General features: G+C 40.8%; 1 protein-coding gene and 1 non-coding gene across 3 annotated transcripts; both read left to right on the top strand.

Moving 5' to 3' along the window:
• Nucleotides 1–19,181: 19,181 nt before the first annotated feature.
• On the top strand, nucleotides 19,182–71,808 carry Slf2 (SMC5-SMC6 complex localization factor 2). Of its 2 annotated transcripts, none has more exons than XM_051199977.1 (20): nucleotides 19,182–19,487; nucleotides 22,297–22,340; nucleotides 22,885–23,621; nucleotides 25,056–25,110; nucleotides 29,340–30,307; nucleotides 31,292–31,362; nucleotides 36,217–36,339; nucleotides 37,120–37,287; nucleotides 38,698–38,800; nucleotides 43,705–43,780; nucleotides 45,009–45,150; nucleotides 56,541–56,643; nucleotides 57,069–57,245; nucleotides 57,759–57,856; nucleotides 58,891–58,978; nucleotides 60,739–60,870; nucleotides 61,211–61,288; nucleotides 64,520–64,606; nucleotides 69,495–69,563; nucleotides 70,920–71,808. In XM_051199977.1, exons 1-20 carry the CDS (start codon nucleotides 19,348–19,350, stop codon nucleotides 70,953–70,955), a joined length of 3,495 nt encoding a protein of 1,164 aa, XP_051055934.1. In that variant the 5' UTR covers nucleotides 19,182–19,347; the 3' UTR covers nucleotides 70,956–71,808. The 2 variants fall into 2 exon arrangements, with proteins under 2 accessions (XP_051055934.1, XP_051055933.1); XM_051199976.1 differs by having other exon boundaries at nucleotides 45,006–45,150.
• Nucleotides 32,942–33,044, top strand: LOC127233585 (U6 spliceosomal RNA). The gene has a single exon (XR_007835485.1). It is a non-coding gene; the product is annotated as a U6 spliceosomal RNA (small nuclear RNA).
• Nucleotides 71,809–72,089: the final 281 nt, after the last annotated feature.

Genomic DNA, 72,089 nt, shown 5'->3' with positions numbered 1-72,089 from the left:
ACAATAGGCATGTGGGCTGAAGGAGCTTAGCAGTTAAGAGCACTGGCTGCTCTTCTGGAGGACCAGTGTTTGACTTTCAGCATCCACATGATGGCTCACAAAGCATCCGTAATGCTACTTCCAGAGGATCTGATACCTTCTTCTGGCTTCTGTGAGCACTGCATCTACGTGGTAGACAGACAAACATAGAGGCAAAAGACCCATGCACATAAAGTACATTTGGAAGCAATAGCAAACAGGAAGGGTTTCTAAGTAGACAAAAGGCAAATAAACAACCCAGCAGGAAAATGAGCAACTGGCAGCAGCAAACACTTAACTTAAGGAGAACACTTAACTGATCAGCAAACACAGAGGGAGGAGCTCACAACTTTTTTTTTGTAATGTTTTAGACCACTATTTTATGTGTATGGGTGTTTTGTCTACATGTATGTCTGGGCACCACATGAATGCCTGGTGCCTTTGGAGGCCAGAAGAAGGGGTTTGATCCCCTGAAACTAGAGCTACAGGGGGTTACAAACCACCATGTGGGTGCTGGGAATTGAACCTGGGTCTTCTGGAAAAGCAGCCAGTTAACCACTGAGCCATCTCTCTAGCCCCACTCACAACTATGGAAATACAAATCAAAATGAGATATCACTTCATCCGATGGTGAGAACTAAACTGAGGGTGATTTCCATTGCCAAAATGAAGGACAAACAGATGTCACATTGTACATTTCTATAACCCTTTGTAATCTAACAACAGCTTCAGACACCAAAGATATGTATTCTTTTGATCCATCAATCCCACTCTTAGGTACTCTAGAAATGAAAACAGTAGTAAATATATGTACATGTATATATACTTTTTTGTGTGTTGCATGCATATGTGCACATGCTTGTATACTGCACATGCATGCATACCCACAATCAATCCTAATTGTGCTAGTCATTTTCTCACTGCCTTGGGCAGAGAGAATAGAAACAAACTAATAGGGACTATATGATCTTCTAATTAAAATTAAAAGTCATTCCCTTAAAGACTTATATTTTTTTTGTGTGTATGGGTGTTTTGCCCACATATTTGTATTTGTGCATACAATACCTGCAGAGGCCAGAAGTGGATGTCAGATCCCCTGGACCTGGAGTTAGAGACGGTTGTGAGCTGCCATGTGGATACTTGGCTTAACTTGAGTCCTTTGGAAAAGAAATATGAGGTTTTAACTGCTGAGCCATCTCTCCAGCCCCCAAAGCTGGGGTGGGTTCGAAACAGGGTTTCTCTGTGTAGCCCTGGCTGTCCTGGAACTCACTCTGTAGTCCAGGCTGCCTCCAACACATAGGGATCCGCCTACCAGTGCTAGGATTAGAGGTGTGTGCCACCACTGCCCAGTCCAAATCACCATTTTTAACTTCTGGAGATTTCTATGGTGTAAATCCTCCCTCCCATCATGCCCAATTTCAAGTCTGCAGTTGATGTCTTGGGGAGAAGAATAGACGTGGACAATCTGCTGTGGAGTACTGGGACTCCATGATACCCAGCCTCAGATGACTTATATCCCAGGGGCATATCTATTGCTCAGGCATGGAGAAGAATGGGATCGGTAGTCTTTCAGAAGTCCCTGATAAAGTTCCAAAGGGTGCTGTTGAGTGAAAGGAAAGAAACATAGAATCTCATTTTTGTAAGACATTTATTGATAAGACTTGTATTTGTATGTGCATCCTATTTGCATCATAATTTATGAATTTGAGGACGAGCTAAGAGAAAAATTAAACTAGAAGGGCACAGTGATGTATTACACATGTTTTTAGACGAGGTCTCACTATACAGCCCTCTATGGCCTGGAACTGGCTTTATAGACCAGTAACTCACTGAGATCTACTTGCCTCTGCTTCTTGAGTGCTTGGATTAAAGGTGTGCACTACCATATCTGTCTTATATAGAAATATTTTATTTACGACTAAAAAAAGACTAAACTATATTGAGCCTCTGACATCTGTCCAGTTCCTTACCAGGCTGTGTACAGCAGGCATTCTGGAATACAGGATCATCTAAGTCATGGTTCCATTTTTTGGTTCAGCTAGAAATATAAAAACAAAGAGAGGGAAAATTATTACCTGTAATTTGGTATGAATTAAATACAATACAGGGACAAATAAAATAATAGTAGCCATTTTACAAAAACTAAGCTCTCCACTCCCCCCTAGCCTTCTCTGCTCCAAGGTTGATGCCAGGACAGATAACTCCATTTCCAGAAGACAGCTCTGGGGCCAGCCTACTTTCTTCTGATGGAGTGACTCTGCAAGACTCTTTAGTTCCCTGTACCCTGCCTGACCCTAAAGATACATTTTATTTTTCAGCTTTTACTGTAGCTGATTTACTGCTAATCTCCATGGAAACAGGTAGAAAATGTGAAGAACACAACCCAGGAAGCCACACAGAGTAAAGAATTTTCCAGGTGATAAAAGGTTTGGTTCTGGGGCCTGGCTCTTGCTCCTTTCCAACATGACTCCTGGAAGGGCTCTGTGGGTACTACCCCTTTCTTGTCTTCCAGAGCCCCAGGTTGCTCCCCACTTTTCTCTGCTTGGGTGGCCTCGGGGTTTCACTTCTTCTAGGCCTCTCATTTACTGGGGTTTTTATCTTGGTATAGCACATGGGAAAAAAAAAAAAAATAGGCAGACAGCAATCTCTGCCTCCAGACCAAGGATTATTAGCTAAGCCCCGGTAAATCCCAGTTGGCCCCAAAGCCTTTCTCCAGGAAGTTCCAGCCCCTGAAGAATGTTCCACCCAGAGAAGTCTCTCAGCTGGTTAAAGTCCTTCCTGCCACTGGGTAGTCCCATCACTCAAATGTAGTCTTCTCATTTCGTTCAGGGACCCCTCCCACTCCAGGCGCTGTTTTCCGTGGTAAAACTGGCAATCATCCTTGGCCATAGAAAGGCTGGCTTGCCTCCAAGGTTTTGTTTATTTATTATTGTTTATTGTTTCCATTTTGCCTACTTTCTTTTTTTGAGACAGGGTCTCATTATACAGCTCTAGCTGGCCTGGAACTTGCTATGTAGACCAGAATGGCCTCAAACTCAGAGATCCACCTGCCTCTGCCCTTGAGTGATGGGATTAAAGGTGTGCGCCACCATGCTGCGCTGTCTAGTCTTACGGCCTTTCCTGTTACATACATGGGTGTTTTGCCTGCCTGTATGTCTGTACACTGCATGCGTGCAGTGCCCATGGAGGCAAAAAGAGGGTTTTGGACCACCGGAAACTGGAGTTGCAGATGGCTGTGAACTGCTATGTGAGTGCTGGGAACTGAATTAGGGTCCCCTGTAAGAGCGGCCAGTGCTGATCCCTCTCTCTAGTCCCTGTTTTGTTAGATAGCTCAGGCTATCCTTACACTTGAGATGTAGTCAAGGCTGACCTTGAACTCCTTAACCTCCACTTGAACAATGCTGGGATTGTAAGTAAGTACTACAATGCCCAGCTAGCTGTTGTTTCAGATTCAATCATGACTGTGTTTGGGGTTGGAGCATACATATTCCACAGAGTGTTTGTAGAGGTCAGAGGACAGCTTTCCTGGGTGTTCCTCCTTGTTGACGAAGGGTCTTGCATTTCTACTGCTGCATAGCATATTCTAAGCTACCTTGCCCATGAACTTGCAGCTAGTTTTCCTATCTCTAGGGCTTTTAGTATTACAGAGGCTTACCACGACTCAGCATTTTACTTGGTTTGTAGGGACTGGACTAGAGTCACAGGTTTTGGAGGCAAACCCTTTTACCTGCTGAGCAATCTCTCTGGCTCCTAGACACAGCCTTTTCAAAACTCTCTGTGTTAAATATTTCATTGATTACATCCAAATTTTACACTCATAGCTTTTTTTTTTTTTTCCTGAGGCAGGGTTTCTCTGTATTGCTTTGGAGTCCATCCTGGAACTAGCTCTGTAGACCAGGCTGGCCTTAAATTCACAGAGATCTGCCTGCCTCTGCCTGGGACTAAAGGTGTGCACCACCACAGCCCTGCCTTGCCTAGCTTCTTAAGGTACTGAAATGCATAAGAAAACATTCAGGAGGAAAGAACATGGTTTCATTAGAAGGTCCAAAGGAGATGCCAATTCTATGGGATCAGTGAGCTGAAAAAGAAAAATGGAGAATGTACTCTTCCTTTTCATTTTCCTTTCTCTTCTGAGATGCCTCAACTCCCTTAGTATCTGGGATTATGAACAAAATTTCCAAACTCAAAGCTTGGAATCTTAAGAATCAGAATGTCAGCTGGGCCCAGGCAGATTCAGGGGTGGGGGTGGGGGTGGGGGTGGGGGTGGGGTAGGGTGGGGGTGGGGTGTGAGGCTGGAAGTCAGAGGCAGCAAAGGGAGAGGTGGAGGAAACTGAACAATGTTGTGAGTCAGTGGTGTCAGTGGTGAGAGCTGGGAGAGGACTTGAGGGAAAGATTTCAGGGAAGCCTGAAAAACTGAAGCAGATATTCCTGGACAAGTCCTAACTGCCCATTGTCAGCAGTTTGTTTGGGTTTTAATCTTCGGTCTTCCTGGCTACATATACTCACCGTAAACATACCAAATGTAAGAGAAATAGGCAAAGTGAAAGTGGAACTCCTAGCCCTCAGAGACATAATCACAATGACATTTGAGTGCATGTACTTAGATAGCTTTCTCTATAGAAATGGATACATTGCATATGCACACATTGGTAAATTGCTACAAAATTCCTATCATAGAACCCTGACCATTTAGAGCTTAAGCAGTCTTAAGCCTGCAGTTAACCATGCTCCCTCATTTCATCTATGTATACATTAAAAAACACTAAACAGGCTGGAGAGATGGCTCTGAGGTTAAGAGGTTAAGGACCTGGTTTAATTCCCAGGACTCACATGGCCTTTTAGAAACATCTGAAGCTCCAGTTCAATAGAATGTGACACCTTCTTCTGTCCTCTACTGGCCCTGCACATATATGGTACACAGACATACATGCAGACAAAGCACCCATACACATAAAATAGAATCACTCTTTTAAAAACTGCTAAACAAGCCGGAGGTGGTGGTGCATGCCTTAATCTCAGCACTCAAGCACTTGGGAGGCAGAGACAGTCGGATCTCTGTGAGCTCGAGGCCAGCCTGCTCTACAGAGCTAGTTCCAGGATAGGCCAAAGCTATACAGAGAAACCCTGTCTTGAAGAAAAAAAAAAAAAAAAAAAAAGCTAAACAATAAACAAGCAAAACACCCAAGTTTTTACTTTTCCTCTAGTCATGATCTCAGTGCTCTTTAGAAAATGTATTCTCTCTCAAAAAGATTGCTATTCTTCAAGGTCAGCCTAGTCTACAGAGTAAGTTCCAGGACAACCAAGGCATCACAGAGAAAAAAAAAAAAAAAAAAAAAAAAGAGAGAGAGAGAGAGAGAGAGAGAGAGAATGGTTGTTCTCCCTCCAAATGTAGGTACTTGCCTGACTAGTGCAAGGCCTGGGTTATCTCCAGCATCACAAAGAACATCAAAAGTTGTGGCCCCTCCTTCCTTTCTTGATGTTTAAACTATATGCATAGTAGATAATCTACAGATGCATTCAAGATATAGCACCCTGGAGCTGGCTGGCTGTGGTTTGTGGGTTTTGGGTTGCTTTTTGCTTTTGGGTGTTTTCCCCCCACATAAGATATCTTGGACATCTGTCCCTGTCAATATCTAAGCATTATTGTGACTGGCAGGTGTGGGCTCCTCTCCAGAGAGAACAGGGTTCTTCAGATGTTGGCGCTTATAGCCATGCATTAGGCTCCCAGGGGAATTTTCATGCTGTAGTGAGTGAGCATTATAACCGCGCAGAGTAGTTTCTTCAGATTCTGAATTGCACTGGTGAGCAACGGACCTGCCTTCAGTCCTTCAAGGAAAGAGGTGAGATACAAATTAACTTGATCATCTATTCAGAGGTATTTCCACACAGGAGAATTGAGTTCTACCATCATAATTGGAAGTGAAGGTTGAAAAAACAAGACCAGAGAAAATTCACCAGCACAAGCTTTTCCTTTGTTACCTCTGTTAAAAAGGTATTTATGCACTCTTATTTAACTATTACTTAATATATGATACTTTTGCTTATTGCTAAGTCTATTACACTAGAGAATAGACAGATCATTCTTTGCGTGTTAATCATCCTATTGGGATCTCACTGAATCTTGCTATGTTTTTTTTTTCCCCGCAAATATTCTGCAGAGAGAGGGGGAAGATAGAACAGGGAGGGAGGGAAAGGGAGAGGGAGAAGGAGGAAGAAGAGGAGGAAGAAAAGAAGGAAATCTTTCAAGTTGAGAGTGGTTTCTCAGGATCCGCTCAGAAACCCAAATCCAAAGTTGTTCAAGTCTCTTGTATTATTTGCACATAACACTTTAGGTTACTTACAGATTATTATAATACTTAATACAATGTATATGCCATATAATTGTTGTAATATAGTTTAGAAGATGACAGAGTCTGTATACATTCAGAACAAAGGTTTCTTTTTCCTCAAATATTTTCAATCTTCATATAAAACTTTTAAACTTCTTATCTCTCTCTGATGTGTATTAGAGTTTTGCCTTCATGTAAGCATGTGCATGCCTGATGCTCAAAGAGGCAAGCAGAGGGTTCAGTGACCCCTGGAACTGGAGTTACAGCCAATTATGAGCCACCATGTGGGGGGCAGGAACAGCAGCCTTAAACCCCTTAATCCCGAACCTCTCTCCAGTCCCAACTTCACATAATTGAATCCACTAATACAGAGGGCCTGTTGCTAGGTTGGAACTCCTGAAATTCACCTTGTCAAAAATCATTAAAGCCTTTTTCAAACAGAATTTTTTATAAAGTAAAAACGTTGTTTAAAGTTGTCAATCCAAGGGGCTAGAGTGATGGCTCAGTGGTGGAGAGTGATTTGCTGCCTTCTAGTCAACCCAGGTTTGATTCTCTGCACTCATGCTTGGCTTGCAGCCAGTTCCAGAGGCTCTGACATCTTCATCTGGTCTCCTTGGGTACTAGACACCCGCATGGTACATAGACACACATGCAGGCATAGTGCCCTTGTGCTTAAAATGTTGGCAAGCCATATAAAGGACCACACAGTTGAAAGTAACAATTCCCTGATTCCTCCTTTATAATCTAATCCTGGAGGGCGGGATGGAGGAATTGCCAACTGTGTTGTGTGCAAACAGACCTGACTTACCGTGGTTCCATTTAACGACTTTAGACTTTATCACAGTGTCAAGGCAGCACACATTTAGTGTGCTTTGGGGCTGTGATCTTTCCCTGGCCTGGCCATATGCTCTCTGGTGGGTTCTTTCTGGGCAGGGGCTGTGAGCTGCAGCTCATGGGAGACACAAGCCAGCACTCTACAGAGAATGGTGCGGCTAGACGGAGATGTATGAAACGCATTTTCCACTCTCAGGGTTTTCAATTTGCCATGAGTTTAGCAGGCTGTAACACCAGTGTCAGTCAAAGAGTGGCTGTACTTCCTTGTAGACATGTCTACGCAATACAAGAATATGTTAGTAAACACTACATGCCTGACCTTAAGAGCACGCACATCACAGAAGGGATTTCGTTATTTGCATACTTTGGTACACTGTGCTTTTTCTCCGTTTAGCTTAGGCTGCCTTTCTCACATCACACACGTCTTCTCCAGTGTTTTTAATGGTTGTGTAGTATTCCAGGGTAAAGCTGTTCTGTGGGGTACTTAGTTGTCCTTTGATGGATCACTTCCACTCTGGTGGTTATGAATATTGCCAGGTGGCTTTCCTTTGGGCATGGCCTTTCCCCTACTCTTTCCAGCTGTTCCCTACAGTGACCCTCATCCAAACTTTCTTTTTCCCTCAGTGCCAGACCCAGGTACTCTTCATGCTCCCTTCCCTTCGGTGGCTGCTGTTTGTCCTTTGAGTTTGTCTACCTCTAAGCCTTGCTAAAGAGCAGCCTTCTGTCCCTAAGCTCTCCTGTCTGATGATCAACATCGGGACATTTCAGTGTTAAGTGGGTTTTGCCATCACTCCACAGTGTAAGAGGGGGCAGCAAAAACTCATCAAATGTGATTTAGGCCCTGGCTCTGGCTCCTGTCCACCTGAGGCAAGAGTAAAGGAAATGCCTATTTTACAGAGTTCTCCAACCCAATTTCTAACCCCAGTATTGGGGAGGTCAGATTAATTCTTCCTCCCATAATATGCCTGCTTGCCAAGCCTGCGAGTGCCGTATTTTCAGAGAAATCTTATCGACTCAGTACCCTAGATTTGGGATCCTCATTCAGTGGGCCAATGTCCTGTCAGTTCTGTTGGTCCTAATCATGTGCTCAAACCAATAAGTCCCTCTTAATTACTGTTCACGTTGACCACTGCAGTGTTCTGTGACCAACCAACAGCCTAAAAAATGCCAGACTCTCCAGTCCCAATGGCAGCTAATCCTGAGTGAGTCATACTTAACCTAACTAAGACTGGTAGGAGTCCTCAGGATGCAGAATTTCTGAGCTCCATGGAGAATCAGTGTGTATGTGTTGGGAGGGGGTGGGGGAGTTTGTTACAAAGGGATGGATTTCATGAGAATTCAGTCTCAAAGTGAGCTGTGGGTACAGTGTCTCATGGGTTACTGCATCTGCAAACACCTGTTGTTTCCACATTTGCTCTGCTGAACCAGAGCCCACTCCGAATCCCCAGGCTGATCCCTTGACTTTCACACCTATCCACATCTAAGTGCTTCCTTGTGATGGAAGCCAGCAGTCGGGGCCTCTAGAAAATCAGGCGTAGCACTTCTTGGCTCTGCTCTACCACACAAACATCAAGCTAAGTTTTCTGCTCCTGGATGTTCAGAAGGGCTGCTTTCTGCCCAGGTCATAAGAAGAACACAAAGTAAAAATGTTGTGCTTGGAAGAGTTCAGAAAGAGAACATTATAGTGAGGGACATGTGAGCCCCCGACATGAGAAACTGGATTCTGGAAGAATTCTGGCCCAGAGGCTTGGAGTTTGCCACCTATTCAGAGTTCAGACTTGAAGCCTGCTTCAAGAGTGAAGGCAGACTTGGTGAGTGGGATGGAGAAGACTGGAGCGTTGGCAGCCCAGGGTGGCTGACCAGGGTTTTACAGATGCCAAGAATGTTCCCAGGCACCGTTGATACAGTGTGTTTTCCTGTACTTCTGTTTCTGACCGGAACTGAGTGACTGGGGTGGAGGGTCAAGGTGTAAAGGCAAGGAATAAAAACACTCTGTCAGGGACCCCAGTCAGGAGTGACTCCTGCGTGACCCCCTGAGCCTTCTGCGGACGCCCAGGGGTTACCTGGGCAGGCACTGCTTCTGTCTTGGATACATCTTCCTGCCAAGTGTCATCCATAATGATATAAATAAATGATAGCGATTAGTAACTAGTTAGTAAGAGTGGTCATCAGAATGAAGATTCATGGAGCACTTACTAGATGCTGCTAGACACTATTGCAAGCTCTTTATATGTATTAACTCAATTAACACAAACCAATGAGACCAGCACTACTGGTATGCCCATTTTCCGATGGCATGGAGGGGTTAAGTAACTTCCCTAAGAGTAAAACAGGCAATTCAAACTATGGTAGGCTGGCTCCAGAGTGTGCACTCCTAGACACCCCACTGTTCTGCCTCTTGAGACAAGCAGTCAGAGCCCTGTCCACCCTAAGCTTTTAATCTAGAGAAAAGATACACACACAGTAAGTTATTTCAGTGTAAGGTCACATAGCAAGCTTGTGAGGAATATCAGGGAAATGCTCACAAGATGCACCACAAATGGCTTGTACAAAAGCCCAGAAGCGGGAGTAACGCTGATGACATGCTCAAAGATGTCCAACGGCCGTTCCTGTGACTGGCTCAGCCTAGGGAGCACCAGGAAGGATGATGCTCTACACAGAAGACAGCAGGGGATCAGAGATGTCACAATCTGGCATGGCAAATCTTAAAAGTTGGCGGAAGGGTAGGGGATGGTCATGTCTTATATGATATGTCACTTAGTTTTCTTTTATGTGATGAATTTAGGAATAGCATGGTCAGAGATAACGGCTTATTCCCGATAGTGGAGGCTTCAATGTGGAAAGTAGATTAAAGCAAAGCAAATTGGAAGACAAGGAGGCCATCGTGGAAGCTGTTAGAAGAAACTCTGAGGACCGCTGACCTGTCAGGGTGCAGCTGAGAAACAGAAAGGGGTTTTGAGTATTCAAAATATGGAGTCTTCTAGCCAGGCAGTAGTAGCATAAGCCTTTAATCCCAAGAACTTGGAAGGCAAATAACAAGGCTAAAACATAGAAATGTGCAATTAACAAAAGATATTCAAGTTATCCCTTAAATATATAAATAGATATTAAATCAAATAATGTTAATGCAAAATAAAACAATGAAATATTGGAGGCCACACTAGGAAAAGTGATGCTCTATACGTTGATGGGGGAAGTATATTAATTCAGCCATTTATGGAAAACGATTTGGAAGTATACAGTAAACTTGATAATGCAACTACCCCACATCCCAGTAATTTCCCTACAGATTATACAACCCATGTGTCTCTTGCATACAGACACAAAGACAAGCGGGCAGAGATGTCCATGGCAGCATGGTTTGTCATGGGCAAATAAGAATACAGACTATTAACACATGAAATATACATGTGCATATTTTAAAGATATACAGAAAGTAATCCTACACATTCTTGTTGACTAAATATGCATGAGAGCCTTTCAGTTGACATCAAAACCATGATAACTGGAAAGAGAATTAAAACTAGATAAAAGATTAACAGTTGTGGATGCAACATGTGCTTATGTTATTCTTTGTATGTATCTATATATTTCACATTTGCAAAAAACAAGAGGGGTTTACAAAGGAACTTAAGGTGCAAGATCAGTAAGATCTGCTGACTGCTAACACACGAAGGTGAGCAAGGAAGGCGAGGCTGTCAGTGCATGTTAACCACAACATATCCTGCATATATAACACCCTGCCTGGTAGCGCACTGTGTGTTTCTATCATCATTTGTTTAACTAGTCAGTTCTCTTTCAATGTTTTGCTACTGACAATATGGCAAGAAATGCCTTCACACATGAACCCTTATGAATGTCCACATCTATCTGTAAGGACATGTACATTTTGTAGTTTTGATAGCTATTGATCATTGGTCCTTGTAGATGACCATAGGTATTGGGACATGTGGTACTTTCTTTAAATAAGAACTCTTAGAGAATGAGGACGGAGTCAGTTGGTAGAGTGCTTGCTTAGCACATCAGGTACCTAAGATTTGATCCTTAGCACAAAAATGGTGTGGAGATTCACGCTCATAACCATGGCACTCCATAACTGGAGGCGCAATCCAAAGTTCAAGGTCACCTTTTGCTGTAACCCATCTCTGTGGGGCTTCTGTCAGATCCAGCTGACTTGCGTGGTTCATACCTGAGAGGGGGAGTATGGATTGAGAAACGGCAAAGACGATAAGAAAAAGACAGACACAGAATAGAGTCCAGAGGGCGATCCAGTGGATACCGGATGCCCCAGCTTTATTCTTCAACACTCTTAAACACACCAACCAAAGGGGGAACATGGCAAAGATTTCTTTATTAAGACACAAGGAAGAAACAGACCTTCCTTAATTCTCCAAACACTGGTAACCACACCCTAAACTACATCTCTCGTTATCTGGCCTTGAGGGTTAAGAGTAACCACACCTCAGAGCAAGACTGTTACACACACTTCAGACCAAGATCAAACATACTACAGTAGCCACGCCTTAGACTTTTAGGTCTTATACCTTTAACCTTGGAAAAAAAGGATAGTTTTGACTCTCTGACCTTAAACCAAGATGAAGTAAAGCCATTTTTATGGGTCCCTACAACCTTTGGCTATATTGATGTTTTTTTTCGAGATAGGGTTTTTCTGTGTAATTTTGGAGCCTGTCCTGGAACTCTAGACCAGGCTGGCCTCAAACTCACAGAGCTCCACCTGCCTCTGCCTCCTGAGTGCTGGAATTAAAGGTGTGTGCCATCACAGCCTGACCAAACCTTGTCTTAAAGAAAAATTATTCAGTGTCTTGCCTACTCTCTGGAGCATTCCTCTAGGCACCGAAGGGCTCATTACTACTTCTCTTGGCTCCAAGAGACATTTGTTTGGACTGGGCTAGACGTGGGGATTAGGGTAGGGGGTGAACATGATCTCACAGCACTGTAGAAATAAACAAGTGTTAGGGTGTATGTGAAACTGCCTGCTTTGACAGCAGGCCTGTCAGAGCTCACTCACAGTCCCCCAGGGTTTGGTGCTGAGGAGAGACAACAGACCCACATTCCCATGTGGGAATTATGGTCTAGAGAAACTGCCCTCAGGCAGTCAGGAATGTGCCCTCCAACACTCCCAGTCCCACCCCCTTCCACACTGAGGCAGAGTACCAGGTACCATTTATCATCATGCTGATATGGACACTGGACAAGGACACTTTCCTAATTTGTAGGAATGTGGTGATTAAATGGGTCAGAATCCAGAAACTCCTCAGAACAGGGTCTGATCCACAACATGGCCAATGAGTGCTTGTTGTGGACATCACTACTATTAAGATATATTCTGTGACTCCATGTCTCTGTAAGTGGGAAGAAAATGGACCTGACTTTATTTATTTATTTATTTATTTATTTATTTATTTATTTATTTATTGAGACACGGTTTCGCTGTTTAACTCTGGCTGTCCTAGAACTCCCTATGTAGACCAGGCTGGCCTTGATCTCATAAAGCACCACCTGCCCTTGACTCTTGGGTGCTGAGGTTGAAGGCAGCTTCCTGGTGACTGATATTTCTTCACTACCTACCTAGTCCCTGTAGAGTTAAGTGTGACAGCCTTAATTGTGCTACTCAAAACAAAGCAAAATTTAGAAGTTTGTGTAGAATCCCTTGAATTTTACATATTGTTCCAGGTCTTTAAAAAATTATTTGGGGCTTGATATTGAAATACAGACCTATAATCCTAACTCTTTGTGTTCATGAATTTGAGGCCAGTCTGGTCTACATAGATACATTCCAGGTTAGCCAGGCTACATAAGCAAGACAGTGTTTCACCAAATCTCGACAACAGAATAAAGGGCATGCCTTCCCAGGAGGCCACCCTATGACAGGCTCAGGCTCGGCCTTATAGTGTTTTTGAAGTTTAAAGCTTGAAGATAAAGGAACTTGTTAAAGAAAGACTAGGGGTGTAACTCAGTGGTAGCATGAGTGTGTGTGTGTGTGTGTGTGTGTGTGTGTGTGTGTGTGTGTGCATGTGCACGTGCATATGTCCCTGTGTTTGATCCCTAGCACCAAAAAGAATCATAAGATGCATCATGTTTGAGGCTGGATAGTTCAATGGTTAAAAGCACTGACTGTTCTTCCAAAAAACCTGTGCTCAGATGTTAGCACCCACACTGTGGCTCACAACTCTTTGTAATTCCAATTGCATGGGATCCAGTGCCCTTGTCTAGCCCCTGCATGCTTATAGTATAGACATATATATATAGGCAAAATACCTGTACACAAAATAAAAATGAATAATTCTAAACATACACATCACAGTCAGTACATTGAATTTTGGTAAGAGCATTGCAAAGGTCTGACAAAGGCTCTCTACAGCTCCAGGAAATTCAAGTTCTCCATGAAGGGGATATAAGGTCTCTTTTTGTCATTATCCCTTCTCATCCATATCCTTCTTGCAGTCACAGGTTACTGAAGAGAAAGGATGCAGCAGACTCCTCTCTATCTAGAAGCTGTTACAGTACAAGAAGGAAAAGATACACTAATAGAATAGTAGTGTTTCCTATTACACTCAGTGAAATATACAGGAGTTTCTCCCTGTCAGCAAGTTAGCATTCAGGCCCTCAGGAAAGACAATCTGTAATGGGAATCAGCTCTGAGCTCATATACCATGTGCACTGCACCAGCATTCTCTACTCCCCCATCCTGGGGCAGTCGTTATTGTTTTAGTGTATCTGTGACTCATTACTCAGTTTCAAAACCTTCTAATGGCTTACTAAGCATGTGTGAGAAATGTCTGGCTGTGGGCTGGAGTCTCTAAAACCAGTAATTCCCAAAACTTTTCTCATATTTTCAGATAGACAAGTCTACTACCACTGTAGAAACTTGGACCTCATTCTCCTCCTCCTTCCTATATGTGTACACACCAACACAGGTATTTGTCACACAGGAAAAAAGCCTGTGGAAGAACAGGTGTGTTTGGGTGTGTGCGTGTGTGTACTATGTGCTATTTATGTCACCTGTTTGTCAGAACAGCTGTGATGGCACACACTTATAATCCCTGTCCTTAAGAGGTAGAGGTGGGAGGATTGTGAGTTCAAGGCCAGCTTGAGGTATACGGTGAGGCTCTGTCTCAAAACAGCAAGGATCAGGGATGTAGCTAGTTGGCAGAACACTTGCCTGGCATGGATTTGATCCCCAGCAAAGATGACAAAAGATGAAGTAACTAAGCAATAGGATAGGCAGTTGTTAGATACAAAAATCACAAATATATTTCTAGTGTGTGTAGGGGAAACTGTCTTGAAACATTCCCATGGGGAAATAACATGAAGTAGGCATCCTTAGCTGTGGTTTTTGCAGTTTTACTATTTACTCTTAGGACATTTGGATTGTGTGACAGTATATTAAATTCGGCACCTTGCAGGAGGTTCCTGAAGCTAAATTCCTGCTTTTCCTGGCCCTGTTTTGCTCAACCCTGTTAAGTTCAACATCTGTTTGCAAAGGTGGTGTGTGTGTGTGTGTGTGTGTGTGTGTGTGTGTGTGTGTGTGTGTGTGTGTGTGTGTGTGTGTGTGTGTCTTGAGCCATAGTGAACCCACCTTCCCTTCTTGAGATCTGTCTTTCTCTGTCAGGCTTTCAAGTTAATTGTTTCCTTGTTTCCTGTTTCTCTGAGTCTGTTCCTTATCCCACCTCTCAGACCACCCTCCACACACTCCTACCCCCACCCTCTCCCCAGCACATGGGTCTTTGTCTCTTGGCCTGCCCTAGGGCACCCTCTGAGAGCCTTGAAGTTAATTTCCAAGTAGAGCAATCTCAACACAAAACCATGCCATTCTTGTAAAGCCAGAAGTTGCATTCCATGTTTCCAGCTTTTTATCGAGTCTTTGTTATCCACTGATAAATCTCTTTAGTCTCTTAATCCCTGAGTGCTGAGGTTCTTTAGCAAGTCTTTGTGATTGCTTGGGATCCTGGTATCCCTTAGATAGTCACTCCTCCCAGGACTCCTACCCAGAGCTCCTTTCCTAGAGAACTTGTTCCATTGTTCACATAAAAGTTTTCCCTGGCTACCTACCTCTCCCATCCCTTCTGTATCAGAGCTTGCTGACTTACTGAGTTGTAGCTCACAAATACTTTATTTACAGAAGCCACTGGGTGGGCAGGGATAGTGACACAGCTTAGTGGTTCAGAGCACTGGCTACTCTTTCAGAGGACACAGAGTTCAATTCCCAGCACCCACATGGCTGTTCACAATGGTCTGTAACTCGTTCCAGGGTTATTCAATGCTGCCTTCCTGCGTCTGTGAGCAGCAGGCATGCACGTGGTGCACAGACATACATGTAGACAGAATACACACACACACACACACACACACACACACACAAATAATTTAGCCGTTAATCCCAGCACTCAGGAGGAAGAGGCACATGAATATGTGAGTCCAAGGTCAGCCTGGTCTACAGATCAAGTTTGAGGACAGCTGAGGGTACACAGAGAAACTATGGCTCAAAACACCAAATAAATAATAAAATTTAAAAAGCTACTCCAGGTCCTGGCCTTTGCTTCCTTATCCTGGTGCTCAGAAATCTTACCAAACTAGCCATTTACAGTTCAGCCTTCCTTTCTCCAAATTCTTTTCTTTTTCCTTTTTTAAAAATTTAAATTAGAAACAAGTTGTTTTTTTTTTTTTTTAAACATGTTTCCTCTCCTCCCCTCCTCTCTGTCCCCCCACCCCCTCCAACCCTCTATTCCATGCCTTTTCTGCTTCCCAGGGAGGGTGAGGCTTTCTATGGGGGATCTTCAAAGTCTGTCATATCATTTAGAGCAGGGCCTAGGCCCTCCTCCATGTGTTTAAGCTGAGAGAGTATCCCTCAATGTGGAATGGGCTCCCAAAGTCCATTTGTACACTAGGGATAAATACTAATTCACTACCAGAGGCCCCAGATTGCTCAGGCCTCCTTACTGAGACCCACATTCAGGGGTCTGGGTTGGTCCTATGCTGGTGGTCATGAGCTCCCCAAAAGATTTTATTTATTTATTTATTTATTTATTATGTACAGTGTCCTACCTGTATAGGTACCTTTATGCCAAAAGAGGGCACCAGATCTCACCATAGATGGTTGTGAGCCATCATGTGGTTGCTGGGAATTGAACTCAGGACCCTTGGAAGAGCAGCCAGTGCTCTTAACCTCTGAGCCATTTCTCCAGCCCCAAATTCTTTTTTCAATAGCAGCTGGAGAGCTGTGTTAGCTCTCACAGAGTCTTGCTGACACTGTTCATCACCATATCCCACACACACACCTCAGTTTTTCTCTCCTGTCTTGTCACCCTGTGAGAACACACACGAGAGCTCTTTTGACAGCGTTTACAGTTTACAGTTTCCTGACCATCTATTTTTAGTCACTAAAATGTAAAAAAGGAAAAAGACTGAGAGAGCTCTCAGCAAACTGGGAATAGCCTAGTAGCAGAGTGCTTGCCTCATGTACATGAGACCTTGAATTCCACCCTCAGCGAGGCAGGGGAAGCTCTTAGGCTGTGCATAGTGTATTGTACACATTTAAAGTGGAAAATGAGGCTAAACACAAGACAGACGTCCAGTTCTCTTTGGAGGAAAGAGTCTCAGGCTCTAGACGTTTGTTAATAGGCTGAATGCATCTCACCTTGCAACCCAAATCTGTATCTTTTCCCTGTGCAGCTTAAGCAAAGAAAGGCCTTGATGTTTATTGAGGATTTAGGTAACTACTTCCCAGTTACTGAGAGATTTTTTTAAATTGTGCTTTCTTTAAGACTCCATCTCCATTTATTGATCAAGGGATTTCTTGCCTCACTTAACTTCATAATCTGCTGATCAGATTAAGAAAACGTGAAAACTATTGTGTGGCAGTATGAGTAGAGACTTTAAAGCGATACATTGGAGGCTGGCTGATTCAAATACTATAATCCAAGAAAATAGGCTAATTGATCATGCAGAATATGTCTTTATGTTTTATTCTTTTTATGGACTGAGCGTGCAATTAAACAAATCGCCTTAAAAGTTTTGTGGTTGTGCTGTCAGGGAAGAAAGGACTTTCCAGTGGAGACTTAGCCAACACAAAGTACTAAATCAAGGAAGGGATAGGAAATAATGTACATAAAAAGACATAAAAAAATATGTCATTAGTCAACATATTTTTGAGCACTTAATGTGCTCTTTTTTAATGTATGGAATAATACATATAAGCAGTACAGCAAATTCTCAGTCATAAGAAGCAGAAAAAGTGCCCCTGATTTAGGTATTTCTTTTCTTACACCTTCAGTACCTAGCATACAGTTGTGCATTCTGGGAAGACTTGTGTTTACTCTTTACCGCCTACCTCTTCCTTTGCCAGCTTATTGGTGGCTTTATTCTCATTAATTCTTCCTCTTGAGGGCTACCAGGGAAGAGAAAAGAGGTGAACTTCAGGTCAGTCTAGTGGCTCAGAAGCAGAAGCAATTCAATCTCAGTACAATAAATTTGGAAGCCCTGTTCAATTTTTTTTGTGTGTGTCATTTAGGAATTTGTTCTATCCAACTGAGAGAACATTCCCCTTAATTGAAGTCTAGACGTCTTTGAGATTGATATTTTGTTTATTAACAAGCATTATAATAGGATTTTTTTTCAGTCTCTGGAAGATTTTATTTAGCTCTTTTGGGACAGGATCTTACTATGCAGTTAAGGCTAGCCTCAATATCTATCTCTCTCTCTCTGTCTCTCCCCCCTCTCTCAGTTTGTCAAGACAGGGTTTCTTTGTGTAACACTGGTTGTCCTGGAACTCACTCTGTAGACCAAGCTGGCCTTGAACTCACAAAGACCCACCTACCTCTCCTCCCAAGTGCCAGCTATTTCTCTCTTAAAAAAAAAAAAAAAGTGTCTTTTACTACATTTATTTCATGTATATGTATGCTGACAAGTAACAGGATAACTTGCTGGATGGAATCTGTTTTCTCCTTCTGCCATGAGGTCCTGGGTCACGAAAGCAAGTTCCTTTATGCTTTTAACTATCACCATAGTCGTGGCCTCAATCTCTTGGCCCTTCTACTTCAGTCTCCCAAGTGCTAGGACTCAGGCCTTCCCTATAGCAACTGCCCTGTTACTGCAGGAGTCTATCTGAAGGATAAAAGATAGACTCTAAACCTATTTACACTGCTCTTTTTTATTGTTTAAAATTACCTAGAGAAGTGAGTAATATACCCATTCTATATACAGGGAAAGATAGGTTTTGAAATACTGTTTGACCAGTCTCTCAGTTTGTAAAGAAAACCCAGCCTAACAGCCTTCAAAGCAGAAACAGATGAAGACCGGTACGTCCGAAAATCTTCAAAAACGTCTATTTGCAAGAACTTCATGGGAAACCCATTACAAGAAAAACACTTTTACAGAATAAAAAATGTCTAATTCAATGATTAGGTGTCCTCCCTACCCTGCCCTTAGTGGGGTTAAAAATAAAGGGGGGGGGGAAACCATATTACTGTATACAAGATCCCTCACAGAACGGTCAAATCACAATAGACACAGCGGATTACTGAGGAAATGGTGACAGCATTATGCACTTTGGCCTAAGATGCTAAAGTGACTATGTAATATTAGCGCAGCTGTGCACTTGTGTAGCACAATCGTGACAACTGTTTGCCATCCTCACTGCAAACAGCTGCAGGCTCGGGTTTACTTCTGCAATCCTCACTCCTAGCCCTCGATCAGGCGGGTGTCGCCAGCTGTCGTATCACCGGCCACAGCCTCCGCTTTCCCACTCCCACGCACCCGCCAAGGCCGACGCGGCCCCGACGCAGAGGCGCGCGCCCCAGGCGCACGTGACGGGTCTGGGGAGGGCAGTTTTCATTCTCCCCTCCCCCTTCCAGAAAGCCCCGCCTCCTCCGAGCAGGCCGAGGCTTCCTATTGCATCACCACCAGAGTGACCCCCAGGTCAGCCAATAAAGACGCGGCACCTCAAGTAAGGCCCGCCCCCTGGCCGTCCTCAGGTTCCTTCCCGCTCACACCGGAGTCACTTCCGAAGAGAGAACCGCCATGAAGAGAGTAGGGGGTGCCGCCCACCTCTGCACCGACAGCCTCCCCGAGTCCCAGCAGCAAGACGGCAACCACGCACCCAGCTTCTCCAGCCACAGCTCATGCCGCCGTCGCCAGCGGCGCCGACATGACAAGGCGCTGCATGCCCGCTAGGCCAGGTTTCCCCTCATCCCCAGCCCCGGGGTCGTCGCCCCCGCGCTGCCATCTGAGACCCGGTAGTACCGCCCCTGCTGCAGCGGGAAAAAGAACAGAGATCCCTGGGGACAGGTACCGTGCAGGGGGCTTGAGACGGGGCCGGGTCGCGGGGGCACGGGTAGAAGGGAGGACTGCGGACCGCTGCTCTTCAGTTCCCGCCATCCTCAGCGAGCTCAGGCCTTGATATTCTGGGGCCTGCAGCCCTTGCCCCGCCTTCGCGCAGGGGCTTCTGGGAGTTGGAGTCTCCTTTTCTGTAGTTGGGGTGTTGCTTTTGGTCTAGTGACCACCAGCCTCGGGGGCTACGGAAAGCTCGCCTTAGGTAGAATGCTATTTTTATTCTTTTCGAGAGCTTGACCTGGTACCTCCCTACTCGATGTATCTGTTTAGACCGTTCTTATCATGGTGGTTTCTACACTGTGAGTGAAATTATGTAAGATGTGATAGAGAAAACCCACGAATTACTTTATAGTACAGTGTACATGATCATTCACACTAAAAACATTTTTGGAATGCGCCTGTTTTCTCATTGAGTAACTTTCTGCCTCTCTGAGAACCTTTGTTTTCCTTTTTCATTTTCATTTTTTTTTTCCCTTTTTTCGGTAAAGATTTTTCTGGGAGCTGTGTAATAATGGAGAGTTTCATCAAATGGCATCTTCTGACAATAAAACATGTTTAAATTATCTACGAACTTGGTACTGTCTTTTTTATTTTAATTTATAAAAGTAGTAACACGTTTTAAAGTAAATGTATGCTTTAATATTGTGACACAGACTCACAATCCTTTATCTTAATTCTGAAAGCCAGAAAGCTATGAAAAGCAAACGTTTTCATTAAGTTTTCTACCACAGCCTACTTGGGAGCCGAGCCAGGCTGGCCAGAGCTAATAATAAAAGGTTGTGGATGGTCTTTATTCTTCTGCGTGCTCATAAGCTTCGCTAGAGAAATAGTATGTTTGACTACAGGTTATAACACCAGACCCTACTGGGGACCATACATAATATATTCAAATTATTTCCTTCCCAAAAATACAATAAATCCAGAATTCTAACACATGTTTGGTGTCTGAACTTCAGATAAAGGTTTGTAAGGCTGTCATAATTTTTTTTTTTAACCAGTTATAGATAAGTCATGGACATTTCTGTGCATTTGAACTTAGGAAGCTATTCTTTTTACCTCTAGAAAGTTTCATTTATGGTTACATTATTTACCCAAAGTCCTTTTTCCCCCTCTTTCTGGTGTATTGAAGAGGAGTATTAGGGTTAATGCTTTAGGGGAGAGATATGTTGTTATATTTAGCAAAGAGGCATTAGTAAATCTTGATTTGAATTAGTTGTTTCTGGGTTCTTTTGCAGCTACCAACAATAGGGCATCATTTGTCTGCACTTTGCAGACTCTAGCATTTCTTTACTCAGTGGTGGAGTTAATTTACCTAATGTAATTTACTTTCTGTAAACAAAGGCCTATGTTCTATAACCTGTCACATTTCACTCAGCACTGTTTAGGTTCTAGCAACATACCTGTAGAGTCTAGATAAACTAGGGAAGATGTGACCAGTAAAATATAAGATAGAAAAGTAGATCAACCTTGGATTCGGATTGCTCAGGCTTTTCACTGAGTACTCTATCCTCATAGAAGAAGTGTTCAGACTCTGATAGCCTACCACTTACTGGCTTTCAGCAAAATAGATGTACTTCAGTAAATTATTTTATTTACTCAATGTTTTTTTACATATAACTTCTCCCCTTTCATAACTGACAACATGCATGAACAAATCAGAGTATAGGTTAGAGCACAGTAACCCATAAAAATTATTAAACCAATTTGGTTTTGGATTTTGTTTTGTTCTTTACTTGTTAACTTTCATATCTATTTTTCATTGTAAAAGGTTGTTTTTTGTTTGTTTGTTTTCTAATTTTACTTATGAGTGTTTTGGCTGCGTGTATATCTGTACCATGTGTGTGCCTGGTGCCTGAGGAGACCAGAAGAGGGCATCACATACCCTGGACATGGAGTTAGACATTTGTGAACAGCCAAATCCACTTCTCTGCAACAGCAGCAAGTGCTCTTATCACTGAGCCATTTCTTCAGCCCTCAAACTCTTTTTTTGTGTTTTTTGTTGTTTTTGGTGTGTATGAGTGTGAGGCGCCCCCTCCCCCCAACAAAGTCTCACTACTGGCCTAGATTTCACTACAGATTTGTCTCAGACTCACAGATACACTTGCCTCTGTCTCCTGGGTTCTGGAATTGAAGGTGTGTGCCACTGCTCCTGGCTAATCTTAAGGAATCTTAGATAACATTTGAAACACATGTTGTAGCTCCTAGTCTTTACTGTTTAGCATTTTATAAACCAAAAAGAGATTAGTGTAAGACTCATACATGCTCCTCTCTGCTTTTGTCTTGCGCATCCCTTTCAACTACCTCCCCAGATCAACTGGATTGTTCATTCTGCCCTCTGTTACTCTACTCCTGCTGCAAGTCTGTTAGAGCTTATGATCTCCACTACGTACCAGGTTTCTATTTGAATGGTATTTTTTGCCAATCACTGGAGGTTATAACAAATATAATCAGATGCTTCTTCCCAGGGTCTGCTACCCTAGCATGTAGGTGTGAGTATTTCCAGACTAAACAGGACTCATCAGTTCCCTAGATTCACACTTTCGTTTTGCCATTTTAGTACTATCTCATTTGTATTTATAGACTTAGAGAAAAATGGTTGTATTTTCAATTTTCTTGTAGCATAGCATAGTATGATTACCATTGTCAGAACTTGACTAGTTAATTCAGTTAGTAGAATCCAGCCTGTATTATATAAATTTAGCATTCATGACTGAATCTAAAATATTGAGGTTTTAATACTTATTAGTTGTGCTTTTATTTTCAGGAAACAATCAATCATAGATTTCTTCAAACCAGCTTCTAAACAAGGTATGCATATTGTTAATGTATTTTTGATGGGTTGTTTTAGAGGTGAAGAGGGTCTCCAGACTTTCATTGTACTGTTCAGAATTGAAAATTATACTTTTATAATGAAGATGTGATAAACATTAAGCCATCTGTTCTACATATTTAACATTTAAAATAGTCCAGTTTATAGTGTTGATATTTTATTCTTTTTTCCCAAGACAGGGTATCTCTGTGTAGCCCTGGCTGTTCTGGAACTCACTCTGTAGAATAGGCTGGCCTGAACTCAGGGATCTGCCTCCCAATGTTTATATTATCTTTATTCTCTAGTACATAACTCACAAATAGAGCCTTAGGGAGGTTAGATGATATAGCAGAAGGGCTTCATCAACATATACTTCATAAAAGGTAAACCTATTTAATTCCTCTCTCTTCCACAATGTACTTTATTACCCAAATAGCAATTGGCTGGAATTTTTTAGTAGCATCAATCCAGTTATGCATTGACAGTTAACTGAAACATTTTTAATAACACAACTTGTATGTGTTTTAATTGTGGCTGTTTTAGACAAACATATGTTGGATTCTCCACAAAAATCAAACATCAGATATGGAGGGAATGGAGGACCCATCAGTGGGACAGAACACTTTGAAAGGAAATTATCTTCACCAAAAAAACCCAAACCCAAACGAATGTCATCAGAGCAAAGTCCTATTTTAGAAGCTTTCATGAAAGGCGGGAAAGAGCACCACAAAGATCATGGTGTACATGAACCACGGCGGCCTTGTATGTCAGTCGGCTCCAAATATTTACTCCAAGGAACAGGTATCTATCCTCCTTCCTCTTACCGATTGCCCAAGGAGGTGAAGCCACGGAAGAAGAAACATAGGTCTCCAGAGAGAAGGAAGTCACTGTCCATTCATGAAAGTAACAGGGAGAAGAATGACAGAGATCGAGGCAAGACCAGTGAAGACTCCAGAAAGCAGGCCCCAGCAACAGAAGGTGACATCTTCAAGAACAGTTCCAGAAGTGTTAGTAGCAGAAGCAGCCTATCCCGGCACCACCCAGGAGAAAGCCCACTGGGAGCTAAGTTCCAGTTGTCATTAGCTTCTTACTGCCGAGAACGAGAGCAGAAGAAGTTGAGAAAGGAACAAATGGAACAGAGAATCAACTCGGAAAATTCTTTCTCAGAAACGAGCAATCTTTCCTTAAAATCCTCTAGTGTAGGGAAAAAATGTAAGCCAAGACATGAACACAGTAAACAGAATGATGCTGTACCTGGAAAGAGTAATCTTTCAAATCTGGTATGTACAATAATAAAAGTAGTTAAGTTTACCACCACTGTACCATGGTTAGCTCCTAAGTCTAAAGATACTTACTAATCTATAACATTTAAGGAAATGCAGATGCATAATTTGGACTGACACTGGTTTTATTATTATTATCAGTAAATTTCTTTCCCCTAATTTTTTCAGACCAGTAACAAAGATCTTTTCTAATGGAAAGTAAACATTCAGGCAAGTATAGTCATTTTTTAAAGTTAAGATTTCCAAAAGGAGGTGCTTAAGGAATGGCAAATGTAAAAGAACAGGAAACAATTTAGAGCAGTGCTTAAAATGTCCTCCGAGCAGTAGTAGAATTAGCAGCACTTGGGAATTTGTCAGAGACATGCAATCTCTGCCTAGTGAGAGACAGTGGAGTTGGAGCCCAGGAGTCTACAGATAACTGATGCACTGCAAAACTTCAAGAATCATTGTTCCAGATATATATCTTTGATTTATTTTATTTGAACCTGTATGTGGAGAAACCAGATCCCCTGGAGATAGAGTTACAGGTGGTTGTGAGCTGCCTGATGTGGGTGCTGAAAACTCAAGTTGCATAAGAGCACAACTTTTAACTGCTGAGCTATTTCTCCAGACCCATGTACAAATCTTAGACAATTATCTGATTTGATTAAGTATGGGTCTTGGAAACATAACTGATGACTTGGAAAACTGCCTGTATTTTTTAGTCCTATCATTTTTCTTTTGAGAATACAAACTCAAGATTAGCATCAAAGCTTACCCTCTTCCTTAGAAAGTTAAACTATGCTGTTGTACATAACCAAGTCCTGTCTCAAAAGCAAAAACAGTATAGAACTGGGAATGCAGCTGTGTGGCAGAGTGCTTACCCAGTATTTGAGAAGTCCTGGGTTGAGCCCCCAACACTGCCAAGAAGTGCGATGTTGATAAGCAACTATGAAACATTCAAATCAGTTAAACCAAAAACTGAATGTTCTAGGAGTGAATATGAAGAAGTCTTAGCATTGTGTATTATTAGAAGGTACTTGTAAATTTAGAGGCCTTTTTGCAATGAGATTATCCCTTTACTGCTAATGTTGTTAATGATCCATAGATGTAAATTTGGTTCATAGACTGTCTTCAACTATTGTTTTAACTTTTGCATTATTAATATAAATTACTGTTAGCTTGTGAAACAGACTTCATTTTTTTTGTTGTTGTTTTGTTTTGTTTTTGATGGTTTATGGTACAGATGGCTGTGTGTGCTTCCCTAGTGCTAGATATTGCATTCAGGCCTTGTGTTTCTAGACAAGCATTGTACCACTGCACCAGCCCATACCCTTCATTTTAAGATCTTTAAAGTTTGTTTTTTTTTAAGCTATCTCTGAATATAGGTGCTTGCTTTATTAGTCTAGAAATCTGTTCAAATGTAAATTCATGTTCTTTACTTCCTTATAGGAAAATGGACATCTCTCAAGAAAAAGATCATCTTCAGACTCCTGGGAACTTTCAGGTAGGTAGCATCAGACTTAAGCATACAGTTTCTAAGTAAGTTTGCATCTTCTTCATACCACTTTTTAAAATAAATTTATTTATATTCAGTTTCCGTCCTAGAATTAAATGTTTCATATAAAAAGTTTGATAAAATTACATTTCAAAAGAATAATATTCAGAGCTAGGTATGGTGGCACACAGGAGAGTCTAGAATTTGAAGTCAGCCTGAACTACGTTGAGTGAGACCTGACCTCAAAAAAAAAGTGCTTGAATTTATTCTTCATAATCTGTTGTCTTTATTTCTCTCTGCCTTCTTTAGAAGTTTCTAATAGTGTGTTTTAACAGTGTGTTCTATTGATATTGAGTGTTTCACTTCTGAATCCTTAGCTATACAAGAAACATAATTTTGATGTTAGATGTGATGGCACAGCACATACATGTAATTCTAGCACTCAGTAGACTGAAGGAAGAGGATTGCAAGTTTGGGGCTGGCTTGGGCTACAGTGGGTTGCTGTCCCAGAACAAATGAGCAGCAGCATATACTTTTAATCTTGGTGTACTGTTAACAATGCTTTGTATGAAGTTAAAACAAGATACTTGTTTATAATATTCCAAATGCAAAGATGCCTTTGTAATGTAACATCCCAAGGACATCTACATGATATTAGTATTTATTTTAATGTCTGTTCATTGAGAAGATACATCATAAATAGCTATTGTTAACTCAGAGACATGGTCTCTCTTTATAGCCTTGGCTGTCCTGGAACCCTGTATAGCTCAAGCTGGACTCAAACTCATAGAGATAGATGCTTCTGCCTCTCCAGTTCTGGAATTAAAGGCATGAGCTACCAGGACCACCTAACTGAGGAGTTAAAGTACCTTTTATTTTTGAATTTTTTCAAGACAGGGTTTCTCTGTGTAGCTTTGTAGACCAGGCTGGCCTTGAACACACAGAGATCCGCCTGCATCGGCCTCCCAAGTGCTAGGATTAAAGGCATGTGCCACCACCATCCAGCTTAAAGTATCTTTTCTTAACAGTAGAAAAATAGAACATTAAAATTTAAACACTGAAAATGAGCCTGATAAGAACCTGGTTTAGTGTTGTATAGTAGCCTGGGAAGTGTCATGCAAATGTTAAATCTCTTTTGCTTTCAGAAAGATCTGAAGCAACTTGAGATGACAACCATGTGTAAAAAGATTTAAAGTAGGGATCCAGAATTATAGTTGTAAAAAATTTAACATTGCAGAAACTTAATACTGAGAAATGAAAAGCCTAGATTTTTCTGCCATAACTTTAAACTTTGGAAAATGAACTGTACGAATTGTTCCTGCATTCAGGAAGATATATTCAGGAAACTCACTGTGTTCCTTGTGGCATTATATGTAATATTAAAAATGGAGCTGTACATGGTAGTTCATGCCTATAATCACAGCCCCTAGAAGGTAAGTGGTTTCAGAGGCCTGTCTCAGAAAACAAAAAGGTGTTAGAGAGATGCTCACTTGATGTTGCTTGTTGTGCAGAGCTCTAGTTTCTGTGTGTAACCTGACACATGGCAGGACTTACCTATAATCCCAGTGCTAGGAGGCAGGACAATCCCTGGAGCTTGCCTGACAGCTAGTTTTGCTGAATTGAGGAACTCCAGATCCAGTAAGAGACCCTGTCTCAAAAAAGAAAGTTAAGATTGATTGAGGATATCCAGTGTTGACCTCTGAGACCCTTCACACACTGGGGCATATACATACATACACACCTACATAAAGACTTGTGCATGTGTGGTTTGCATGTTCAAACATACACACAAAATACAAATGTTAAGTCTGATATTACACTCAAATGTGATAATGTAGAGATCTATACCTATATAAATTTATACTATTATTAGTTGCTACAAGTTTAAGAATCTTTTAAATATTGATAGAGACTTATGGATTTGGCCTTCCAAAGCCTTCTTTTGGCTTCATCTTAATTGGTCCTGGTACATTTGATAGTTTAATGACTAGTCTCCATAATTAATCAACATTAAATTTTTTTGACATTGTACAAGCTCAACTCATCTCTGACTTAAATACTTTATGTTAATAAATAATCAAAGTACTGTGAAACAAATATCCACCTTATAGACTAAGAAGTACTAAAAGAACTGAAAAATTTTCAGTTCCTCTACTTCCTAAAAGTTTAGAAAAGAGCACTTCGGGCTTGGGGAGGATGGCTCCCTGGGTGAAATGCTGCTATGCAAGCATGAAGACTTGAGTCTGGATCCCCAGCACCCATGTAAAAGCTGAGCTCAATGAGACATGCCTGTGATCCCATTGCCCAGGGAACAGAAAAAGATGTTCAGGAGCTCACTGGTCAGCCAGTCCAGCCAAAATGATGGTTCCCAGCTTCAGTGAAAGACTGCCTGCCTTAGAGACAAGGTGGACAGCAAAGACGCTGGGCATCAACCTCTGCTTCCACATGTGTACACACAAAAGTGTGGAGTCTACCTGAGGTACCAATTGACCTCAAATTCAAGATCTTTGTGCATCTGCTTCCAGAGTAGTATTCTCACAGGCATGGACCACTATGCCTAGCTGAAATAGTAACAACTCTTAGTAATTGACTTGTCCTAAAGTATTTTCATAAACAATTTTTGTTTGTTTCTAGGTACTTCTCACCAAATCAAGGCTTTGTCTTCTATCTATATATAAATGATTTGGCTTCCTAGTATAGTGGAGCAAACCCAGCTCTGTAGTTATTGTCTTTCTAATATGATACTTAACTACCTCAACCTTGTCTCTTAGTCATCTGATATCTCTTCCTACATTGTTTTTGTTGTTGGTTTTTGTTTTGTTTTTGTCTAGACAGGATTTTTTCTGTGTAGTTCTAGCTGTCCTGGAACTAGCTCTGTAGACCAGGCTTGCCTTGAACTCAGAAGAGATCTACGTGCCTCTGCCTCCTGAGTACTGAAATTGAAGGCATGCACCATCAACACTGGGCAAATATACAGTTATTAAAGTGTTTCTGGTTACAGCTCTTAATAAACACAGGCATCTGTAACAAAGTACTCAAGCTAGGGTAGCTTAAAACAACAAAAGTTATTACCTCATAGTTCTAAACAGCTGAGGTCTAAAGTCAGTGCATTGGTCAGGCCCTCCTGATTCCTCTAGGAGAAGATTGCTTTTTCACATCTTACAGCTTCTGGCGTTTGCTTGCAGTCTTCCCTTGACTTGTAACTGCATCAGTCAGTTAGTGGTATCTTGTAACTAGCATACCAGTCTTTGGCTCATTTTATAAGGCAGCGTGTCATTTACATTGACCTTGTTTTAATTCAGGTATGTCTGTGAAGATCCTGTTCCCAGTTAAGTTCTCATCCTGTAGTGCTGAAGGTCAGCAGTTGACCATATTTGGGAAGACACAGTTCAACCTGTGAGGGACATTTAAGAATTAGCAGTAGTCACTACATGGAACTACTTGGATGAGTTTATTTATTGGCTTAGTTTTTGTTTTGGTGTTTTCTTTTTTGAGACATGGTTGTCCAATTCTTCTACCCTCTTGTAGCCCAGACTGGGCCTGTAGTCATGATCCTCCTGCCTCAGATTCATTCATGTCTGCTGAGATTATAGGTATGCACCGCATTGCAGGGTAGAATTTATTTTTTGCCTTTTTTCTTTTTTGAGACAGAGCTCTCTGTGTAGTTTTAGTTGTCCTGGAACTCTGTGTAGACCAAGCTGGTTTTGAATTCCAAAGATCCTCTTGCCTTTGTCTCCCAAGTGCTGGGATTAAAGGCATGTACCACAACACCCAGTGAATTTATTTTTAAATAAGTTATTTATCTTCTTTTTAATCCTGTATCTGCTTATAATCTAAACCTCCCACACTTTTATATATAGAAGTATTTCATTTCTTTTATAACCAGGTGGTTTGGGGCCTGAAAAGAATATTCACTTTGAACAGAAGTACTCTAGAATCCCTTCATTACCTCCTGTGTACAAGGTCTTAAGTTTTAAGGAGTGATACCTTTGGTAAGATAGTAATCTGGTAGACTAGTGGTAAAAATGAGCATATGTTGTTAGCTCTAAATATCATGAATATCACTATCACTTCTCTTTTTTAAATATGTGTGTGTGTGCGTATTTGTATATATGTGTGTGTGTGTGTGTGTATGCATGTGCTAAACTTAGAATTTAAGCATTTCATCAGAGTGTTTTATGAATAAGCTTGAGACAGAACAGTTTACCTTTCACTGATATGACAAAAATTAATTTTAGGCTCTAAGCAGAACAAATTCTCCGACAAAAGAAAAAGGAACTCTGTGGACTCAGATCTGAAAAGCACAAAAGAATCTATCATACCAAAAGCAAAAGAGCCCTTCCTAGAGAAGCGTCCAGACACATCACATCAGAGAGAAAAGTTTATAAGACACATTGCACTGAAGACGCCCGGTGGTGTTCTGCGCTTGGAAGACATAGCCAAGGAACCTGATGATGAAAGAGGTCGTTCTTCTGCAGACGTGGCACCTTCACATTCTGGCCACCATTCTTCCAGGAATAGTGACCAAGTCCACGCAGCAAGTACCAAAGAGACTAAAATACAGAAACCCCACTTACCTTTACCTCAGGAAAAATCCACAATTAAAAGAGCTAGCAACCTTCAGAAAAGTAAACCAGCTGGCTCTGTGACATCAAAAGAGACAAAACTACCTTTACTTTCCCATGTTCCAAGTGCTGTTTCCTCTCGAGTACCATTAAATGCTAAAAATTGCACTCTTCCAGTTCCTAAAAAAGATAAAGAGCGTTCTTCCTCTAAAGAACGTTCTGGGCATTCTGCAGAATCCTCCAAACACAAGGAACACAAAGCAAAGACTATTAAGGCTGTTTCTAATGAATCTTCAGGGAAAAGTTGTGGGGGATCTTTGCATTCAGAGTACAGCCCTCCTACAGAGTCTCCCCCGGCTGCCTTGGAAGTTGTGCCGCGTGTCCCAAGCCCTGCAGCACCTTCAGATAAAGAGAGTTCAGGAAATTTCAATGCAGGTAGCAGTGCACTGAAAAGGAAATTCAGGGGTGATTTTGATAGTGATGAAGAAAGTTTAGGTTACAACTTAGAGAGTGATGAGGAAGAGGAAACATTAAAATCACTGGAAGAAATAATGGCTTTGAACTTCAACCAGACTCCTACAGCTTCAGGAAAGCCTCCTGCCTTTTCCAAGGGGCTTAGATCCCCGTCATCAGACTATATAGTAAGTAGTTCTGTGGTAGTTTGTCTTCAGTTGATGGGGAAAAGATGGATTAATTAAAGAAGATAGTTGTTAACTTTAAATTCAGTGTTTACCACTACAACTCATCATTAGACTGACTAACATGGGTATGAATTTCTCTTTTGGTAAATGAGTTCCCCATATCTTCAGTTTTATTATTGTAAATCAGTGGTCTCCAAACTTTTTTGATCACATGTACTTTTTTATTAAAAGGAACTTTAAGCATGTACCCCCAATATATATGTAACTTATAGATTCTATACATGTACCACTATAATACTGTGTACTTTTGAAATAAAGTATATACAAAAACAGAAGTTAGAAGGAAAAAGAAAAATTAAGTATTTTTCTGTGGCAGTTATATAGACGTTACTATAGATTAAGTTCTTCTGGAGTTTCTATAGAAGTTCCATATAAATAGAAGTTCTATTATTTTCTTCCTGCACCCCAATGGATCACCTTGCACACCCCCTGCTTTGGAGACCACTGCTGTAAATGAAGGTAGAGTGTAGAAATGTTGTTAATTGTGGTGTGCAATTTTATTTATAAAGTGCTTCATTCTATCTTGGGAGTAAACTGTATTAATTTTAAGATTTCCGTAAAGCTTGGTGGGGAAGGTGTAATATTCCATGGTAACACCTAAAAATTAGTAGTAGTTTGATTTCACTAAAATAGAATGCAGAAGCAAAGATAGGGATGCCACAGAGCCTTTGGGTGTTTGCATCCAGACTCTGAGGTTAGCAGGGTTTTACAGGCAGCGTCCCTCCTAATGGATGTTGGGATAAAATTGCCTGCAATATAGAATGCTAGATTTAAAGCATGATGGTGAAAATTTTTCCTTTAAGAAGGGTATCATCCAGACCCAGGTTACTGACAGAAAATAGTCATTAATACTCTGAATAACTTAATATTGCAGTTCTACTAAGGTAAGTTATAAAGTATTTTTTAAACCTTCTTTTTTTTTAGGAATATGCTCAGAGTGGAACTTATACAAATACTTTAGAGCGTCTTGTAAAGGAGATGGAAGACACACAAAGGTTGGTTAAAGTCACAATCTGTTAAATTTAACAAACTGCTTTGCTTATGTAGTTGGCTTTTAATTTAACTGAGAATGATAAATTAGTGTATATCGGGCTGGGGATTTTCAGTGGTAAAGTGACTGCCAAGCAAAGCCCAGAAATCCCCAGGGAGCTAGAACTAACATGCACTTGTAGAAGTACCAGTTCTCTTGTAACTGCTGTAGAAATATGATGTGCTTTCTTATTCGTGAGATATCAAAAGACACAAGGTTTTACACTATGTTTGTATTGCATCATTATTATTATAAATTCCTTTCTGCTTGTTGTAACAGTATCTTAACTGATATGCTTGATGAAAAGCATGGGTAGAATTTATTTTTATTGTGTGTGTGCATAGTTCATGCATGAGATTGCTAGTGCACGCTTGCTGTAGCATGTATATAAAATTCTGAGGCTAGCCTTGGGTGTCGGTCCTCACCTTCCATCGTATTGAGGCAGCCTCCTCAGTGCTGTGTGTGCCAAGCTAGCAGACCCATGAGCTTCAGGGTGACCTCTGTCTCTGCCTGCCATCTCCCCGTAGGAGCCCTGGGATTATAGACACTTACACTATGCATCCATTGCCCTTTTTTTTGGGGGGGGGGTTCTGTGTAGCCCTAGCTGGCCTCTTAATTTACAAAATTATGTGTGCCTTTGATTCTGCCTACTGTGTTCTGGCTTTTATGTGGATTCTGAGAATTCAAGCTCAGACCCTGATGCTTGTGCAGCTAGTACTATACTCACAGCCCTCACCACACAGCCCCAGATTTTATTTTGAATAGTACACGAACATCAGTGTAGCCATCATCACCACCACCTAGCTCCAGAACAGTCTTCATCTCAAACAGAAACTCCATGTCTGTTGCCCTTCTGTTCTTCCTCCCTGCCTTTGGCAAACCACCATTTTTACTTTTCTCCCTGCTTCTATGAAGTTGACTACTCTGGATATGCCATATGAGATTATTTAATAGTTTCTTTGTTAGATCAGGAGTATTGTACGTAGCATAATGCCTTGTTTGTAGTGAAAGTTGGGTCAGAATTTCCTTATTAAGGCTGACTATCCTGTCTTTCCTATATGCCACATTTTATTCATTTATCCATTAATGGCCACTTGGGCGGGGCCCATTTTTTGGCTGGTATAGGAGAAAAATGCTATGATTATGTGTGTATATATATCTTCAGCCCCCCCCCCCCCCAGTTATTTTGGGTATATACCCACACAGAGACTTAGTGAATCATGAGGTGATTGTGGGGCTTGGGGGAACCACCACACTGCCCTGCAGCAACTACAGCACTTTTATATAACCACCAGCAAGCAATGCATGAGGATTTCTTTCTCCACATCTTCTCTAGCACTTGTTATTTTTCTCGTTCACTTATTTTTTCCTTTTTTAATAGCCATGATTTTGATTGGCATTTTAAATATAATTTTGTGTTACATTAGGCTTTTCCTAATTTTTTAGTAATGTCTGTTCAGAGCCTTTACCTGTTTTTAATCAGTTAGTTTTTATTGTTGGCACAAAAGATAGGAGAGCCTTTTCTTGGGATGTTTTTATGTTGTGCTTGCTTAAGCAATGCATATACTAAAATTGGAACAATATAGCAAACATTAACATGGCTCCTATGCAAGGATGACAAAGATTTATGAACCTTTCTATATTTTTTTTAAAAATTATCAGCACTTGCCAGATGGTGGTGGTGTACAACTTTAATACCAACCAGTACTCTGGAGACAAAGGCAGGTAGATTTCTGTGAGTTCGAGGCCAGCCTGATCTACAGCGTGAGTTCCAGGACAGCCAGGGCTATTACACAGAGAAGCCTTGTCTTCAAAAAACAAATAAAAAATTAGCAACATTTAACTCTGAGAAAACCCAATTTTCATATAATTTGGATATAAACTGCTCTGAGTAAGGAACCACTCTTTGTTATAAATTGATTACACTTAGGGAAATGCTATGGCTGGGCTGGAACTCCTGGGTATAAAGTAGCCTACTGAACTGTCTCAATCTCTGTTGTAGCTGGGATTGCTGGATCATTATTAGAGGTACCCCACTACCCAGTTGTAAGGTGAATCATTTTATTTATTTTGGGGGGTTTTTTGTTTGGTTTTGGTTTTGGTTTTCTAGAGACAGGGTTTCCCTATCTCTGGCTGTCCTGGAATTTACTTTGTAGAGCAGGCAGTTCTCAAACTCAACAGAGCTCCCTGCCTCTGCCTCCTGAGTGCTGAAATTAATGGCATGTGCCATCACCAGTCAGCAGAAATAAACATTATAAAAAACAAACAAAAATACTCTGGTTTCTCTTCAGATTGTATAAATCTCTCACTTTTTACTAAAAACCAAAAAAAAAATTTTTTTTTTCATGTTTCTGGTATCAAGCATTTTTGTCATGTTTTCTTGGGCTGGGGGATGGTTATTTTCTTAGTTAGACATGATCTCACTATGTTGCCATAGCTGGCCCCAAAGGTTGGTTCTGCCTCTCAACCTCCCCAAATTCTGGGATTACAAGTGTGTACCGCCATGCCCAACATTAAGTACAAGTTTCAAAACTGATGCCCGAAATGACTGCTCATGTATTCCTATATCATGTTACTCTTTGGAAGAATAGTTTAAAATGATTATAAGCAGTCCATTTTATACATATCTGAAAACTGAGGGTCATAATTACCCCAATGAAATATATGTGACTAGCTGAATTTAGTGGCAATTGTTGTAATTCAAGAATTTGGGATACTGAGGCAGGAGGAATGCTACGAGTTCAGTGTCTGTCTCATAAGTAAGTGGATGGCCAGTGAGATGGTTCAGTGAGCAAAAGCACTTTCTGCTCAACACCAGACTTAATCCCTAAGACTCAGATAATGAAAGGAGGGAACTAACTCTTGAGTGGTCCTCTGGCCTACACACACACTTTGTATGTATGCACACACACACACATACACGCATGCAAATAAGGCTAATTTTGGTTGGTTGGTTTTGTTTTTTTTGAGATAGGATGTCACTAATTCTGACTGTTCTGGAACTCACAGAGATCTGCTTGCCTCCGATTCCTGAATGTGGGCATTAAAAGCATGTGCCTGGCTTAAATATGATTTTAAAAATTAAAAAATAAAAATTTTAAGCCGTGAGCCTGGAGACATGGTTCACTGGCTAAGAACATTTGCTATTCTTCAAGAGGGCCTGCTTTTGTTTCCTAAAGCCCATGTCTAGTAGCTCACAACAACTTCCGGGAGTTCTGATACTCTTTTCTGGCCACTATGGAGGCCACACATGGCACATACACAAATTAAACTTTGAATTAAAAAATTATGTGACTAGTTATAGACTTATTGCTAATGAGAATAGTATGCCTTATTTATTCAAATACTACCCATGAAACTAGCCCAGAAAACTTCATTTAAAGTTTAGTTAACAGGAGTAGATGACATGGCTCAGTGGCCTTGAACTCACAAAGATCTGGGATTAAAGGCATATGCCACCACTCCTGCTTTCAAAATCAATTTTAAGTCACTTTAAGTTTAGCTGACTGGATTACATTAAAGTTAATATATACAAATCTCAAACTTGTTAAACATAACTATAGAAAATTTTCAGACATTTAGGTTAAAAGTTTTTCCCTATGAATTTAGAGAAGTTGTTTAAAATTAAGCATTACTACATGTAGTGATACATACCAGTAATCTCAACACATAAGTGGAGACAGAAAGATCTCAAGTGTGAGGCCAATCTAGGATGCATCACAAGACCTATTTTAGTACATGTGCACGCAAACACAGGTAATAGCAATAATATCTTTCCCAGACCAAAGACAGAAGTAACATTTGATGTGATGCTTGACCCATCAGTAGTGAAAGAACAGTGAGTCTGTTGATGGCTTGTTTTCCTTTAGTCTCACCAAGAGTTTATGGTTGGGTGTTCCATAGTAAATGCTCACTCAGTGTTAGATGTGGTGGTGATAATAATAGGATGACCATGATGAGAACAAAAACCTAATTAACATCAGGGTGTTGGTCTACAAGATGTCAGTGAGTTTTAAAGACCGAAAAGAAAATCAAATTTGATCATTATTTACCATTATTCTTTTTCTGTTCTCTGGTTTGGACCGATCATTCTTAAATTTCTAGCTGTAGAGAAATATTCAAGGGTCTAGAAAAATGGCTCAGTGACTAAGCATACTGGTTGTTCTTCCAGAGGACCCAGGTTTGAGTCCCAGCACCCACTTGATGGCTCACAACCATTTGTGACTCCAGTGCTAGGAGATGCAACACCCTCTTTCTGGCCTCTATGGGCAATGCATGCACATGGTTCACAGACATGCATGTAGACAAAACATTTACCCATAAAATGGAAGTTTTTAAAAATAGTGTAATGTATTGTCAAGATATGATTTACCCTTTGTTCTAACAGAATTTGTTTAAAACGGAGTATATAGTAAGAGTTTTCCTTGGGGCTGCTTTTAGATAACAGCTAAAGTCGTCTGAGTTTCTGTTGGGTTTATTGTTGTTTTTTGTTTGTTTGTTTATTTGTAGGAAGTTGTTTGGTTTTTTGGTTGGTTGATTTTTTTTTTTTTTTTTTTTAAATACAGGGTTTTTTTTTTTTTTTTTTTCTGTACCTTTGGCTGTCTTCTGTCCTAGAACTGGCTCTGTTTTTTAAATAAATCGTAAGCCTATCCTGGTGTGTGTGCTGGTACTCCCAACACTTGGGACGCAGAGGCAGGTGGATCTCTATTGAATTTGAGACCAACCTGATCTATATAGAGTTCTAAGACAGCATGGAGAGAGCCTGTCTCAAAAATAAATAAATGTAAATAATGTATTATGACATTCTTTCAATTTTCAGGCTAGATGAACTACAGAAGCAGCTACAGGAAGATATAAGACAAGGCCGAGGCATTAAATCTCCTATCAGAATTGGTGACCAGGACAGTACAGATGATGAGGATGGCCTCTTGGAAGAACACAGGTAGTGTCTTTTCACACCATCTATAAGCTTCTAGTACTAGTTATCATTTTTTAATTTGGTTTTTATAAAATATCTGGCCACTGATGACTGGTTGCCCAGTATGAGATACACTTGGGTTTTGTTGAGAGGCAAACATTAAAACCAAGGTACTCGGGACAGTACTGGCATAAGCCTTTGATCCTGGTACTTGAGAGGCAGAGGCAGGCAGATCTCTGATTTCTAAGAGGTCAGCCTGATCTACAGAGCAAGTTCCAGGACAGCCAGACAGACACAGACAAACCCTGCCTTAAAAAGAAGAAGAAAGGTACGTGTCTTCACACTGAGATACTCAGTGGTTTTTTTGTTGTTTTGTGGGTCTTTAGTTTTGTTTTTTAGTTTTTCGAGACAGGGTTTCTTGTGTAACCCTAGCTGTCCTGGAACTAGCTTTGTAGAACAGGCTGGCCTCCAACTCACAGAGATCCACCTGCCTCTGCTTCACGAGTGCTGGGATTGAAGGTGTGTGCTACCACAAGCTTTAAGGAAGAGGGCAAAACATTCTTATTGAGACAGGGTTTCTTGATATATCCCTGGCTGTCCTGGAACATGATTGTACTGAGACAGGGTTTCTTGATATATCCCTGGCTGTCCTGGAACATGACTGTGGGCCAGGTTGGCCTTGAACTGACAAGAGTACTGGGATCACAGGCATGCACCACCACTGCTCAGCTGACTGCCTTCATCTTTAAGTACAAAACCATTTGTATCCTAACTCTTTGATATTCAATTGTCTTTGTGTTTCAGGGAATTTCTAAAGAAATTTTCAGTTACAATTGATGCTATTCCTGATCATCATCCAGGTGAAGAAATATTTAATTTCCCCGATTCTGGAAAAATTTTCAATCAGTATACCTTAGATTTAAGAGACTCTGGTTTTATTGGAGAAAGTGCTGTGGAAAAGCTTATTCTCAAGTAAGTAAATTGTAAATATTTGGGGTTTTGGCTGAAGAGATGGCTCATTGATTAATTATACTTATTGTGCACATCTTTAATCTCAGCACTCAGGAGGCAGATGGATCTCTGAGTTTGAGTGTTTTAGTTCTAGGTCAAGTCAACAGCTAAGAATAACCATCACAGAGACAAAACACCTATACACATAAACTAAAATCTTTTTTTTAAAGTTGCTCTTAAAAGCTTCAGTTGGGGACTAGTGAAAGAGCCTGCCTTTGCCTCCTGGGTGCTGGTATTACCATCACATCAACACAGATTTTTCCTTTTGTTTACAGTGCTAGAAGTAAAACCGAAAGCTTCAACCATGGTACATCCCTTACGTTTTATTGGCTAGGATTAAGATCTATATGTAATGGCTGGGAATGTTGCTCATTTGGTAGAGTGATTATGTAGCATATACAGGCATATACAGCATATACTGTGTGATCTTCTGCACTTGGTTGATAAAGGTGAAAAATGAGAAGTTCCAAGTGGTCTTCATTTGCAATGCAAGTTTTCCAGCTGTCTGGGCTACAGGAGATACTATCTCAAAGTGAGGAAATGATGTAAAATCCAGCCATTGCAGTTTGCACCTATAATCCTAAAGTTGTTGCGGCAGGAAGATTGCACATTTGAAGTCGCCCTGAGCAAGACTTTGTCTCCAAAAGACATATTCCCAGTACCACAAAAGAAAGGATCAGTGCTGATAAAAGAGTAATAACAGTGGCTGTCAAAATTGCAGAGGCTTAACCAGATTTGTTTTACTTCATGTCTAGGAATTCCTGGCTCTGGTGTATTGTTTTTGCCATGTTTTTTTTTCTGCATGGACAGTGTCTTATTGCTTAATAGTGCCAGCTTTGTGTTCAGTTTCCCAGAAAGCACATACAACTTGTGCTTGATTTCTGCTGATTGACTGAACTTCAGTTAGCAATGCCATACATAGCAAGTGTTTTTGCCCAGGTAAATTTCAGAACTTCGGTACCATTGAGAAGACAAAACACAGATTATTACTGGGGGACCGCTCTTAGGCTCAGCTCAATGCCTAGACTAGGATGGGTCTCAGTGTGTGGCATTTCAGGTCTAGAAAATAATGTGGATTCTGGTGCTGAGTTTTAGGAAGTTCATCCCTAAATTGACAAAAGCCCATGTCCTGAGACTTGGTAGACTCTGAGCGCTGCATGCAAATGTACCTTTGTCCACAGAGGAATCTGGAGCCCATCGACTGAGTCAGCTAGGCTTTATTTGATTTTTTTTATGTAAACCTCTTCCATGTTATTATGGAATGTATCTCCATTGACTGAGGTTTGCTTACTCATTTCTCTGATTGTGTCAAATGTGTTGGTGCTTGAAGTGTTTTACCATGGGTAACAATCATTAATCTCCTGTTTTCAGATCAGGAAAAACAGATCAGATTTTTTTGACAACACAAGGGTTCCTTACCTCTGCATACCACTACGTCCAGTGTCCTGTACCTGTGTTAAAGTGGCTGTTTCGGGTAAGAAATATTTGGGGCTTATTGTGGATTCCTGCTATATTTCCTACTCAATAAATTTCTAGGATACCTCAGTAAACTAGTAGGATGCCTCAAGCCTGACAACCTGAGCTCATTTTCCAGGTCCCTCATGGTAGAAGGAAAGAACTACCTCATGAAAGTGGTGCTCTGGCCTCTATGTGGATCATGTGCACACACACCCCTCACACACACAACACAAAATGAATAAATGAATTTTTTTTCTAAATTTCTAAGTGCAAACCCAACTGTTTCTCTCCCCTGTCCATTCTTAAATCCATTTATATATTTTCCTTTTTTCCTGTTTTTTTAGGACAGGGTTTCTCTGTGTAACAACCCTGATTGTATTGGAACTCACTCTGTAGACCAGGCTGGCCTCAAACTCTCAGATCCTCCTGCCTGAGCCTCCTGAATGCTGGGATTAAAGTCATGCACCACTATGGCCAGCTGTATCTTCATTTTTGTTTTATTTAAGCAGTGTTGATTTTATATATTGTTTTGGTGTTCATCTAGATATGTTGAACACGAATGCATACATTTACTACTCTTGACATATCAGGCAGATAGTAATTTGAAATTTAATACGGTGCTTTGGTGGCCTCTGTTTCCAATGACACCCAGTTAAGGGAAACTATTCTCCTTCAAAGGTCAAGATTCATGTCACATTTTTCTCAGGTTACTGCAGTGTTCTACTTTAATAAAATTTTAGGTGTATAGAAAACAATAGGAGAAACAGTTTTTAAGTATAAGAGGATATTTTACACTATGCAAAAGTTTGCCTTCTCAGCAAAGGAGATGTCTCAATACATAAAAAATCTTCCTGCACAAGGGATCTAAGTTCAGACTCGGAGGACCAGTCTGCATGCAGTGAGTGGCAACACATCTCTGCAACTCCAGAGCTGGAAGTGGGTACAAGGAGACCCTGGAGGCTCACTGGCTGGCTATTGTAGCTGAATTAATAAGCTCCAGGTTCAGCAAGAGACCCTTTCTCAACAAGTATGATAAAATGGGCTGGGCAAGAAGGCTCATTCAGTAAGGATGCTTGCCTCCAAGCCTCACAACCTGGATTCAGTCTCTAGATCCCATATGGTAGGAGACAGCAGGCTCCAGAGGTTGTCCTCTGATGACTGGCTTGCCATGGCATGCATTTGTTCCATCCACCTCCAATCAGTGAAAGTCAGAGTCATACAGGAAGACAGCCAGTGTTGACCTTTGTCTTAATGGGGCCTGTGTGTGCCTTCATGTTCGTACACATAAAAGTCTTGTCCTAGAAATCCTATCTTTTAAGATGGTCTTACTATTATGTAGCCCTCCTGGCCTGGAACTCACTATATAGACCAGGCCTCCACCCAAAGAGATCTACCTTACCTGTTATTGGATGGGCTGGGGAGGATGAGCCAGCAGTTAAGAGCTCATGGGCTGCTTTTGCAGAGGACCCAGGTATTACTGACATCAGAAAACTCCATTGTATGTTGTCTTAGAGTCTCTGTTGCTGTGAAGAGACACCATGACCACAGCGACTCTTTTAAAGGAAAATATTTAATTGGGGCTGACTTATAGTTCAAAGGTTTACTCCATTATTGTCATGATGGGGAGTATGGCCGCATGCAGACAGACTTGGTGCTGGAGAGGTAGTTGGCGCATGCCTTTAATCCTAGCACTCAGGAGGCAGAGGCAGGCAGTTAGGGACCAGCCTGGTCTACAGAGTGAGTTCCAGGACAGCTAGGACTGTTTCACAGATTGGCAGGCAGCAGGAAGAAGCTTGGCAAGATCATAGGAAACCTCCAAGGCCACACTTCCTGATAGTGCCACTCCCTGTGAACCTATGGGTCCATTTTCATTTGCACCACCTCACATAGGAAGACATAGCATTTCTACTCTGAACTTTGAGAATAGTCTAGGAATCTCATGTTTAGCAAGAATCAGACATTCTAGTATACTCTTCTCTTTAATTCTTGTATGTGGTTAGCACTTTTTTAGTGTCAGCTATGCCAGGAACTAGATGGAACGGCACATAAAACCCACATTCTAACATGGAAAAGATGGGGAATAAGATTGTACAGTTGTTTGTTTGTTTGTGTAACCAGCCTGGCTGTGCTGGAACTCGCTCTATAGACCAGGCTGGCCTCAAACTTAGATCTGCCTGCCTCTGCCTCCTGAGTGCTGGGATTTAAGTCATGCTCCACCACCAGCTAGCTGTCTTCCTTGAAGGCAGCCAGGACATAGTTATTATTCTCCCTTGTGTCTCTGGTGACAACCGAACATCTTTTTAAGGTGTCTTAGTTGGGCGTGGGGAATTGGCAGTGGGTGAAGTGCTTCTTCCTTCACAAGCATGAGGGCCTAAGTTCAGGTTAAGACCCCAGAAGTCACGTAAAAGCTGTGCACAGCTGTACACATCTGTAATCCCAGCAGAGCCACGAGGAGAGTAGAGGCCAGTAAATTGGGAGGGAGTTGCTGAATACCCACCTGATCTAGGGAGAATGGTGTGCTCCAGGTTCAGTGAGAGACCCTGTGGTCTCTCTTCAGGATAATTTGAGCCCGAACAACATGAAACCGTCTCAAAAGTAAAATATGAATGAATTCTGTTTCACAGTACACCTGTCCAGCCTCTGTGCTGTCTCTCCTGTGATAGGGCGATCCCCTAAAACCATAAGCCAAGTTAAATCCTCTCTCCCTTAAAAAGAACGGTTGCAAAGTGGGTTCATGTGGTAGTGCTACGGTACACCCTAGGAGATAGAAACAAGAAGATCAAGCCTTAATAAGGCCAATTTTAGATACTTAGCTAAAGTCCAGCTAAAATGTATGGGTATATTTTTATTTGTAACTTCAATTACTAATTTGTAATTTGATTTTCCTGTGTCCATGCTTAAATGCAGAGGCCAGGGGTCAACCTTGAATGTTGTTCCTTAAGTGCCACCCACTTGTTCTTTGAGATAAAGAATCTCTTATTGGCCAGGGCTTGCTGTGTAGACTAGGCTACATGGATGTCTTTGTTTGGTTTCTATTGCTATGAAGAGACACCATGACCACAGCAACTCTTACAAACAAAATCATGTCATTGGGGCTGGCTTACAGTTCAGAGGTTCGTGACAGGAAGCCGAGAATTCTACAAGTGGGTCAGCAGGGAGAGTGACACTGGGCCTAGCTTGAGCTTCTGAGACCTCAAAGCCTGCCCCAAGCATCACACTTTCTCCAGGGCCATGCCTCCTACCTATGAGCCTATGGGACCATTTTCACTCAAACCACCACGCCCAGCAAGCCCCGGGAATTCACCTCCCTGTACCTCACTAGCATTGCAATTGAATGCACAGAACATGGCAACTGGCTTTTCCCTCCACAGGTTTTGGTGATTGAACTCAGGTCCTCTTGCACAGGAAACATTTTACCAACTAAACTATCTTCCCGGCCCTATGTGATTTTTGCCTATGATCATTTTAGGAGCAGTCTTTTTCTTTATGGTTTGGGGTGATGGGAGTTAGAAGGTGTGCGTATGCATGTGCACAGTCATGTATTGGCTAGGGGTTGACGTGGGTGTCCTCGGTTTTTTTTGAAACGGGTTTTTTGGAGCTCACTTACTGGCTAGACTGGGTTGACAGATGAATTCCAAGGATCCTTGTGTCTTTCCCCAAAGCTGAGGATTACAAATGCATATCACCCAACTGGGGAGATGGCTCAGTAGTGAAGAGCACTGTCTGCTCTTCTACAGGACCCAGATTAAATTCCCAGCCCTACCTGGCAACACACAGCTATCTAAACTCCAGTCCCAGAGGATCCGATGCCCCTTTTGGCCTCCCTGGGAACTGTATTCATGTGGTGCACAGACATACAATCAACAAAGCACTCATACACATGAAAGTAACAAACTACAAAAACCCAAATGTACAATACCATATTTGAGTTTGCTTGTATTTTGAGGGAGGTCTCACTACATATAGCCCTAAATGATATGGAACTCTTTGTAGACCAGGCTGGCTTCAAACTTAGAAGAAATCTGCCTGCCTTTGCCTTCCAAGTTATGTAATTAAAGGTGTGCACCACCATACCCAGACATTCTTGGGGTTTATGTGGGTACGGAGGATAGAACTCAGGTCCTCATACTTGTTCACCAACACTTGGACAACTAAGTCTCCCAGCCCCTCCTTTCTGTTTAGTTTGGGAGTGGTGCTACAGCATAGAAAAGTAACTTTATAGTTACAAGTAGAAGTTATAAAAATAAAAACACCAGAAACCAAATAGCCTGTTAGAAGGAGGCCTGATCTGAGACTAGACGGTGTTTGGTTCCAACTCCTTTGTATCTGTTAGTGAATATGTGTCTCATTGGTGAGGTATTGGTCTGTTTATTTATACATACAACTATTTTGGAAGTGGGATGTCACTCCTTTGCCCAGCCTGTACTCACATTTATACTTTTCCTGTCTTAGCCTCCTAAAGAACTAGGATTAGTAACATTGTCCATATCACCAGTGTTGTAATTTAATAGAAGTGGCGCAAGGAAGGAAGAAAGAAAAGCCATGGGACAGGGTTCAAGCAGAGGGGTTTGGTATTAGGGAAAGGGATCATAAAAAAAGGGAAATGGGAGGGAGGAAAGCAGCCTCCAGGGACAGGAGCAGCAGGATAGAGGGAAGAGGGGGAGGGGAAGGGGAAGAGACAGAGAAGGAGAGAAGGATGGGAGGTGGGCGGGCCCTTTTCAAAGGGAACATAGTGAATGTGCTCAGGTGGTGCTCTTAGTGCCTGCAGCTTAGGGTGTGTCCTGTCAGAACCCTAAGGACAGGCCACTACGGATACCTGAATACTAACAACCAAACTGAAGACAGCTTTATATAAGCATAGCAAATATTAAACTCATGTTTTCTTTCTTTCTAATACTTTGTTATTTATGCCTTTTACAGATGATGTCAGTTCACACAAATTGTATTGTGTCAGTACAAATTTTAAGTACTTTGATGGAGATCACCATTAAAAATGGTGAGTACATAAACTGATTTGTAGTATATGCTGTTATTTATTTCATGATCTCTTTCATTTTGCTTAATATTAGAATTGTGGTTTTGTTTGTTTTGTTTTTGCTGGTACTAGAGATTAAACATGGGTCTTCCTAACTCTTGAGTTATTTTTTTGTAATCACACCTTTTTAATTTATTAATTTTTATTTTATGTGTATTGGTGTTTTGCCATGGGTTTCAGGTCCCCTGGAACTGGAATTAGACAGTTCTGAGCTGCCACATGGGTGCTGGGAATTGAACCTGGGTCCTCTAGAAGAGCAGTCAGTGCTCTTAACCACTGAGCCATCTCTCCAACCCTCTAATCACTTATCTTTATTTTTAAAAAGAAATGAAATACCCATCAAAAACAAATATCTGATTTTCTGTGTTCTTTGAGTACAAAGCTCTCAGATCTTACAGATGACAACCTTTAATGTTTAACAGGTGAGGTTATGTTATAGGGCCAGTAGAAATATTTGGAAGATTATTCTTGTATTAAATCACCCAATTAAAATTACTACTATTTAGGCTTACTTATTGCTATTGACACAGTGTCATGTAGCTTAGGCTATCTCAAACTAACTTTGTAAGCTGGGCTGGCCTTGAACTCTTGCTCCTTTCTATCTCAGCCTTCTGAGTGCTGGGATTACAAGTATATACCTCTGGGCTCAGATTTAATCAACTGACATTAGCTTGCTTATGAATTAACAACAGTATTGTCTTAATAGTGTGTTAATTGTGTGAGTGTTGCTTTCTCGACTTTGAAGGCCCTTTTACTACAAGAAGCATTGTAATTTAGCCAATCACTTATTGAAGTAGACTGTAAGGCCACTGAAGATGAGAAAATCTTCCAGTGTTAATGGTAGTTAGGTATTAACCAGTGTTGTAATCATTTCTAATCATTTCAGAGCATATTAATAATTCCTTATGATTTACACACTGATGGATCACTCTAATTTTCTTTGTATTATTTAGTTCACACAATCTGGTAAGTTACACTTTCTATGATGTACCTTAACTATGTAGTTGACATAGCATTAGCAGCTAGCATCTCTGTGAAGTCATTGTGATAAAAGCCAAGTATGGTGGCATATGCCTATAATCCCAGGAGGGAAAAAAATGATAATAATCTGCTTCACAGGCTGACTGCTGTTTTGCAGTGTGCCTTTGTGTACGAGTGATTTCAATAAAATAGTTTCTTGTGTTAGCAGATACTTTCAGTGACTCACCAGTTTGGCCCTGGATCCCATCGTTGTCTGATGTAGCAGCTGTGTTTTTAAACATGGGCGTTGGATTTGGATCTTTGTTTCCCCTGGAGACTCTTCAACCAGACTTTAATGAAGACAATCTAATGTAAGTTTTCTTCTCATAGTAAATGACAAAAAGATCTTCTGGGATATTTTTGAGACCGTATCTTACTCTGTAGCACTACCTGGCCTGGAACTTGCTATGTTGTAGGCTGGCCTTGGACTAACAGAGACCTGCCTGCCTCTGACTCCCAAGTGCAGAAATTAGAGGCATGCGTTACCACACTGGGCTCAAAAAGAAGATTTTTAATGGTGTCCTTTCATCGTCATTATAATTGACTTAATAAATTCAGTATTCATTCTTGACTTAAATTTAAAGCTGAAATCAATCTGGAAATACTTACATTCTTATCTTTTTTGGTTGTGAGCCTAGCCTTTAACTGCTGAGCCATCTTCCCCAGCCCAATACTTACATTTTTTAATATCTGCCCTAATCTAAAAGTTGTCATCATGTTTAATGGGGAAATAATAGAAACATTCTTGTAAAGAGTTTTAAAGTCTTTTCATTGTTATTTAATATTGTTTTGCCAGGCCAGCAAGATGGCTGATCAAGTAAAAGCACTTTCCATGCAAGCCAGGTAGCTTCTCCTCAGTTCTGTCTTTGGGACACATGGTAGAAGGAAATAACTTGATTCCCAAAAGTTGTCCCAAAAGTTGGGACCTTGTCACACACACCCAAGCTCACACACTACCTGCTCGTCTATGTACCTAACCCCACCTCAATAAATTCAATTTTTAAAAATGATCTGCAGATATTTATTGGCCAAAGCAGTTAGATAAAGGCGGGGAGGACCAAAAAATTGGAAAGAACTTGATAAAAAAAATAATTTGATAAATGACTTAGTCTACACATAAAGGCCCAATAGTTAACTGAGAGACTCTGACAGATAGAATTGGTGTGGACACCAGGGAATAAAATTTATAAAGAGAAGCCAGTAATCTTCAGGTCTCTGATTAGTAACTAGTTAAAAGTATACCAAAAGAAAGGAATTTAGCAGCAGTAGGACAAAAAATAAATAAATAAATAAATAAAAATCTAGAAATAAACCAAACTAGAAATGCGTGTATATAAATTACACGAGAAAAGATATTGTACATGATAAGTCTACATGGAATTCTAGCCTAAGTATTCAGATATAGAACTAAATGTCAGCAGGATTTGGAGGAATAGGAAGGAGACCATATACCTGATTCAAAATTCATAAAAAATAGAAATGTGAGGCAAAACTGGCCTTGAGTATAAGAGAGAAGATGATTTTATGTGTAAAGCCCTCCATGAAAGGAATTGTGAATTTGATCATATTTTTGAAGTCTTTATGGCAATTTTTTTTTTTACACGAATTCTCTGCGTTGTGACTATGCCATAAGAGGACAACAGATCCTACTCTAATGGTTGTGAGCCACCATGTGGTTGCTGGGAATTGAACTCAGGATCTGTGGAAGAGCAACCAGTGCTCTTAACTGCTGAGCTGTTTCTCTAGCCCTGGCAATGATAATTTTAAGTAATATTAAAGCAAACCTTCAAAATAAAGGAGACAAAAAAAGCATGTTGGGAGCACAAGTAAGAGCAAGAGCACACACAGCCTGGTCACAGACAAGGGCCTGGTTTTCAGTATGGAAGAAATGAACTAGTTGCAGAAAAAGTAAGTAAAAGCTTCTTACTTTTACTTTTGAGCACACATTCATCTTGGCTCATAAGAAAAATGGAAATTGTTATAATATGATGTGTCCAAAACCAAATTCACTTCCACAATTCTCTTTTCACTGTAACTGAACCCCTTGTTATTTAGGTACACTTCATATTGGAAAATACTTTGAACAGCAAAATTTTAGACATGCTCTAATAATTTAAATAGAAATAATGCCCTTCCTAGCTTATCAAAAAATCCTTTTATATTATTAGAACATTCTGTTTATGTTTTGAGACAGTAGCTCTGACTGTCCTAAAGTAAACACCTGCCTCTGCCATCTCAGTTGTGGGATTGCAGAAATGTGCCACTGCACTCTGTTTCCCAAGTGCTGGGATCAAACATGTGCTCACCCAGCTATATGCCCATTTTAAAATACCTCATAATTCTGAATGATATAAACCTTTAAGGGGCTGGAGAGATGGCTTAGCAGTTAAGAGTTTGTGCTGCTCTTGCAGAAGATGCAAGTTTGGTTCCCAGCACCCATGTTCATTGATTCACATCTGCCTGTAACTCCAGCTCCAGAGGATCCCTATTGATATATCTACATAGGGATATACACATTTAACAATAAACAAATACATAAACATGAAAACATTAACTACTTTTAGTATGTAGTAATGTATACAATGGACTTAAGGGTTTTGTTTGTTTGTTTTTCGAGACAGGGTTTCTCTGTGGTTTTGGGGGCTGTCCTGGAACTAGCTCTTGTAGACCAGGCTGGTCTCGAACTCACAGACATCCGCATGCCTCTACCTCCTGAGTGCTGGGATTAAAGGTGTGTGCCACCACCGCCCAGCTTGGACTTGAATTTTTAATTGATTTTAGTAAGCATATACAATAGTGGGATCAAATAATTGCATTAATAAAAAAAAGTGAATAGTATTTTGCAATATAATTTGGAGGGTTTTCTGGACATATTGTTCCGTGATTCAGAGTCCTTGCTGCTCTTCCAGAGGACTTAAGATGGGTCTCCAATGCCCATGTTGGACTATTCACAACTGCCTGTAATTCCAGCTTCACAAGATCCAGTGATATCTTCTGGACGCCATGGGCATTGCACTTACATGTACACAAACTCACACACAGATACATATATTACATACAACTAAAAATAAAATAACTTCAAAATTATAATTTTGATTATTTGACCCACTGAAGAATTGCCTCAGTCTGATTCGGTACCAGAAGTGGTGTATAGTGGTCGGGGAAGGGGGACACAGGTAAATAAGTATGCAGTGTGGTGAGAGCAAGCGTGTGTTCAGAGAGAATGATCAGGTATGCAGGGTGTTCAGAGGAATTTCAAGTGCAGTCTTTGACAAGTCTGTCTGTCCTGCCAGCCAGCTCCCTAATAATGACATGGAGACTTCTTACTAATTATGGAAACTCCACTGATAGCTCTTAGAACTTAAATTAACCCATTTATTTTCATCTATGCTCTCTCACGAGTTGTTAACCTCTCCTCCACCTTTACCTCCTGTTTCCTCTGCACGCTCCATGGTATCTCCCTCTGCTCAATTCCTCCTCCTCCTTTCTCTCCAAGGAAGTTCCAACTGTCCTCCCTACCTACCTATTAGCCATTTAGCATTTTATTAAACATCACAGTAACACATCTTTATATAGTGTAGTCAAATATCTCATAATATTTTCCCCTTTTTGTCTAAATAAAAAGGGAAGGTTTTAAGTCTTAACATAGTAAAACTGTCTAAGAATTATAAGGTAAGATTACATTTACAATGTCCAGTCCATTTGTATTTGGCAATTTCAGAGAAAACACTCTATTATATAATCTATCTTGATAAGTCCAAAGTTCTATACCTAAACCTCTTTCTTATCATAACTTGTATTACCAACCCAAAACTATCTTTTTAGACCTCAAAATGTTTTCTTGGATAAACAACTTAAGCTTTTATGTTTCTCAGCTTTATAAACTTTATACCTCTCTTGTGGGTTTTCTGAATTTGGTAGCAGGGAAAAGTAACTATAACTGTCTCATCTTCAACTCCATGAGAGACCCGAAGAGGATGTAATATTACCTCAGTAAAGCAAATATCTTCTCAGACTATAGAAATGACAGAAGCTGCTGGCTGCCTGGACAGTCACCCAAGGTTCCTTTGCAGTGTTGGAGCATCCATCTTTGGCCTACAGGCCTAGAATATCAGACACACTGTTCTGTGAAGCTGGAAGTTTGAATAACTTGTCTTGGCAAAGTATAGCAGTTGCCTTCTTTCGTGTCCTGCTTGTCTAATTTGGGCAGCAAATGCTAGCAGTCAAGGGAAGGACAGAATGCAGATGCCATGTGGAGGTTCTTTGATATCCGTCATCCTATTTTGAAGTAAATTGGTGCTATTAGAAGCAGACATATCTCACTGTCATGAAAAGCCTTGTTATTAAAACATTTATGCTATATTCCATAGGACTTTGAAGTATTTGAAAACTATCTGTTTAAAACGTATTGTTTGACCTTGAAAACATATGTAACATGGCCACAAATTAGATTTTTAGTTGAGTACTTACTAACCTGTGTTTCTTAATTATCCTAAATAGTTTCTAATAATAACTTTTGAGGGCTAGAAATTTACATTACATTGTTAAATGAGCTGAATAGTTACAATACCTTAAACAAAAGTAGTAACATATATATATATATATAGTATAACAAAAGTAACTTTAAATTTGTACCAATATACAAAAATCCATACCTTTGTAAAATACTTGAGACTACCAGTTTTTTTTTTTTTTTTTTTTTTTTTTTTTTTTTTAAGTTCAAAAGTACACTCAACAATCCACCCTTTTATCACACCATGCCTATGTTATATCCCTCCCGTTTTCCCTTCAGAAAGAGATCCCGGAATCTAATCTCCTTGGTTCAGCTTTTCTCCTGACCATGACAATAACAACTTGTAACCAGTCTCCCCCCCACTGCACAGTAATTATAAAAATCCATAACCCATCAAATGACCAAAAACCACCTACCCCACCTCTCTAGAGTTCATTCCTTCCTGTTGTCTGTAGACAATGGCATCTTTTGAGAGCCTGAGAAAATTGAGATAATAGTCAACTCCTGAGGAAACTAGCTATGGGGAATCTAGCCCTCTGCAGTGGCACAAGGCATAGCTCAGTCAGCAGCTTTGAAGCTGTTCTGGATGTAGAACTCTGAGGAGTCTGCAACAGAGGGATTCTAAAAGATTGGATCACCTGTGCCATCCAGTTTCTGGTCCCCTTGCTCTGGAAACACAAACATTCAAAGGTAAACATACATGTCTGCATTAACACAAGTATTGGCTGTGCATTGTACAAAAGCCAGCCAAAATGATTTGTTGTTATTGTTTTGGGTTTGAGCAAGTAACATAGATATTGCCTGTCTTGTAGTTTTTCTAGATCTATTTATTCATGTCTGTAGCCAGGATTTTCAAGGGGTCTTCCCTAACCAAACCTGATCTTTACCAACCTCGATGGAATCCACAACCTTTTGTTTTCCACAGAAACAAAAGCATAACCTCTTCCCTAAAGCAATATATTTTCTGGCTTCCATTTTAAAGTTAAGGCGCTACTAGGCTGGCAGTCCCTCTTACAATCCCATTCAAAGTCAACAGGCATCATATCGGATCCAGACTCTGTATTTCCCATCTTTATATGTCTTACTCTTTTTATGTTTTATTCTCTGTCTAAAGACTTTATTCTTATTTATAAACTACCTTTTTCTATGGCCATCTATATCCTTTTTATTTTCTTTTTTAAGCCTGTGCACGTTTTTTGAGCACAGCAACCCGTTTAGAGGGTTTTTCTGTCTGGATCTGTCTTTCTGCAGCATTCTCTGACCTCATGGGACAAATCTTAAACTGCTGTGTCAGCTTAGCACGTGGTGCTGGCACTGTCAGCCAGATCCATCCCACAGGAAGTAGCTGGTAGCATCATCTCACTATGCCTCCTAGCACCAGCCCATCTGAGAGACTACAGGACTAGAAAGCCACATCCAGCTCTCTGTCCAGAACGTTTCTTAGCTTTCTTAGGCCCTGTTTGGATATTTGAACTCCCACATTGCACAATATATATATCAGGCTTATTTGGTCCACTGCTCCCAAATCATGTCACAGACTTATTGTAATTATGAAAGCTCAGCCTTAGCTTAGGATTATCCCAACCCATTTTTATAACTTAAATTAACCCATGTCTTCTTAAATTTGCTTTCTTTTATGTGGCTTGGTTACCGTTACTCTGTACTCCGCATCCTGCTTCCTCTCCATCTTGCTGGCAACTATGCCTTTCTTCCCAGAGCTGTGTCTGTCCAAAAGTCCTGCCTATTCCTCCTGTTTAGGCTATTGGCCATTTAGCTTTTTATTTAAACCAATCACAGTGACATATTGATCAGTTTCTTACCCATTGGATAACTTTGCCACAATAAAAGGAAAAGATTACTAACTACTAACCTGGATTTCTTATTTTACATTACATTTTTTAATGAGATGCCTAGGTACAATACCTTAAGTGTAGAAACATAAGCAGTATGCTGAAACAAAAATAATCTTAAATTTTTTATCAATATACAAAAATCCATACCAATGCAAAGTATTTAAGACTAACAGTTTTTTAGCTTAAAAGTAGATTCAATCAATAATTTACTCTTTTTCCTATCATTTCTATACTATATCCCCCTTTTTCTTTTTAGAATGATATTGCTGAATCTAATCTTCTTTCTCCCTGACTATGGCCAATAACAACTTGTTAACAACCCCCTAAACAATGATGAACATCCATAATCCATTGAACGACCAAAAAGCATCCATCCCACCTCTTGGGAATGTGGGCATTGTGTTCCATAAACTGCTTCCTGTTGTCTGGGGATGACAGTATCTCTAGGGAATCCTGGGAGAGCTAGTTGTTTTGTTTGCTTGTTTGTTTAGTCTCTGTGTGATAGGAAAGTTAGAGCTTATCTGAAGCCTTGGCGGGAGTAGTCTCTGAGGCTGGACTATCTCACCTAGCAGCATTGGAGTAGTAGTGGTTGCAGAATTTTGGGGAAAGTGTAACAGGCATATTGAGAAGTGGATGTCTTCATTGTTCTTTAGTCTTTTTTTTTGTTTTGTTTTTGTTTTGTTTTCTAAAATCACAAACTTTTAAAGGATATGTATGTATATATGTATGTGTATTGTACATATACACACATATATATTTGTAATAACACAAGTATGGAATGTATGCTGTACACAAGTCAGCTAAAGATTTTCTGTTCTGTATTTGAGCAGGTGAAAGGCATCTGTCAATTTTATGTCTTTTTGTACTTTATAACCAAACTAAATCTTCATCCATGTCATAGGAAAGGATGGCATGTGTAATAAGTCACAAGGACTCTGTTACCAACAAAATTTATCATGTCCCATCGGCTCTTAGAGTTCTTCCCATAGTAGAAGGCTCAGCACATATGTCACCTGTCCTGTAGTCTTTCTTGGTTTCTGTCTATAGCAAAGATCCTCAGGAGTTCTTTCCCCAGTCAAATCTGCTCTCTATTTTTAAGAGAGCCATAGCTTTTTGTTTTCTGTGGAAACAAAAGCATAATCTTTCCCAATGCAACACACTTTTTGAATCCCATTCTGAACTTAAGACATTCTTAAAATATGTAGGTCAGTTTAATTTAGCAGTTTTGTTTGTTTGTTTGTATGTATGATGCATGCCCACAGGCCAGAAGAGGGCACCAGATCTCATTATGGATGTTTGTGAGCCACCATGTGATGGCTGGAAATTGAACTCTGGACCTCTGGAAAAGCAGCCAGTGCTTGTAACCACTGAGCCACATCTCTAATCCCTAATTTAGCAGTTTTCATAATCCAATGTCTCTCAGCAGCTATTTGGTTTTTTGTTGTTTTTGTTGTTCATTAGCATTTAAACAATTTAAAAGTCAATAAAGCACCATACAGGTTCCAGACAATCTGTGTATTTGCCATCTTTTTCCTTTTATATTACTTTATTCTCTCTTTAAAGACGCTATTTCTAATTTTTTTTCTATGACTATCCGAACCCATTTTCTTTTCTTTCTTTAGCATCTAAGCACATTTTTAAACATACTGTTCCGTCTTAGAGATTTTCCCTGTTGGGACCTGGCTTTACTAAGCACCTGTAGTGTTCTCTGACCTCATAAGACAAATCTTAAACCGCTGTGTCAGCCACCTTTTGGCTCAGCTTAATGCACGGTTCTGGCACATAACACTAGTGGCTGGCTCCAGCCTGCCTGAGAGACTGCAGGACTAGTAAGCCACATCAGGCTTCTTGTCCAGAATTTGCTTGGCATTCTCAGGCCCTATGTGTGGATATTTGAGCCTCCATGTTGGACACTATATGTAGAGTCTTTCTCTGTCCTATCAGCCAGCTCCCAAGTAATGGCTTGGAGACTTACTATGAAAGCCCAGCCTGTAACTTAGGCTTGTTCCTAACTAGCACTTATAACTTAAATTTACCCATATATGTAGCCTGTGTTCTATCCCTTGGCGCTTCCTCTCTTCCATTTTGTGCCTTCTGTTTCATCTCTGTGCTCCCTGGTATCTCTGCGCCTCAATCCCTCTTCCTCCTTTCTTTCTCTGCCCAGAAGTCCCTCCCTGCCTAGCTGTTAGCCATGTAGCTTTGTATTAAAGCAGTCACAGTGACACTTTACACAACAGCAGTGTGAAGGAGTGAGTGCACTGTGTTCAGAGGGGAGCATCAAAGACTACCACAGTCCCAGCCGACTGAAGAGTTGAGTCCGAAGCGCATTCTACCATTTTCAGTTGCTAAACCCATTGAGTCTCACATGCCAGTGTTCTCTCCCTTTGCCTGTCTCATAGCTGTTTCTTCCTGTGTATGCCTAGTGTCAGTCTTAAGTCAGATCCTCTCCCATGGCTTACCTGCAAGACATCTTTTTTTTTTTTTTTTTTTTTTTTTTTTTTTTTTTTTCTAGCATATCTTTCTCCAAGACTCTTCACTGTTAGACAATCTGCACTTTTACATAATATGCTGCGGTTTTTTATTTTAATTACCAATTTTCTGTTTTTCCTGTCCCCTCTCCCCCCTCCCCGGAGATAAGGGTCACTATATTACCTCGGTTTAGGCTCAAGCTGAGGTCTTCCAGCTTAACCCTAAGAGCTGTGAAATGCTGGGCCTCTGAACAATTTCCTCTTTTGTTCTTACCAAACTGATGTGCCTGTTATTTTTGCACATAGTTGCATCACTGCCTTTATATAGTATTTGCTGTATGCCAGACACCTTGAAGGGTTAACATAGTATCTTCATACAGTTAACTACAGATATTACTAGTAATTCATTCCCATGTTACAAGTGAGCTGGGCACAGGAAGATGAAGTAATTTGCTGGAAGTTATACAGAGGGGCCAGTAAAGTCCACTAAGATGCTACTTGTAAAAAGGGAACAAACGCAGCGTGTGGTGCCTCACACCCGTCCGTGATCTCAGCACTTGGGAGGCTGAGGCAGGAGGAATGCTGTGAGTTCAAGTCTCACTTAATGATAAATGGGAATTTCTAGGGCAGCCATGGCTACAGTTACCTAGTTTTTCTTTCTTTTTTTTCTTTTTTGTTTTGTTTTTGTTCTTGAGACAAAGTTTCTCTGTGTAGCCCTGGGTTAAACTTGTATGTCAGGCTCTTTTTTGTTTTGTTATGGTTTTTTAAGACAGGGTTTCTCTATGTAACCCTGGCTGTCCTGCAATTTGCATTGTAGATAGTTGGCCTTGAACTCACAGAGATCCCAATACCTGGCGCTCCCCCCCCCCCCTTTAAGTAAGTATGATGCCTCAGGTTTGTAATCCCAGCTTATGAGGTGCTGAGGAAGGAGGATAAACAAATTAGAAGCTGGCTTGGGCTACATAGTTCCAGGCTAGCCTGAACAGGGTGAGACCATCTCAAAAACAAAAAAGTGCAGGAAATATCACAGAAGGGAGGACAGAAAGAGTGTGCGAGTTGGAAGCTGGGAAGGAAAGCTGTGGGAGGCTGTCTTCTGGCATGACATGGCTGTTGTCCTATAAATTTAGCAGTGGTTACTGTGGAGCTGTAATCAGTATGTGATTACAAGAAGAGCAGGATCGCCTTTTTCTTTGCTGTGGCTGCCAATAACAGCCTTGCCGAGACGTAAACCCCTGTCATGCTCATGCAAGAGCCCCTGCCAAAGGTCGTGGGGCACAAAAGAGAAGGAGGAAGGTATGGAGGGATTTTCAAGGCACATTGCTAAAAGGAAACAGGGAGCTAGAGAACAGTATATACGATGCCACTGTTTGTAGTAAAGTGGGTTCAGAGGACCACTGTGAAAGGCTGAAAACATTGAGTTCTGACACCACATCTGTGGTTTTCACCCAAACATCAAAATGGGGTGGGGTGGGTGTTCTTTTTTTAACCACCAAGCCGTCTCCCCCAGTCCAACTTAGTTCTTATAGAGGTTCCATTGCACAAGGGCAATGGATAAAAGCATTGCCCATTTCATGATCAATTTGATCTCTAGTCCCTCTGTGTGGAACTTCCTTACCTCTAATCACAGGTTAGTGTGGTCTTCACAAGTTGCCTTATCTGCATGAAGGGAGTTTTCAGCACTTAAGTTCTTGTTGGAACCTGGAACAAAGACCAAATGTATGTTCACAAAGCACAGGGTCCTGTGTTCGTGTTTGCTTTTTATATGTAAGATGCTTGTAGAAGGAGAGACTAAGACTAATAGCAGCCAAGGGAAGAAACAAGTGGCTAAAAGAGTCTAGTTGGGGAGGCAAATCATTTGATAACGTTGTGAGGTTTGTTTTTTTTTTTTTTTTTTTTTTTTTTTTTTTGTTTTTGTTTTGCAAAATGAATATTGTTGGATTTTTATTGTTGTTTCAAGTAAAAATACATCTCAAAAGCCAAAATCCGAGGCTGCAGATATTGCTCAGTGGTTAAAAGCTCATACTGCTCTTACAGAGGGCCTGAGCTTAGTTCCCCAGAGTCTGTAATTGTAGGTCCGGGGTTCCCATGCCTTCTTCTGGCCTCCATTGGCACTGTACTCAGTGCACAAATCCACACACACACACACACAATTAAAAATTAAAAATCCAAGTTCATGCATCTTCTTTTTTCAAATGCTTAGAATTGCTATGTGTGCATGTATCTATATGTGGTATGTACATGTGTGTCCCTACTCCTCTGTATGCACATGCAGAGGCCACAGCAGGTTGAGTGTCTCTATATGGTTTCCCACACAGTTGCCTTGGGGCAAGCGCTTCTCACTGAACCTAGGAGAAGCTTGCCCTTCTCCTAGGCTAGCTGGTGAGCTCTTGGGACATATCCATGCCCAATGCTGCAGTTGCAGACACTTACAGCCATGTATGGGGTTGTACAAGGTGCACAGGGCTTCAGACCTCAGGGCTTCATGCTTGCATGGCACTGAGACATCTCCTTAGCCTCTGTGATGGCCTCTTCGTGTTAGTTTGGCAATTTCTTTCAGCCACTCAGAGGGCTTGTAAGAGTCATCAGTTCATTAATTGTTATGTCAGCCCTGTCTTTCCTAGCTTTCTGACTTGGGGCGTTAAGGAAAGTAGCCGTTTCAAATGAAAACTAAACTGGGTACAGTAGCATGCACCTGTAATCCCAGATTCTGGGGAGGTGGGGGCAGCTGAGGATAAGTTTAGGGCTTGCCTAGGCAGCAAAATGAGACCCTGACTTAAAAGTACTTGTTCAGAGTTTGCTACACTATTTCATACCTGCCTTCCTACTGCTTTTGTTCTGAAACACATGCTTTATTCCCTTCTATATAGTCTTGAAACACGGAAAACGCTGGGGGAAAAAGGAAGTGAAGATTTGTCTTGTAATCCAGTTTTTTCAACTCTACCTGAAACCAACATTCTAAATGTAGTTAAGGTATGAAAGACTTTGTATATCTGTAGCACACAGATGGAATCGGTTTTGTGGTTGTTTAAAATTCCACTGGTTTCTTCCCAAGTAAAAGGTCTTAGCAATTGTATTTCCATTATAAATGCATTTTTCTTTTATTTTAATATTATGAGCAAAGGGAACTTCAGGTCAGAAGTTACAGTATAGTTTAGTGACCAAGAATTAATTGCAGTGTGAAAATATTTAGTTGCTGAATCCAATCAATGATATTGAAAAATGGAAAATACTTATCTTTTCATTCTACTGTTTGTGTTGCGTTTCTTGCCTTTTCTAAACATCTGATAGTTGGGGAGGGGATAGCTTTTTCTTTTTTTTTTTTTTAATCTTGTCAAGAATAAAATTTAAACTCTTGAGGTAATAGGTAATATTTTTTCTTTGTGCATTTCTGACAGTTTCTAGGCTTGTGTACATCTATACATCCGGAAGGTTACCAAGATCGAGAAATAATGTTGCTGATTTTAATGCTATTTAAAATGAGTTTGGAAAAAGAGCTGAAACAGATTCCATTAGTAGACTTTCAAAGCCTCCTGATAAATCTCATGAAAAACATCAGAGATTGGAACACAAAGGTAACATTTCTTAAAATTTAGGTGTTGCGCCAAGGATGGCTAGAGAACTAAAGCATAGTTCAGTAGTTGCATCCGTACGTGCCTAGTAAGTGAAAGGCTGGACTCCATAGCAGAAGAAAACAAAATTACTGTAATAGGATCCAAGCATGCAAGAATTTTCAGGCCTTGAATATGTATGATCCTCTTTCTCTCTGTGTGTGGGTGGTGTTGTTATTGTTGTTGTTGTTATACACACTTTGGAAAACTGGTATTTCAATACTTTATTGTTTTTCAAGAAGGACCACCAAATATGTAAAGTATAGCAACAACATGAGAGTGATATGAAACCCTAGCAGATGTATGTGACCATTCTAGGGTCTAGGGTACTTTAAGAAAAAAACAGAATTTGTATTATATGCAGTTTAGTAGGTTCTAAATGGCATGCATTTTCATAATTCACAGTTCTGTTTTAGTGACTTCCATTAAGGCAGGAAGGCCTGTAGATCTGATCTGGGCAATGTTCTCTTTTTCCAGGTGCATGAACTCTGCCTGGGCATAAATGAACTCTCCAGTCATCCCCACAACCTTCTGTGGTTGGTACAGCTGGTCCCTAACTGGACATCTCGTGGAAGGTATTGAAAAGTGAGATAAGCATCAAGATGTTTTACAATGCTCCTGCTAGTTAAATGCTTTGAAATTTTTATTGTGAAACAAGGTCTTAACTATGTAGCCTCAGGTGACCTCAAACTCATGATTCTCCTGCCTCAGCCTCTCCTGAGTGTTCAGTTTACAGGCCTACGCCACCATACCCACCTTGGGACTTTTGTTTCTACTCATCATTCTTTGAAACTTCTTTTATTTTATTGAGGGGAAATGTGTAGAAATCCTGATTATGTTACTTGATTCAGAACATGACTATTCTTGGCTTTATTTTCAGCTTATCAGATAAGTCAGTATTCTGTGACACTTTAATACAGTTCCTCATATTGTGATTCCCCCGGCCATAAAATTATTTTCATTGCTACTTCATAACTGTAATTTTACTATGGTTATGACTCATAATGTAAATATTTGTTGTGCAGTATATCTGATATGTTACCCCTATGAAAGAGTCATTCGAACTACCCCCACCACCAACACCCCACTGCCGGGGGTTGAGAACTGATGGTATAGGTGATACATAGCAAAAATTAATTTGCTTTTTGCAAGGTTTCTCTGTGTAGCCCTAGCTGCTCTGGAACTCTCTTTAGACCATACTGACCTTGAACTCAAATCTGCTTGATTCTGCCTTCCCAAGTGCACCACACTCGGCTGTCTTTTCTGCTTTTGTGAGATAAGTTTTTAGGAGCAAGCTGAGTTTGGAGCTCACAATGTGGGGGAGGGTGATCTTGAACTCTGATCTTCCTACTAAACCCTAGGATTGCAGATGTGTGCTGTCACACCAGGACTCAGGGCGTGCTGGGTAGGCATGCTGCCACTGAACTATCCCCAGCTCTAGGCAGGCATAACTTGGTGTACACATATTTTACATGAACACCGATGTTCTATAACAGTTAATTGCTTCTGCAAAAACCTTGAAAGACTATGGCTCCTTTTGGCTCATTTGCTTGCTTGTCAAATTATATTGTTTGAACACATTATAAAAACTTTTCATTTCTACTTCTAGGCAACTGAGGCAGTGTCTCAGTCTGGTGATTATTTCAAAGCTTTTGGATGAAAAACAGGAAGATATCCCTAATATCAATAATCTTCAGGTATAAATACACTTTTGTTTGTAATAAATGGGAGAGTTAGTGAGATGTTGGGAAATTTGATGAACCCTAAATCAGAATTCCTAACTAGCAGGATGTGGTGGCTCATGCCTTTAATCCCAGCACTACAAAGGCAAGAAACCCTGTCTCAGAAGACCAAAACTAAGGCTGGGTGGTGGTGTCTAGTAACTTTAATCCCAGCACTTGGAAGGCAGAGGTAGATGGATTTAAGTCCTGATTAAACTTAACTGTAAGAATGATTAGGTGATCTTTTGCATTGTACTTATAAAATGGAGATGGTATAGCCTCTACCCTATAGGACAGTTATAGACAGATGAATTAATCTGTAAATAAACTGAGAAAATCATAATGTGCTTTTAGCAGGTATGACATTGAGAATGTATTCTATTTCCCAGGAGTAGCAGGATTAGAAATTGTGGTCATAGGATTAGAAATTGCAAAGTATTAACCACATCTTACACCTTTTTTAATTTAAGTGGTCTTTATGGATCATAGAACTTAATGTGGTTTGCCTCCAGTACCTGTTCAATAGAGGACATGACAGATATATATGAATACATGTAAATGTATCTTACAGGAACATCACTCTGAGTTCTCATAACTTTGCAAACTTAATAGCACTAATAGGACTGTGGTGATTTCAGTGTAATTGGCCCCCATAATCTCATGGGATGTGGCACTATTAGGAGGTATAGCTTTGTTGGGGTGGGTAAGCCTTATTAGAGGAAATGTGTCACTGTGGGGGCAGAATTTGGGGTTTCCTATGCTTAGGATACTACCCAGTGTCTCAGTTGACTTCCTGTTGCCTTCTGATCAAGATGTAACCAGCATCATATCTGCCATGCTCCCCCTCCATGATGATAATGGACTGAACCTCTGGAACTGTAATCGAGCTACCCCACCCAATTAAATGTTTTTCTTGTAAGAGTTCTGTGGTCATGATGTCTTTTCACAATAGAAACTTTAAGGCAAGGACTGCCCTTAGTTGGATTTGAAAATTCATAAAACTTTGTGTGTCCCTGTATTATTCTTGTTTGAATTGCAGTTCACTATGAGTTATTAGGTTATGTCCTAGGAATAAATAAAAAAAAAAAAATTAGACTATGCTCTGGAAGACACAATCTAGTAGTATGAACCATTATGTGTGAGAGCAGTATTAGAATATGCACAAGATACCATGCCACTCTGGTTAGTTGGAAATGGATTTGGTTGCAGATACATGGGCACCGTTCCTGAGCCACAAGATAATTAAAAATCCTCATCCTGTTCAGCAATATTTATAGCCACAAGGATCTTGTCTATCGCCTTTTCCTTTATATCTATAGAAAAGAGAACTGCATAAAATAATTAGCCATCAGGCTTACTACTTGATGTCAACCGAACCTGCCACTCACTAATAGCCCAGTCAGCCTTGAACTCCCAGTGATCCCCCTGCTTCAGCATCAAGTGTTGGAACTGTAAGCATGAGCCACCATATTGGACATAGTACTTCTCTTTTAGAATTAAATGACCTCTATTATAATATCATTTGATTTTGTTCTAAGCATTTAACCTAAATTACAAAGACTAAATCTTAACATAAAACACCTTCTTAAGCTATCGAGGACTTTCACATAAAGAGAAAAATGGGTATTATAGAACTACCAAGCCACGAAAAGGAGCCAAAGTGATCGTGGGCACCCTGGGATTAGCTCAAGATAAAGCATGTACTAGAATTGACCGAGTCTCTCTTCCCTTGATAGATCTCAGTTCTACACCGATATTTAGTGCAGATGAAGCCTTCTGATTTGTTGAAGAAAATGGTCTTGAAGAAAAAGGCTGAAGAACCAAATGGAACTATTGATGACAGCCTTCATTTAGAACTAGAAAAGCAGGTATCTAGAGTTAGAGCTCGGAGAATGCATAGGGGCATACAGTAGACAATGTTTTAGAGTTTATTGCTGTCAGAAAATTCTTCAGACTTGAGAGCTGGGTGAAAGAGCAGATGTTAGTAATTGAATGTGCTCTGTTGTGACCCTGTACTAAGACAGTTATAAGGTGGTAAAAACAAAGCACTTAATTTAGAAACCAGAAAGTCTGGTTTAAATGAATGGCTTTTCCTTTCTCACACAAAGCTAAATCCTGTCTCTTCTGAGCAACTTTGCTAATTGATAGACTGGGGTGGTATTATGCTGGCTTTTTTATGGGTAGTAATTTTCTTTGTCTCTCTAACAGGCATACTACCTGACCTATGTTCTCCTTCATTTAGTTGGGGAAGTTAGTTGTTCTCATTCTTTTTCTTCTGGACAACGGGTAGGTAATATTCAGTGTTATTATAAATAGATGTTTCCATTGATGGAATGAGTGAGCATGTGTGTGTTAAGACTTGGAAGTTGACTGGTTTTGCTGTAGAAATCCAGGAGTCATAGTACCTGCAACCAAATTATAGTGACAAGAATTATTTCTCAACAGTTGTTTGTTAGAGTAGAGCTTAGTCACCATAACCTGGCAATAGTATATGTTCATAAGATACCAGGGCCAAGTAGACTAGCTTTTAGCTGGTTTATTCTCATTTTCTTCCTTTGAAACTCCACTCGCTTTTGTTTTCCTTTAGGAAAACTAAAATGCCTTTAAAAATGTTTATTTAGAGGAACCTGGGAGATGACTTAGTGGTGTAAAGATCCTTTGCTGCCAGGTTTGACAACCTGAGCTCAACCCCAGGTGCAACATGATGGAAAGAGAGGCCAAGGTGTGAATTATCTCTGCCATGTGGACACCGTGGCACATGGACACACACAAAATTAAATTTTTTAATGTTACTTAGAAATGTTTGCCAAGTTACAATTAAACTACTGTTCAGTCTACTTCAAACAAGTATTTCTGAATTATCTCTCCATATTAAGAATTTCATTTTGGGGCTGGAGAGATGGCTCAGCAGTTAAAGAGCACTGGCTGCTCTACCAGGGGTCCTAAGTTCATGTCCCAGCAACCATACGGTGACTCATCTCTGTTAGAATCTGATGCCCTCTTCTGGCATAAAGGTATACATGCACACATATACATGAAAGAAAGAAAGATTTCTTTCTTTTTTAGACCAGGCTGTCCTTGAACACACAGAAATCCTCCTGCCTCTGCAGGAGGATTAAAGTTGTGTGATGCTGCTGCCACGACCACCATCACCTGGCAAGAATATCATTTTTGAAGCCAGGCATGGGAGTGTATGTACATCATTAATCCAAGCATACCCGAGAACCAGGTTAAAAGCATGTGCTACTACTAGGCCTACTGTTTTGTGTGTTGTAAGCTAGTATCTCATAGCCCAGGCTGGTCTCCAATTCCTGATGTAGATGAGGGTGACCTTGAACTTATGATCCTCCTTCCCCCTCTTAAGTGCTAGGATTAAAGGTATGTACCACCTCTGCAAACTAGGGAACTTTTTGAAGTAAATTTAATTCACTATTAAGAAGAACCTATGCTTGCTGGCTATACTGGCTTGTGCCTATAACCCCAGAATTTTGGAGGATTACCATGAGTTTGTTGCCTGGGCTACATACTGAGTTCCAGGCTAGCCTATAGAGCAGTGGTTCTCAAGTGTCCCAGTGCTGAGACCCTTTAATACAGTTACTCATGTTGTGGTAACCCCCAGCCATAAAATTTTTTTTGTTGCTACTTCATAACTAATTTTGCTACTGTTATGAATTGTAATATAAATATTTGATCTGGTATACAGGAAATCTGATAGGTATACCTGAAGGGGTCTTGCCTCTCGGGTTGAAAACTACTTCTATACAGTGAGACCTTGTCTCAGAAATAGGAAAAATAAACAGTAAAACACCAAACCAGGCCTAGTTTGGTGTGGTATTGCTTATCTTTAATCCCAGCAGAGATAGGCAGGTCTCTATTAGTTTGAAGCTAGCCTGTTCTACATAATGAGTTCCAAGCCAGCCAAGGCTGTGAGATCTTACAGTGGCATGGACACAGGGTACACCTTTAATCCCAGCATTCAGGAGGTAGAGGCCAGCAGATCTCTGTGAGTCTAACCTGGTCTACAGGGTCCAGGATAGCCAAGGCTACACAGAGAAACCTTGTCTTGAATAAATGGAGGGAAAAAAAAAAACTGGAAAAAAGCAAGTAGTACAAGCCTGTATTCCCATCTGCCCCCCAAGGCTGAGGCAGGTATCACAAATTGAAGGCCAGTTTGGAAAGGAGTGTATCTCAGTGATAAAACACTTTCTAGCTTGTTGGAGACACCATATTCAATATTAAGTATTGATGAGAGACAGAAAATTAGGCCAGATGTTGTGGCTTATCCTGGCTACTCTGGAGAATAGGTAAGAGGATTGCTTACATCTAAGGTTTCAAGGCAATAATATAGGCAAACACCTCTCAGAAAACTAGAAAAGAACACAGTTAAAAAATCATGGAGAGACCAACAAGGTGTTTTAGCAGGTACAGCACTTCCTAAGCAAGCCTAGTAACCCTAGTTCACTTCCCAAGAAGAGGACCAGCTCTAAAAAGGTGTTTCTGACCTTCACACATACAGTGATATACTCATGCCCATGAAGGCACGCATACTTACTCAATAATAAAGTTTCTTTTCTTTAACTTTTAAAAAGTTTTATTTTCATGTAGGTGTGTGTGCCTTTATATACAAATGCATTTGGAAGCCAAAGACCCCAGAGCCTTGGAGCTATGGTTAACATAGTTGAGAAATGGCTAATGTGGATACTAGGAGCCAAAATCCACTGAGCCATCTCTCCAAGCCCAATAAAGGACAAGGAGGCAGGTCACATGCCTGTAATCCCAGTACTCTGCACTCAGAAGGTGGGGAAAAGTAGTAGGAGTTACATCATGTACACATGAGCATGCCAAAGCCCACATGGAAGGCAGTGTTGTGGGCGCTGAGGGTTGAGCTCCGGTCAGGCCTGTCAGCAGGGACTTTACCCCTGAATGATTCTAAGGGGCTGGATTTTTATTTTTCCCAAAAGAAATTTGTTACAGTGATCTTCAACTGGTTCTCCTGCCTCAGCCTACCTAATAGCTAGAACCATTAAGCATTTGCTGTGCCACCCCTGGTGTGTGTGTGTGTGCTTAAATTTTTATTATTTGGTTTTTGAGGACAGGGTTTCTCTGTGAAAGCTTTGGAGCCTGTCCTGGAACTAGCTCTGTAGACCAGGCTGGCCTCAAACTCACAGAGATCCACCTGCTCTGCTTCCTAAGTGCTGGGATTAAAGGACCAATACCTGGTCCTTTGTATATTTTTTTAATTAACTAGCAATGATCCATAATCATAATGTTCTTATGAACATCAACACCTTTCACTATTGGGACTCCATCAAGTAAGTTTTAAGTGATTTAGTTTTTTTTTTGTTTTGTTTTGTTTTTAACTGCATAGTCTTTACTTTTCAAGACTTCAGAATTAAGCTCCAAAGCAATACAGAGAAACCCTGTGTCAGAAAACCAGGGGAAAAAAAAAAAAAAAAAAAAAAAAGACTTAGAATTGTTTTCATCTATCATCTATTACATTTGTTTTGTTTTACATAGAAACACTTCGTGCTGCTTTGTGGGGCTTTGGAAAAGCATGTTAAATGTGATATTAGGGAAGATGCGAGGCTTTTCTACAGAACTAAAGTAAGTATATTATTTATGGTGGGTGTGGGGTGTGTACATGCTGAGACACATGGGTGTCTAAATTTATAAACTGTTGGCTGATGTCCAGGGCTTCTTACTGGCTAGCTCTGTCTTAATTATTAACCCAATTCTATTAATCTGTGTATCGCCACAAGGCTGTGGCTTACCTGTAATCCATCATGTTACTCCTTGGGAAGCATGGCGTCTCTAGGTGGCCTCTCTGTCCCCTCTCCCCAGCCTTCTCCTGGTCTGGTGGCCCCTGCCTATGCTTCTTGCCTGGCTAGTGGCCAATCACTGTTGTATTCATCAACAAATAAGAGAAGCATATACAGCAGGCTATTCCCCATCACCAGGTCCTGGGTTTTCTTGTGCAACACAAGACCCTGTTGGAAGAAAAAGAAAGTATAAGCAAGAGAAATACATAAGCCACTCTTTAGAAGAAAAAACAGCAACAAAAACATAGGAACTTTTGGGTGTAGCTTAGCGGTGATGTGCCTGAGGTCACTTCATTGGGCCCTCACTTCACGTATATGTATTTCAAAGAACATCAAGAAGACTTCGTTGAATAAAGACATTTTAACTATATAGCCCAGGCTTGCCTCGAGCTCTTTTTGTTTTGCTGAAACAGGATATCAGTGTGTAGCTCTGGCCTGCCTGGACCTCTGTGTAGACGAGGCTGCCCTTTACCTCACATTCTCTACTGTGCCTGGCTTTCCTCAAACTTCTGGGGTTTTGCTGGTTCGTTTTGTTTTAACACATGTATTTATTTCCTGGGTATGGGTGGGGGTGCACATAGCCCAGTATGTGTATACTGATTGGGTATATAGGTCGCAGGAGAACTAGTGGGAGTTGGTCCTGTCCTTCTACCATGAGGATCCTGAGGACTTCAGGTTGTTAGGCTTAGGGTCAAGTGCCTTCACCTACTAAATTATCTCACCAGCCAAATATCAGATTTTTGGTCCTCCTGCCTCAGCCTTTCTAGTACTTGAAATACAGGTGCTAATTATTTCAAGGATTAGGTCTTAGGTAGCAAATTAGCTTCTACTAAGTACTTTCTAGCTAAGTTGAAAGTACAAATGTATGTATGTATGTATGTATATTAAAGCAAATACATTTTTCACTTTACTTTCTGTTTGAAATTCCTGACATGCAAAGAGAACATTTCTTTGAGCACTATTGGGACTTTCCTGGGTTTTCCCATTGTACAATTTAAAGCACTTACCCAGGGCATGGTAAAGTGGCCACTGCACAAGCCTGAGGAGCTGGGTTTGGATCCCAGCATGTCTGTAACCCTCCTACTAGGTGGGGAAAGGCAGGGCAGAGAGAAGTGGATCTTCCCAACCCAGTGCTCATCAGTCTGTGAACTCTGGGTTCACCAAGTGACTTTGTCTTTAAAAATAAGGTTGATGATGGAGGGAGACGCTGCCCTCCACACACAACAAAACCTTATGTGTAGGATCACCTCAAACATTGAGGCATTTTTTAAATTTATACTTATATATAATTATGAAGTTCCATGGTGGTGGAAAGTCCTGTTGTTTATGGAGAAGAGCTAGAGTAGTTGTTTGCCCTTTGATGCTTCCCTGAAGTCTGTTCTAGGAAGACTCCGCTCTGAGTTCTGTCACCTCACCCACGGTGTCGGATGGAATTTATTCAGCAGCAAGCTTATCAAGGTTTTTCTTATCTTGTTTTGTTGTTTTTCTTAAAGTTTTTTAATTTACAAAGACGTAGAAAACCCAATTTATGAGAATGGAGAAGAAAGCAACTATAATATTAATAGACTGATCTGAAATCTTCCTGAAACACAAAAATTTCTTTTAGAAATATCTAAACATTTTTTTTACTTAATAACAGATTTTTGTTGTATAAAGTGGATTCCTTCTTGGCTTATGTCTGCATAGTAGATGGTGACTGGGGCTGTGTCTTTGTATCTTTACATTGATTAGCTGCAGAAGCTGATTCTTTGAATGACACCCATTGGGAGTGGGGGTGTGTTTTACCTGATTTCAAATAAATATGAAAATGAGCAACTAATGAAATTGAGTCAAACTTTCAAACACACTAGTTACTGACCTATACACGAGTGCTTGTGGCTGCTCTGACACACATCCTAAAAGGGACTGCTAAGGTTTATGATTCATTCCTTTTCTTTCCTTTTTCTTTATTACATTTCATTTCCTATCTGGGAGAGGGGTGTTTGTGCCACATTGCTCATGTGGGGGTGTGTAGGAAAACTTACAGGGTCCCAGGGATGGATTGCAGGCTACCAGACTTACACAGCATGCACTTTTATCCACTGAGCCATTTCACTGACGTGAGTTTTGTTTCTTAAAGCTGGCCCATCAAGGTTGTTACCAGAGCCTCTCTTAGAGGGTGAGCCAGTGGTCCATGTAAATTGCTTCAGGGGATGAGATGAGCTCATTGAAATAGGTTAGTAGTTTCATACTTCCCCAGAACCTCTCTTAGAGAAGTGGTAGTTGTCATGAAGACAGTTTGCTAAACTTTACATAGTGGGGGAACGTGGAGATTTTAATTGACTTTTTTGTTTGTTTTTGAGACAGGGTTTCTAAACTGTGTAGCCCTGGCTGTCCTGGAACTCTCTTTGTAGACCAGGCTGGCCTCAGAGATCTATCTGCCGCTGCTTCCTGATGCCTGCTTCTTCTAGACTTAAGGCCAGGAATGGTGGATCACTTCTTTAATCCTAGCACTCAGGAGACAGAGATGAGCAATCTCAGTGAGCTGAAGGCCAGCCTGGTCTACATAACCATTTCTTGGCTACCAGAGCTCTCCATGATGAAAATGTTTCTCTCAAAAAATTAAGTATTTTTATTCTGGTTGTGGTGGAGCATGCCTATAATTTCATTACTTAGAAGGTAGAGGCAGAGGTAAAAGAGAAAAACCAGTGAGACTTAGCTACAGCTACATAAGGTTTGAGGCCTGCCTGGAAATAGATGACACCCTGCCTCAAAACATACATAACACAGAGAAATGTTTTTCTCAAGCATCAAAATTGAGGAGATAATCAAGTGTGGTAAATGGGCCTTGCTCTTTTGGTGCCGTGAAGTGCTAGAGCTTCACTTGTGAAACCCTTTGAGTGGGCAGACTGGCCTACCGTCTGCCCACAGCAGATGCCAGGTGCAGACGTTTGTGTAGCATTTGCAGAGTGGGGGCAGCAAGGTTGGATCTTCTGATTTTGTGGAGGGAACCAGTGACACATTAAAAAATTTTAAGACATGTGTCATTTTGGTTTGTTTATCTTTTGTTTGTTTGTTTCTCAAGACAAGATTTCTCTTTGTAGCCTTAGAGCTGTCCTAGAACTCGATCTATAGACCAGGTTGGCCTTGAACTCAGAGAGATCCAGCTGTCTCTGCCTCCCAAGTGCTGGGATTAAAGGCATGTGCCCCAGCTGCCCAGCTTAGACTTCTCTAATTTTATGTGAGTGTTTGTCTTTTAACTGTATGTCTGTGTACTGTGTTTGTGCCTGGTAACCCTGGTGGTCTGAAGAAGGCATTGAATTCCCTGGATCTGGGGTTATAAATGGTTGTGAGCTACCATGTAGGTCCTGGGACTCAAACCTGTATTCTGTTAGAGTAACAAGTGCTCTTAACTCCTGAGCCATATCCTATATTTTGTTGTTGTTGTTGTTGTCTTTCTGTTGAGCCTTTTAAAGCCAAGCTATGGTAAAGCTGGGAACAGCCAATGCATTGGACCCTATAAAACAGTTCACCCTTCAGCTTCCCTAGCTGGGGTTTCAAAAGCCAGAGAGTAGAAAGTAGAAATCTCAGGCTGAAGAGTTGGCTCAAAGGTTAAGAGCACTGGCTGCTCTTCCAGAGCCCCTGAGTTTAGTTCCCAGCAACCACATGTTGGCTCACAATCATCTATAATAAGATCTGATACCCTCTTCTGACACTGATACCTAAATAAATACATAAATAAAAAGCTTTAAAAAAAAAAAGAAAGAAAAGAAAATAGAAATTTCTTTGAAGACAGAGTTGTAGTTCTCTGGACCATCTGGACGATCTTTAGTAACAGGAATCAGGTGTGGTACATTGTTGTAATCCCTGTATTTGGGAGGCAAAGGCAGAAAAATGTCTTTAAATTTAAGGCTATCCAGGGTTCTCTATATAGGGCAATCCTGTCTCATAGAATAATAATTTTTAAAAAGGAAATTAAGGACTGGTTAAGAGAATTGACTACTCTTCCAGTCTCGGCACCGACATGAAAGCTCACAACCATCTGTATGTGATGGCTCCAGTTCCAGGGGTCTGAAGCCCCCTTCTGACCTTGGTGTAGGCACAACACCCACAAACATAAAATGAAATATAATTAAGACTACGCGGTATTGTGGCTCACACCTGACGTCAGCACTCAGGAATTGGGCAGGTGGATCTCTTGAGCTTGAGGCCAGCCTGGTCTACAGAGGTAGCTTCAAGACAGCCAGGGTTATATATAGACACCCTTTCTCAAAAAAAACAAACAAGAAAACTAAGTCATAATTTGACATTTTAGACTGTGAAAACATAAATTATGGTTATAAAACATGTTGCCATTTGGAAGCCTCCCCAAAAGATGAGTAGCCTTTTCTTGACTGCAATCAAATAAAATTGTTGGGTATGGGCCTGTGATAGCTATGAGATATATGTGGCTTTTATATTTACTTTGTGTTTTGTTTACTATATGTATTGTTACTTTTTGTTTGGGTTTTTTGAAGCAGGACCTCACACTACAGCTCAGCCTGGCCTTGGACTGTGAGCTTCCCCCTTAGTTCTGGGAGTGCAGCCACGCACCTCCATAACAGCAACTGTGAGAAGCTTTCTAGCCAACGTTAAGTTGATTTTAAGTGAGCATACTCTGATCTGTGATATCATTTCCTCTTGTTATTTTTAAGGTGAAAGATTTGGTTGCCCGGATACATGGAAAATGGCAGGAAATAATCCAGAACTGTCGACCTACTCAGGTGTCTTTTATTTAACGGTTTTATTTTATTATGAAACCCACTGCATGGTGGTATGGTTTGTGTCTGGTTTTTAGGGTTTTTTGAATACATTTAAAAGTGTCAGATTGCTTCAAGGGGAGGTTATTTCATGAGTAATCTAACACTTGTGTTAAGGTAAAATGCATGTTGTACATCTTCCCGCTTCGTCTATGGTGACCAGTGTAGCGATCACCACACTGGAACTTCGGGAGTCCCTCCCGATTCCCCTCCCACCTTCATGCCCAAGGCCAACCTGGTCTATAGAGCTAGTTCCAGGGCAGCCAAGGCTACACAGAGGAACTCTGCAAAAAAAAAAGAAGGAAGGAAGGAAGGAAGAGGAAAAATATTTCCTTTAACATTTATATACAAGCTTTTGTGTAAATATGTGTTCAAAGGAAAACACCCTGAACATATTCTGGGTACAATCTCTGTATCTCAAAGCATTTCAGTGTTTGTGTGGGGCTCAGGCTGCCCTTGAACTCTGTGTCACCAAGGGTGACCTTGGGCTTCTGATCTCTCTTCCTCTACTGCTAGGATTGCATGTATACACCACCATATCCTGTTCATTCTGAGCTGAGGATCAGATCTGGAGCCCTATGCATGCTAGGAAGACTTGTACCAAGTGCAGTGTTATGGGCCTTTTTGGTTTTTTTTTTTGTTTGTTTGTTTGTTGTTTTTTTTTTTTTTTTTTTTTTTTTAACCTTGTGTGTATGAGTGTTTTGTCTCATGCATGTCTATGTACCTCTTGCATACTGGGTAACCTTGGAAGCCAAAAAGTATCAGATCTCCTGGGACTGGAGTTATGGACATTTGTGAGCTGCTATGTGAGTGCTGGGGATCAAATCCAGGTCCTCTGGAAGAGTGGTCAGTGTCGTTTACCATTGAGCCATCTCTCCAGTTCCCTCAATAAAACGTTAAGGCTCTGTGCCAATGTGGCATTAATAGCAAAACTTTACATTAATCAGTTTAACATATTAATCTCCTTAAATATATCCCTTTGTGAGTATGCTCATGATAAAAAAAAATATTCTGTATTTGTATTATTCCTTTTTGTTGCCAGAGCACAAAGTGTAAAGGTTGTAAAATCATAAATTTTCAGCTGGGCATGGTGGCTTTGTGTTTTTAGTCCCAACACTTGAAAGGCAGAAGAAGCAGGCAGATCTCTGGGAGCTCAAGGCTGGCCAGGGCTAATAGTAAAAGCCTGTGTCCACACAAGATGCTTCCAGAGATGTGTATATATGATGATTTTTCTGCTTTCATTATCAAAGCCTGCTGTCCAGTGATTAAAAGGATTAATTCATAGTCTGATTAAATTTTCCCTTTCCCCCCTTTCTCCAGGGGCAGCTTCATGACTTCTGGGTGCCAGATTCTTAACAGGAGTTACAGCAGCAGAAATACAAAAACAGAGGGGTCTTTGCAAGAGGGTTACTGTGAGACCCAGCAGATGCTAAGGAACACAGCTGTGTACCGCTGGTGATGGAGACTTCGCCATTTCTGAAGCCGATATAAAATGCCATTTGCAGCTGACCTGAGAGGAAGGATCGGGGGGCCTATAAAAGGAGGGTAGAGGTAGGCTCAGCTGGTAGAAGAATCCAGCCTGCCCTTCCTAGCACTTGTTAACTTTTCAGCAGTTATCATGTTAGGTGGTGTCGTAGCACTTGGATCATCACAGAAAATAAGGAAAAGTGTGGACCAACTTGAGGAGTTGGACATTGAAAGAAAGGCCAAGGTCCAGCTGGTTTTCATTTCCCTCTTAGTTATTTTAGGGTACAAAGGGAAAGGCTAGAATAGAGTTCTATAATCAGAAGTGTGGGTCTTCTGTAACTCTGTAAACTATAGGCAGTTTCAGTCCATACATTGTCCCTTTACTATTCGAGATTATAAATCTGAAGTTTTTAAATCTATTTAAAGTCAATTAAGGAACAAACAAGCTGTCAGATTGCCCTTAGAGGATGAGATTAAGCTACAAAGTAGTGGCTGTTTTTAAAATGCCAGAACATTCATGGGCAGTTTGTTTAAGATTTCTTGTAAATGCATATGTTTTTAAAATACTGGTTCAGTCATAAATCTTAGCTAAGCCAGAGTTCTGGCCATTGGTAACTATATTACAGAAGTCTCTGTATAAAGGCTTAAAAATCTGGAAGTCTCCAAAACCTTGTTCCCGTGAGTATATAATTTAGCAGAGACTTTGATGATGCTTATTTGGGGACGTACGTGTGTGTGTGTGTGTGTGTGTGTGTGTGTGTGTGTGTGTGCGTGCGTGCGTGTGTGTGCGCGTGTGCTCATGCGCGCGTTCACTTGAATGTTTGTATCTTGAAGTTGTTGCACTTGAAAACCACAGCTGCTCTAAATTCTTTTAAACACTGGAAAGCCATCCTTTAGTTTAGATGGTAGAGGGTTAGCAGAGGTGCACTTGCTAGATTGAGCCTGAGGCTCCTGAAACATTTGGTAGTAACACTCTTGTTGACTGAAGTCTGTTTAGGGAGGGTTTGCTCCCTGAAAGGGATA

Source organism: Phodopus roborovskii, unplaced genomic scaffold (genome assembly GCF_943737965.1).
Source record: "Phodopus roborovskii unplaced genomic scaffold, PHOROB, whole genome shotgun sequence".
Taxonomy (NCBI): domain Eukaryota; kingdom Metazoa; phylum Chordata; class Mammalia; order Rodentia; family Cricetidae; genus Phodopus; species Phodopus roborovskii.
This window is presented reverse-complemented; position numbering and strand designations above follow the sequence as displayed.

Excerpts from the sequence above, each read along its gene's own strand:
- Slf2 (XM_051199976.1), top strand. The coding sequence starts at position 19,348 with ATGACAAGGCGCTGCATGCCCGCTAGGCCAGGTTTCCCCTCATCCCCA. Across the intron at positions 31,363-36,216 it reads GAGATGGAAGACACACAAAG|GCTAGATGAACTACAGAAGC; the intron begins GTTGGTTAAAGT and ends TTCAATTTTCAG. Across the intron at positions 60,871-61,210 it reads ATTTAGAACTAGAAAAGCAG|GCATACTACCTGACCTATGT; the intron begins GTATCTAGAGTT and ends TCTCTCTAACAG.